The sequence below is a fragment of the Anas platyrhynchos genome, chromosome 1 (assembly GCF_047663525.1).
Source record: "Anas platyrhynchos isolate ZD024472 breed Pekin duck chromosome 1, IASCAAS_PekinDuck_T2T, whole genome shotgun sequence".
NCBI classification, from domain to species: domain Eukaryota; kingdom Metazoa; phylum Chordata; class Aves; order Anseriformes; family Anatidae; genus Anas; species Anas platyrhynchos.
The window spans coordinates 128725383-128796430 of NC_092587.1; the positions used below are offsets into that span (position 1 = coordinate 128725383).

Consider the following 71048-nt stretch of genomic DNA (forward strand, 5'->3'; position numbering starts at 1 on the left):
CCCGGGGATGTGCGACATCACTCGTCGCCTGAGGCGTGCAGTTCACTTTATCTGTCCCAGCAGCTCGGGACAAATCACTTATTTGTGCACAGCCCTCCCCAGCCACAACCCCGAGTGGGGTGGGGCAGGGCGAGGAAGGGGAACCCCCACAGCACCGCCCACAGGCGGCCATTGCGCCCGCCTCCCTCCCGCCGTCCCGACGCCGCCCTGATTGGCCGCTCCTTTTCCCGCGTGACCCAGCGCCGGGCGACGATTGGCCGAAGCGGGCCAGAGGGGCGGGCCGGCCGCGCGGTTACCGTGGCGACCGCGGCCATACCCGGAAACGGGAGGGCGGCGGGGGAGCTCCCGGGGCGCCCCGGTGGGCGGCCGGTACGGGCGCGCGCGCGCGCGCTCGTTCCCCCTCCCCGCCCCGCCCCGCCCCGCCCCGCGCCTCCTGCAGGGTGCCGCCCTCTTAAAGAGCCCGCGTCAGGCATGGCGGCGCCGGGCGGGCCCGACGGGGCGGTAGTGGCAGCGGCGGTGGCGGCCGTTCCGTGATGGCGCCTCGGCGCTCCGCCGGCGGCAGCGGTGCCGAGATGGCGGCCGGGGGCCGTGCGGCGCGGGGCGCGGCGGCGGCGCAGAGCGTGTGCATGGTGTCGGACTTCTTCTACCCCAACATGGGCGGCGTGGAGAGCCACATCTACCAGCTGTCGCAGTGCCTGATCGAGCGCGGCCACAAGGTGCTGGTGGTCACCCACGCCTACGGCGGGCGGCGCGGCGTGCGCTACCTGAGCAACGGGCTGAAGGTGTACTACCTGCCGCTGCGCGTCATGTACAACCAGTCGACGGCCACCACCCTGTTCCACAGCCTGCCCCTGCTGCGCTGCATCTTCCTGCGCGAGCGGGTGAGCGTGGTCCACGCGCACAGCTCCTTCTCGGCCATGGCGCACGACGCCCTCTTCCACGCCAAGACCATGGGGCTGCGGACGGTGTTCACCGACCACTCGCTCTTCGGCTTCGCCGACGTCAGCTCGGTGCTGACCAACAAGCTGCTGACCGTCTCGCTCTGCGACACCAACCACATCATCTGCGTCTCCTACACCAGCAAGGAGAACACGGTGCTGCGGGCGGCCCTGGACCCGCGCATCGTCTCCGTCATCCCCAACGCCGTGGACCCCACCGACTTCACCCCGGACCCCTCCCGGAGGGATGACGGGACCGTCACCATCGTCGTGGTCAGCAGGCTCGTGTACAGGAAAGGTAATGGGGCCTAAAACACAAGTTTACCCTCGCTATCGTTTCCTATAGGCCGTGGTAAGAAAGGTCTTGGATATAATTACCAAGTAGATGGGATTTATGGCATGGGTTGAAGTGGGTTTCACTACTTCGTGAGCTGACAGGGTTGGGCTTTTGTGTCAATGCATTCAAGAAGAAGGAATCTACACCTTAGTTTGCACCTGTTGGATTTAGAGGCCTGTTTCTTTTCCAGCATTGCAGGTGCTGGAGTTTGTAAAGTGAAAGGTTTGGCTTATCTGGAGGATATGGTCTAGGCCCTGATCTATGTATTCTATTAAAGGCATTTCACCTGTTTTTTTAATCAACCAACATCAGTTTAAGTCATTGTTCATCATATTTGTCTCCTAATAGATCACATGTTCTTGTGTGGGTTTTTTTTTGTTTTTCTTTTTTTAAGAGTTTTGTGTTCATCAGGACAACTGTTCAAGAGACTTTTCCCATCTGGAGTAGCGCTAACACAGTAGGATGCATCACGATAACTTCTAAAATCAAATACTTGTTTATACAGCTTGTCCTAAATTCTCTTCTCTTAGGTATAGACTTGCTTAGTGGTATAATTCCTGAGCTCTGTCAGAAGTATCCAGAGTTGCATTTCTTAGTTGGAGGAGAAGGACCAAAACGAATCGTACTGGAAGAAGTCCGGGAAAGATACCAGCTACATGACAGGTTTGTTCTAAGCATGTTTATGAGCCTTCACTGTATTTTAAGGGTGGGAAAGACAACAGCAATACCCTAACACCCTCGCTCACTGCCTCACCCTCCAAAAAAACAACAAACAAACCCCAAAGTCTTGAGGCTGGAGAAGATGAGAACTATTGAGTGAAGGCACAGCAGATAGACCAAACACCAACTGAGCACTTGCAGAGTTGGACTATGATCCTGCAAGTTGGCCCTGTATGAACTTTCACATGAGTCAGAGAAAATCTGAATTAGACATTGATTTATTGTTTCTCTGAAATGGCAATGTTCAAATCACTTCTGCTGGATTACCATATGGTACGAGGTGTTAGTGAGTTTGTGTCACTGCTGCTTTTAAGGATAACTGCTAATAATTTTGGAAGTTTCATTCCTGTTGACATCTCTCTGCTTTGCTTCATTTAACTTTTTTTATTTCAATGTGGTACTTTCAGGGCAGGACTTAAACAGTACCTGTTCTTGTAGGTAAAGGTGTTCCTTGGTGCTACTGTGTCACCAAAATGTTTCCATAATGCATATGCATCTGTATATTTTTTTGAGTCTTTGTTGTTCCTCAGAAGTCGTTTTATACAGGAAGCAAAAGGTTCTTAATTTTCCATTTCCTGTTGCCTGTTCTGTACTTCAGTCGGTGATTCCTCCTTCTGTGCCTCCCTGGTATGAAAGATCAATTTTTTATTTGTATTTTTTCTTTAGTGTTCTTTGTTCTTCTTCCTTCATCCTCTTCTGGTTTCCCACCATCTCTTCAAAAGAATAGGTCCTGATCACTGATACCCTAATTATTTTTTTTTGCCCTTGGACTCTGAGATTGATCACACCTCACACTGAAAATTCAGATAATACATCTAAGCAGAGAAAGAGTGATAAATCTTAATAATTAACTGCATGAAGCTGTGTTCTCTTCCAGAAATAGCAAGCTCAGTAGCAGCGTTTTGAAGGTGGTTACCACATTAAAGCAATTGCTGGTCAAAATTTAGAGAAAACAAAACAAAGGTGTCTATGCTGCTTCTCTCTATATAAATAAGCATGTACTACTGGAACTCATTTTTTAGTATATGCGTAACATATGGCATTATTACAGTATAAACCTAGTGTTTCTCTTGTATTTTTCTTATATGCAGGGTACGTCTCCTAGGAGCCTTGGAACACCAGGATGTTAGAAATGTTCTAGTCCAGGGGCACATTTTTCTCAACACTTCCCTCACTGAAGCCTTTTGTATGGCAATTGTGGAAGCAGCAAGCTGTGGCCTACAGGTAAAAAAAACCCATAAAAATAAAAAGAGAGATCTTAACTATCTAGACTGCATGTACCCATTTTAAACAAGCTTCTTGACTAAATAATATGTGCTTGTAACATTTTATTTCATTTCATCCAAAGCTCCGTCTCTATAAAGGTGAGCAAATATCGCCCACATTTATAGATAACATGGAAAGTAAGACAGAATGGTTTATCGAAACTGCTTAAGCTCTCAGGAGAAACTTGAACAGAGATGGGAATACGTGTAGATCTGCTAATTCTTAGATCTCTGAACAAACCAGACTGCCTCTCCAGAGTGCTATTTTGTATGTACTCCTCTGCAGAATATAGAGTGCTTGGTGTTCATGAAGGCTTACTTTGATGCTGCCTAATGAGGAGTTGCGTGGGTGACTTTGGTCAGTCAGACATATTGAATTACCAGACTGAGCCATTGTTTGACACCCGTTTTCTTCTTGAACCAAGATCTGACATACATTTTATTTATTTTTAACTGAATGCGGGGATTCAAGGTAGGAAAAGAGGGTTAGAGAGAGAAAGAAGACACTAATCACAGTAAGAACTCTTTCTGGCTAATATTCAGCTTAGTTTGCAGAGCGACAGCTAAAAGCAAAAAGAAATCAACAGCCATAAAGAACTGAGATTCTCACATTTAAATCTAAAGAGTCTTTTTTATTTTTGAAAGACAGTACCAATGCTGTCTTTCAACAATTAGATACTGATCTAATTGATATTGTTATCAGTATCTAATTGATATGGTCAATGACGGGGATAGGGGAGAGAATTTGGGGTGAAACCAGGACACTTATAAACAAGAAGTACAGAAAACGTGAGGGGCTTTACTCCACTCCAACATTTTCTCAGGGTAGTTACTACGTATTTGTGGCATTCATTCTCCAGTCATTTGTTTACTTCTCTAGGGGTGCCAAAATTCTGTGGTTTTCCTACTGTTGCCTGCTGTTTAGAGATGATTAAAGAATACAAATCTTAGTAGTTTCTGGTTTCTCTTTAAAAACAGTAATTACTGAACTTCTGAAGAAATTTTTTTAAGTGTTCAGTATCTTACAAATCATAAACCGAAGGTGATGTGGTAAAATTATCTCCTCTAAGTATAGGTAATGGTTTTCATGAGGAACTATGGAGAGAAGATCCAAAATCTAATTACACAGATCTAGCTGTGTATTGTGACAAACATCTTTAGGAAAAATGTCTCATTATACACACACTAGGCCAATCATTCTGTCTTATGCTACCAACGAGTCACTCTGAACATCGTTAAAAGTATTCTGCTGTGTGAGGTCCTTTCTAGGGCCTACGCCTTCCATTCACATATGCAGGTAAAACTCCCCAAGCTTCATAGTAGTCTTTGCCTTCATGGCAACCAGTCATTGGATTTGTGTTGTGTTTTTTTTTCCCCTCTCTTCATCTCCAATGAACAATCTAAACAATCTAAACAGTGTAATAGCAGTATCATCTCTGGACTTCATTGCTATGCAACATATGTAGTATTTCTTTTGTTTCTTTCAAAGGTTGTGAGTACAAAAGTTGGTGGGATTCCTGAGGTGCTTCCAGAAAATCTCATTATTTTATGTGAACCATCTGTGAAATCATTGTGTGATGGTCTAGAAAAGGCTATTGCCCAGCTCAGATCGGGAACACTACCATCTCCAGAAGCTGTTCATAATAAAGTAAAGACATTTTATACCTGGAGGGATGTAGCAGAGAGAACTGAAAAAGTATGTATAGCCACTTTTTTTTTTTTTTTAATTCAAGTACATTTCTGAAAAGTGATTTCTTTGAAACTTTACTGTGTGTGTTCTTTTTGTAATTCTTCAGTTTAACTTCTGAATATTTTCTATCAAATACATGGTTTAAAAAGGTTCACAAAATACTTCCTTTTTCCCAACTACTTCCCATTTTTGTTATTGTTTTTCCCCTATTTGTATTTTTTTCTATTACATAACTACTGGTAAGTATTCTGAAGAACAGCCTAGACCTTTAGTTACATTTCTACTCATATTTTTTTCTCCCCAGAGTCTTCACAATAAGTAGCTCTTCTGGCATAGCTGGAAAACATGCTGCATAAGATGTATGAAAAGATAGAGTTCATGACACAGTTTTGTCTGTGGCATGCTAATGAGTGGTTTAAAGTGATGCGAGGTAGCGTAATGCCAGCAGACATAGCTGAATATACATGAGCGCTATGGATGTAATGAAAATAAATTATCATGCTTTCGAAATCATATTTCAGAATTAGAACTGTGCTTTGGTGTGAAAACTCTGTCATTAGCGAGGAATATTAACTGCAATAATTTATTAAATCCTGTGGAGATATGTCACTTTTGACTTCAGCCCCTATGTTTTAGACAAGAGAGTAGTTGAAACAGATACATCTTAATTACATTGTACTGTTACTCAGATACATATCTCTCCTCCTAGTCTACTTGAAGAATCATCATACACAACCAGTTTATCTGATCTTTTTCAAGTACTATCAGTACAATTCATCTTATGTTTTTTTTTTTAATCTGTAAACAATATTTCAGTTGCAAAGTTTTTGTAGAAGTTAGCCTAGGTTTCAGTTTCTTTTATAGCCCTTCCCTAAGAAATTAAACCAAACTCTGTGAAGGGAAATGTTAGCGTAACTGGGAGGAGGACACATAGAACTTATGTTGCACAAAGGAGTGTTGTTGGTTAGCTCATTCCTGATGTATTTGTAGGATGACGTCTGTAATGTTCTCAAGGACAAAACTCTTTTGAATGATTTAAGTCTTTAGTCACATATAGTAGTTTTCTGTTCTATGAAACACTGGACCAGTGGTTGTAGTTAATATGTATGTTGTCACTAATACCATGTATTTGCTTTCCACATTCATTGAATTTTATCATACTAGTGTTTCTTTAAATAAAAATCAGAATCCTATTCTGATTTGCTTGCCTGTCCAAATACAGATATTGGAAGATTGCCCACCCAGCTATGTGTTCATCCATCTTTGTGTTGAAAATCTCGTAACTGCGTGTTCAGACTTTGTGCTTGACTGGTGTGTCTAAGAGATTAGAATCCATCCCATTAATTCAAAAAACTCTCTGTAACATTAGATTAGAGGCAAATTACGCTGTCTTTCTATCTAGTGAAATATTCTCAAGGGCTGTCATAAAATAGAAGATTTCATTTTTCTCCTTAACCGTTGCATAAATTTAAATTTCTGGAATACTCATAAATCATTTTAAACTTGCAAAGCTTTTTGGTGTAACATTTGTCACATATAATTGTTAGGAATAGATACTGTATTTTGCACACTGACAACAAAGCTTGATTTTTGAGGTAGAAGCAACATAACTCTTAAGATTTCACTCTCTTTTCTCCTTTTTAGGTATATGAGAGGGTTGCAGGTGAAAAGGTTTTACCAATGAATGAGCGACTTGACAGACTAATATCTCACTGTGGCCCAGTGACTGGGTATATTTTTGCTCTTCTTGCTGTTCTGAACTTCCTCTTCTTGGTGTTTCTGAGGTGGATGACTCCAGATTCCATTATCGATGTTGCAATAGATGCCACAGGTCCTAAAGGTGCATGGACTAAACAGTATTTTTCTGGGAAAAAAGGAAGAGTTAAAGAAGAACCTCCGATCTCCTAAAATCCTCCAATGGAGAGAAAAAATGCATCAGTTCCTAAAGGTTTTAAAGCTTGCTGTTAGAGACATTACTTTTCAAATTCTACGGTTTCTTTCTGAAGTTCTTTGAAAGAAACTTGGTTAAATGTGCTACCTCAATTTAGGATTATGTTTTAATTTAGTTTTGGATTCTTACAAGTATATGGACATCTCTTTTGCACTTAAAGCTGGGGGGAGAACGTGGATTTTTACATGTGTCAAGAGCCTTTGAGACAAAAATATTAGATTTTTCTCTATAACTTGAATAGTACAGACAGTGAGTGTAAACTTTTGTGATATTTGGAAAAGCAAAACACAAGAATTACAGTAGTTTACAGTAGTCCCTGTCAATTCCTGATATTTACTGTGATTTTTGAGACCAATTTAAAAAAAATTAAATACAGAACAAAACATACCTTTTCTTTCCTAAGATGAAAATTACACTTGAAGGTAGTCATACTAAGAAATTCCACAGTAATAATTAATTTACTTTAAATTCATTATTAACATGGAAATTTCAGAGACTTAGTTCCAGCAGTTGTGTCCCAGTGACAATGTTTTGTGTGCACAGCAACATTATTTTGAAGTTTGTCCCTAATGAAAATTAGATCATTCTGTTGCCAAATCAAAACTCCATAAAGAGCTTCTGATATCTTCATCACAAGTATCCTGCTAACTAACATATGAAAGTGAGGTAAAGCTTATGTCTTTTTTTTTTTTTTTTAAGTACATAGGTGGCTTTTGTAAAAATACATAGGTGAAGGAATGATATTACTTAGATTAAGATGATAACAATTAGCCTTCAGAATCAGCTCAGGCCTGAAAACACCTCCAACAGACTATGCCAAAGTATGAAGTAACGTGTGTTTGCGTGCGTGTGTGTATCTGAATGAGAGAGAGAGAGAGAAATTTATGAAGGGCTTAACAAGCCTCAACAAGCACCATCGTATTCTCTATGGTGTTTTTTTTGTTTTGTTTTGTTTTTCTCCCTTCTCCTTTTGTTCCCCTGCTTTTGACGTAAATGGCATTTCAGTCTCTCTCTGGGAGGGACAGTGTTTAGTGTGCATGATTTCACCTAGACCACACCAGAGACACTGTCAGACAGGTCCTGCAACTTAAATCTGGGGAAGGCATCCCTTAAATGGAAGTAACCAATAGATATGATTTTCTTGAGGGGAAAACAAAAAGTTCCTTGCATCTGGTAAGTACATCAGTAAGTAATTTATGGTTGGAACAGGCAGCAGAATGTACAAATGTGAGAGGAGGCAAACTTCTCTTGATTACTTCATACAACCCTCAAACTACTCCCTGCCTAATGCACTGGGTTAACTTCCCTTTCAAGCATCACTGAAGACTGAAAGCCTTATGATTCTATGACCCTGAGTATTATGTATCGTTGACCAATGTATTAATATTTAATCTGTGCAATATGATAATACTGTTTTCAAACCCTTGAAGGGTAGTATTTGAATCACAGCTTCTGTCGATATTGTCTTGTTTCTGTAGAGATATTTACTCTAATTTATGACATTTGATAATTCATTGAACGTATTTTCATGGAACATGGAAAGGTAATGCAAAATACATGCCATATACAAAATATTTTCTTTTGATAGAATTTTTAGCCTTTGTTACATAAAGTACAATATACATTGTCTTACAACTCGAATCACTGAAACTTCATTAAAAAGTTGAGGTTAACTAAAATGGTGCCCCACGTTGTTGGTAATGGGTGGAATTAAGGTAATATTTTACTTTTTTAAAAGTTACTTTTTTATAACACCATTCTAGTTCATAACAATTTTTTAAAAAATGCTAATTACCATTCCAGGGAAATGCTGTATTATTTTTTTAATCACATTTTGTTGTTTCTGGTTTATTTCTTTGTTTCCCACAGCATCTACAAACACAGATTGAACCATGATGATCTATTCAAAATGCTTCTGTGTTTTTTTTTTTTTTTTTTTTTTTTTTTTGTGGAATATTTTGTACTTATGAATAACATAGAAAAACCTTGTTTTAGTTTTGTATAATTTACAGTTCATCAAAATGTTTATTTCCTTTTCAATATAAAATGGGTATTTTTCATTAATATGTGGAAACATACAATTAAAAAGTACAGAAGTATGCTCCATACTGCTGCTTTCCGTCACTGGTGGTTGGGCTTATTCTGATAAAGGTGATGATTAAAAAAAATGTTTTACACAAAGAGAAAAATTTAATCCATAACTGGTTTAACAATGAAAATACTGTTTTTCAAGTAATACAACTTACATTGTGCATAACTCTTGCAGGACTGATTCACCTGCCTACCTTGTGCGGTAGAGTAAGGGATGATGTCACTGTCACTCAGTCATTTACAGCTTTAAAAAGCAGCAGTGGGGGAAATGGAAAAGTTTAAATAAATAAAGTAATCACAATAACAACAAGCTGAGCAGAGATGATGGGTATACTTTAGGAATATATGTTTAGAAGTAAATAAAAATTTAGCAAATCTAAAATGTTTTGGTTGTGCTTGTAGGAATGTTTGATTGGGAAATACTAAGGAAATGTTACCAAATCGATGATGATACTGAGTAACATCTTGCATAGAGCAAAGCCTCCTGTGTGGAGGAGGAGGGAACACCCAAATCCTGTCTATACAGAAGCTTCCTTGCTGCCCTTCATAGAAGGGACCGGGTAGTACGCTCAGGAGTGTTTTGAACTGCTTTATTTTAGTGATGGAAATCTTGCATTGGTTGGTAATGAAATTGTATCCCACAGGTACAAGGAGAAATTGTGTTTCCAATACATTATATGCAGACACTGTGAATTAAGGTATAGACATCATGTTGATAATGGAAAACTGTATGTTAAATCAGAACAGGTACCCAGTGAAGTATGAATGTAAGATTCACTTTATAAACTGTTTTAGAGGATCTGGATAGATCTGTAAGATGATAACTGCACTGTAATATACTTATCTTTTGTGATCTATATTTTATGCATCTTTAAAAAACAAACAAACAAAACCACAACTTATTTTTCCCCTTTTGATATTTAGTTTGCTTTGCTAGTCCTTTTATTCACATCTACTTCAGTTTATAAAAAAATAAGTGTAAAATTGCATCATTTTGATGCTCCAGATAAATACAGACTTACTTTATTACTTACTGTAAACAGATATAAGAACAATTGATCTCAAAATAAAATGGTTTTACAAACATTTTTAAAAATAAAATACTTCTTTGAAATATTTTTAATATATTGCTTGATTCGCTATCATTAAACTGCTCTTAGCATGCTTGCTGTGTATCTTTCATGACACTCAGTAATACACTGACTTGTATAGGTTTTTAATAACTCTAGCACTGCCATAGTCACTTGGGTGAAAGGGATGTATTTATTGTTAAAGGAATACAACTAAAGGCAAAATGTAGTTATGCACCTGAGACTACCGTTGTACTGGAATTATGGATTTTTCCTGTAAACTTAAGAGATAGGTTGGATTTCCAGGTTCTGAGTTGTTTCAACACTGGCATAACTCTGGAGATGATGTTTGTGTGGGATTCATTGAACTTTGCTGTTTATCAGCTGGTCATCTAGTACGTGCTAGTTATTTAAGCTTGCCTAACCAGAAGTGATGGAGGGAATGCATCTAGAGGGTGAGTCATCCTGTGCTAGCTTAGGTGTTGGAGACAGACAGAAGGAAATTAATTACCAGCTGGAATTCCTTGTTTTCCTACTCGGATAGTAGAAAGAGTTTAGATAACCAGAATTTGTGGTGCAATGGGCTACGGTTAGGTGAGATGAATCCTACACCTACCTGCTTGTTTGAGAGCAACCAGTGAGTCACTAAATACATCCCTTTCAGAAAGCAGCAGTGTTGTAACTGTGCTGATCTAAGGATGCAGTGAGGCAAGGCTAGCATGGGAGGCAATATCATTTATTAGATCAAACTGATAGAAAAAATAGCTAGGCTCTCTAGAACATATTCTTGTTCTGATCTCTTCTGTTAAAGCATTCTTTTTTTTTTTCAATTATCTTTAGTTAAAAATATTTGATAGTCAAACTCTCAACTGAATACATTAGAGACACAATGCAATAATTCAAAGACTGCCAAGCATAGGAGTAGACTAACTCCTCTTTAATTCTTCATTGAGAGGAGGTTCCCTCTGATCTTTATTCTTTTGCCAAATTCTTCAGGTCACATCTGACATATTTTTTTACTCTTGGCTAAACTGAAGGTGATCCGTAATAAAAATGAGTTTTCTTCTAAACTTGGACTGTCTTTTCTTTTGTGCTTATTCCTTGCAGACTTCTAAAGTAAGGCTATAGAAAAAATAACTTCCCAGTTCTTCAGAGGATATAGCTAACCTACTATTCATTCACCATGTCATGAGAGTTTTATTGAAGGATTAACATATACTCTGGATATTTTGATATGACAGTTTGGTAATTGCTGTGGCTGAAAGCTATTCATGGAGTGGTTTAGGCATCCTGCCAAAGTTCTCAATAAGGCATATTTTTTCTACCATGTGCTGACTTGCTCAGTCCAGCCCTGTAGCCTATTGGTAGGTTGCACAATCCATCCCATTCAAAACACAACTGTGACAAAGCAGTGAGGGAGGTGATGTTCCTGTTTCTGCGTTGTGCTGTTCCATTGTGTTACACCTCTTCTCCTGCCTATGTTCTGTTGCTCCACCCTCCTTTAGTTTTAGAAATGCCACGTGTTTCTGGGTGATCACACCAGCTCTTGCCATTGCTTACCTGACTACCACCTTCACCAGAATTAATACTTCCCACCATGCTTTTTAGCTGTATTCTTAACAATGACTCTAAATTCACTGCAGTCATTTTTCTGGTGTGCTTATGCACTGTAAACAGATTAAGAGATTACATGGGTTTTTCTCAGATGACTCCATGGTCCAACTAAAATCCTTACCAAGATTCCAACTTGGGATATTCTATGATTGTCTCATATTTTTCTAGGGTTAACTGATAATTCTTTCCCTTTCTTTTGGGGGTCACCTCTGCTAACTTCTCTTTTTTTTATGTCTCAGTTGAGCAAACTTAACTGTATTGGGTAACGTAAGGAACTTAGTTCCTTAGCTGAGCTTGTCTTGCCATGTAATCAGTATATTCAGCTGTCTTGTCATGTTGCAAGCGTGATTAAAATGATCAAAACTTGGTGATTTTCCTATTTTGGATTCATATGTATTATGGTTTCTACCAGTATATATTACTGTGGAAGGAAATGTTCACTTAATATGTATGTTTTGGTAAAAGCGTCGTATTTTAGTTTAATTCAGAATTTTAGAAAAATGGTTTCACTTGGAAAAAAAAAAAAAGAAAAGAAAAAAAAAACAACAACACAAAACTTGTAGGTTATTTACTACAAAACAAACTGCATCTTCAATGTCCAGTGTAATCATTTGCTGTAAAATTTACTTTTGTATATCCACCAACTCCTTGGGATGTCCCACTTTTTCCTTTGACAGTTATGTAAGCCAAAGGGTAGAAGAACCTGGGCGCAAGGAGGAGATATGAAGAAAAACTCTCCTGCTGTACTTACGGAAAAATAGCGATAACAAAATGTTTAAATGGAAAGGAAATGGGGTGTTCAACAGACATTCACATAATTACATGCAGAAAAAATACTCTGTACTCTGGAAGCCATGTGTTTTCAGAAAGAAAAAAGGGAGTTAAAGAAAGGGTGCATCTTCTTTAGTTTCGAATATTACACCTAGGATTCAATGATGGATAATGTAAAAATATTTCCGTTCTTTCAGAACAGTCAGATGCTGGTTGCAAGGGATATTAATGGTCACCATTCTTCATCCCTGAGTGACAGAAAATATCAGTGTGTTATCATGTGTTTCTGATTACACACTTTCAATATATTTTTCCCCTCATAGAGTAACTTTGACTTCTTAGCCCTTTCTTTGAAAATACACCGGTTTATTTCAGATTCTTTCATGATAATGCTTTTCTTTGATATGCGTGCCTTTGTTCTGTATCTGAGTACTAGCAAGGCCTGTTACCAAGATGGGAAAGACAGAAAAGTATTCTTCTCGTGGTATCTGTGAACCACTTCTGCAACTTTGCATATATAGTCTTTGTAAAATCAACCGCAGTATCAAAGAATATATATAATGCTGATGTATAGGCTTTCAGGTGGTATGGCAAACTTCTGTCTGAAAATGTCTTAGAAATCCATACTCAGGTGACTTTGCAAAAGAATTATTTGTTTGTATCCTATATGGCATGAGATTTTCAGATTATTTTATACTTGGTATTGTTATTGGGTATCAAATAGCCATACCGAATAAATACAAATGTATTTTTGGTAACTGAGGAACAGCAAGTTCTGGAGGGTTTAAAATAGATGACATACGATACCAATAATAGCCCGGTGCAGCTTAGCAGACCTGAGAAACTATTCAAAGGACAAACCAAAATGGAGGGCAGTTCTATACTCCATGCTTTCACTAACATTTATTTTGCCATTTTTGCTTTGTTTTGCTTCAAGCTTTTAATTAAGATTTCCTTGGCTCTGCTGACCCATTTCTATATTGTTAAAGGCAACAGAAAAGAGGCTGCCAGGATAGCAGAAGAGATCTATGGAATAGTCCCAGGTAAAGTAAAAATGCTGGCACTCTAACATTTAGATGTCTATTTGCTACAAATTTGTTGCTTAGGATTTAAAATATCGAATTGCCATGAAATGAGGAGTCTGTTGCTAAATGCATAGGGTGAATGTCTTAAGCTGAAGTGCCTTCCAGTTCTGATGTCTTTGCATTGTCAGTATGTGTTGGCATGCTTTAGGTGTGCAAAATATGAGACTCCAACAGTTACCCTGCTAGAATGAGGACGACATTTGCTCAAGGCACTACAGTCGATAAAAAGATTGTTCTAGGAAGCAAGGCATTTGTTAGTGGGGGTTACAGACAGATCTACCAGCTTTACTGCTAGAGACTACAGGGACAAAATTTAGCATGTTGATATTCTGAAATGAGATACTAGGAGGATATAATTAATGACTTCATGAATCCAAGCCCCAAATCCCCGTTTTGTTAAGTCAGACCATAAAAATGAATACGGCTAAAATTATTCTGAAAAAAATAATGTCACAAGAATATATTTTATTTGCTAGGCTATTTCATAGGTCATTTCACTTTTTTTGGTTAATTTTCTTCCAAGTAATTTTGAAATTACTCCACCGCATTACTGCCATAATAATGTATAGACAGGCATTTGCGTGTCCGGAATTCCAGTAATTAAAATGACACAATAATTTAATTTTACTACTAATGAGAACATATTTTCCTGCTTGAAGATTTGTATCAGCATCGTAACATCACAGATCTTTACGTGACTCAGTCATTGGACACTAGGTTCAAGATGAACTGTGCCACCATGAACAGGCACATGAAAATTAGTGGGTCTGTTTATGGTGTGAGATAGCCACCCAAAGCAAAGATATTAAGATCTGTTCATAAGAAAAATGGTAGAAAAGCATTCCTTACAGACCATTTATATACAGGAATTTCTGTCTCAGGGTTATTAACTTATTTGCTATTCTCTGGAATATGATTCCAATTATTTATTGCTGTCACTTTTTCTGAAGTGCCTTCATGCAGTTGTAGACTAAGGCATGACAAACAGCAGTTGTTCCTTCCTACAGGTTTTTATCGAAGTGTCTTTGAAATTTAGCAGACTACAACATATTTTTATCTGCAAGTTGCCATTTGCAAAAAGCCATTAAGGATAATCTTTCAAAATATAAGATCATGTGATGCTGTTGCTGGGGCTCTAGATTGGATTACAGGCAGAGTTTCACAGCCTCTTCTCTTTGCAGTGAAGTAGTGCAGAAGCAGGGCTTCCTAAACTTATCTGTAGAAGTCTAGAAAAGACACGGTGACTTCCAACATGTCACTCACAGCTGTGAAAGGAAGATGTGCCCTGTACGGGAACTATATTTGCCACACATTTCAGGGAGGTAGGTTGCTGTGGCTAGCATGGAAGTATGCAGCAGCATGTATTTTCTTGGTGAGGCATGTGTGTGCATACACACGCATTTACAATGCATGTGAAATGTGTTTCCACATACTATACCAATATGATTAGGAGTTTAATTAAGACACTGTAGCTCCATTATCTCAGTTACCTCTGAACTCTGCTGCTGGATACAACCCATAATTTTTGTCCCTTGCAATGTTACCAGTCTTCTAACTTTCTGAACTGAGCTTGCCTGTTTCACTTGTCAGCATGAGGTGGGGTTTTTTGGATGTTTTCAGGCAAACCTCTCTCCATCCCTGCCTGGTTCCTGTTTCCATCATGCCCGGCAAGTCCTACTTGATCCTGAAGAAACTGGTTGCATAGCATGCTGACTGGTCCTTCCATGCCAGCTTTGTGCCCTAGGAGCCCAGAAACAGCTCCTTACATAAATAGAGACAAAAATAAAAACACTATTTAAAATCGTAACACCATGAGGTGAACTGCATCCCACCTCTAGCATAAGGAACGCACACTGCAAGGAGGCCAAGGGCTGCTGAAAACCTGGCAAAGCCAGAGAGTAATTCTGGCTTTAAACCAGAGAGTGGAACAGATCCTTTAGGTCCATCTCTTCTCCTGCAGCTGTGTGGCAGTCACTGGCGTACAGGCACGACGGTCCCTGCGTATCTCTGGGCTCTGCCACTTCTGCCTTGGCCAGTGAATTTGCCACGTGCACCAGGGTGCCCTTTGTTGGTTGGGCTTCTTGGGCATTGCAGTGAGAGCTTGAAAAAAACTCTCCCATGGCCAAGGCTAAAAAAACCTGCCAAGTCCTTGGCCTGAAGTCCCCAGGGATGTTTCTGAGCTTCTCATTGAGATCTCTCTGCTTCAGGTTACACCTAAAATGGAGATGAATCACCTTTTCCTTTCTCTCTGGTGTGCTGCATTGCTGAAAATATTAAACAGGATATGGGTTTCAAGTACTATGCTTGTAGGGTTACACTACACCAGTGTGAATGCAAACGTTGGTATTGCTTCCATCCTCTGGCACTGTAAATGCACTCGCTCCACTTGAGTTACGTTTAATATGGGCTAGTTGGCTGTAAGTGTAGGTAGTAGCTAGGCTAAGGATTTTTTGTTTTGTGGCACTTGAATAGACTAAGATAAGGAAAAGAGCAAGCTAGCTTGCACGAAGGAGTCTGCACAGTTCAACAACTCAAAATGATTAAGGAAGAGAAGTGAAACCTCAGGCAGGATTCATTTTTTTATGTCTGTTCTGAAACCTTCCAGTGAGGAGGAGGATGAAACGTGATACTTGCTAGTCAGAGCTGGAGGAAGTTATTTATGAAATTGTTGGTTTGGGAAATAAAACTGCCAGGGTCATGCTAGAATTCATTTGATGGACACAGTGTCCCAGTGTCTCCCTCCTATGAGACTAAGTAAAGTGAAGGGAAGCCGGAATATGGGTCATTTGTGACAAAAGCTCCCTAGAAGAGACAGAGGCTTGTTATTTTTGTTTATTTTTTATTTTTAATTTTTTTTTTCAATATGAGAACTGCAGGGCTCTGAAGTCCCTGGGTGAGTCCCAACAGCATTAAAGTCATAGTCTTTGCCGAAGGGTGTTTTTTAGCTGTTTTTAAAAGTTCTGCCGACAAGCTTGTGTTTAGGTCCCTTAATGAGTGGTCTGCTTTACTCGGGAGTGCTGAGCCTCAGCTGCTCAGCTGAGATCAATTTATCAACAGTTTCACTGCTGACACTGCATTGATTTTCGAGCCTGGTCTGCATTTACATGCAGTTGCATTTCCCTCGTCCTCCCAGGATCTTCTTTTGTTGCGTACCTGAATTAACCCTTACGATTTTGCTGTTTTAGGCAGCTGGGCAGACAGATCTCCTCTGCATGATGCTGCCTTCCAAGGACGCCTCCTGTCTTTGAAAACCTTGATTGCACAGGTAAAAGCCTACAGGTAAAGACAAGGTTGGGAAGCAGCCTGATTTCTTTTGAATTATATCTGCAAGTCAGTGAGCTGGTAGTAGACTGCAGCAGTGCCTAAGAAATACAGTCATATAAGTAATATATCCACATGCACGCCTTTGGGCAAGTATTGGTTTGCTGAGACAAGACACCGAGTACAAGCCCAGGACAAAGACTGCTACTGCTTGTAGCTTGCTGTGTAATAAACAATGATCCTCGGGCTCTTTTTCAGTGATAAACAGTGCAGACTGGGCTTGAGTAGAATAGGAACAATATATATGTTAGATATTTGGAGGAAAAAAAAAAAAAAAGTAGAAAGTTGTAAGAGTATGTCTTACTTAATAAAACACCAAGCATGGTGTTCCTAGAGAGCTGTCAGCCCGAAACCCTTTATTCGAACTGTAACCGAGAGTTTAGGTGAAAGAAAGAGGGGGAAAGGATATATATTAGAAATGAAAATAGGTGTGAAAATGGACAACTGTAAAGGCAAAGCTATCCTCCTTATCTTTCTTTAAACCCAGATCCTCAATCTGGCACAATTGAGTAATCTCCTCCCCACAAATCATGGTCAATAATTTTCACCTGTGATGGCTGTATGGCGAACAAGGTGAGGCTGCATCTCAAATGGGCAATATCCTCAAGGAGTGGAGCTGCAGGGGCAAATGCCTCTTCTCCAGATATTTATCAAGGCACGGCTGCAGCCGAATGAGGTTGGTGCCTAACCAGCAGTTAGGGCACATCACTGAGGGCATTGCCCAAACGCCCCTTGAGCACTGACGGCCACGGGGCAGCACCCAGCTCCCCAGGAAGCCTGTTGCAGTGTGTGCCCACCCTCATGGCACAGAAACATTTCCCGATACCCAGCCTGAACTCCTTGGCACAGCTCTGTGTCGTGCCCGTGCTCGGCCATCGGGCCCCAGGAGCGGAGGCCGGCGCCTCCCCCTGCGCTCCCCCTCCTCAGAAGGCTGCGGAGAGCAGTGAGGGCGCCTCTGGGCCTCCTCTCCTCCAGGCTGGGCAGCCCAAGTGTCCTCAGCCTCCCCTCACAGCACATGCCTTCCAGCCCTGCTGCCAGCTCTGCTGTCCTCCTCTGGGCACTTTCAGGGACCTCAGCAGCCTTTCTGTGCTGTGGAGCCCAGAACTGCACACAGTGCTCAGGGTGAGGCCTCACCAACACTGAATGCAACAGGAGAATCATCTCTTTTGACTGGCTGGCTGTGCTGTGTGTAATGCACCCCAAAAAGCAGTTTGCCCCCTAGCTGCCAGGGCACACTGCTGGCTGCCACCAGCACCCCCAGGGCCCTTTCTGCCAAGCTGCTCCCCAGCCACCTGGCTCCCAGCCTAAGGATTTGCTCTGTCCTAGGGGCAGAACCCAGCATTTTCTTCTGTTGAAGAGGTCCCTTCTGACCCCCTCTATCTCCACCTGCATTAACTTTACACCATCTTATTAGCAGGAGGCACCCAGTGTTGTAGTTAAACAGTGGATGCCCCAGTTGTTCACTGGTTGTGGTTACACATGGGAGAAGCACCCGGTGTGGCTATGCATTACTTAGTTAATCTACCCTTTCTCCTTCTGCTGGGAACATTAGTTTCAGGAGTGAAGGATGAGGGTCCTTGCTGATGAAAATAGATCGAGGTAGCAATGTCTGTGGAGAGTGAAACGGAGATGATTCAGAGCAGTTTGATAAATGTAAGGGCAAAGCTCTTCATGGAACAGTATAACCATTGCTCATCGCTTCCCAGGTAGTTATGCCATTAGCCTGAAATGAAATATGGAGCTATACTTTAGGGTATGGGGCGCTCAGATGTCTCTGCTTTGGGACCAAGTTTTTATGAAATCTGGGACAGTTTTTGCTTCCCAGGGGATGCCTTGATGTAAGGGGCTGTTTGTGCCTGTGTGGAGATGGGGCACTGGGGTTTTAAAGGAGCCCAAGGACTCACCAATGCCAGCTCCAACACCTGAAGAAGCATCTTATTTTTCAAATACACTGGGAAGAATGTAAAATCATATGAACACAAGGCTTAACATCAGTGGTATTTGGGAAACAGCTGTTGTAAGATGTGTAACTTGATTGCCATTTAGTAACTGAGGGGACTGCTATTTTGTCCAAGATATCAGTTCTTATTTTTTCATTTGCAATTAATTAATTTATTTTGTTAAATTTATATATGAATAATGAAAATGAATAGCTCTCTTCTTACCAGGTGCCTCTAGAAGACGTTATTCTCGAAGGAATATACTGATCAGTAAATATGAAACAACTATACAATGTGAAAATGGAATAACCTCAACATTTTTTCAAGATTTTATCTGTTCCCCTGGAACTGTTGTAACGTGAAGGAAATTTGTGCCAGTTTTTAGCCACAACCAGCCTTTGCGTTAATAACATTTTCACATGGCTAAAAAATGATTGGTTTTATATCATAGAATTTCTATCCTAAAGTAATTACTGTGGCTGTTTTTAATGTTCATTGCACCAGGTTTTGTGGCTTTTACAGTGTAACGTTGCTGGCTTGTATTTATCTCTACTGAAAGCATTGCTGCTGGATACAAGCAGTGCATTGCTGCCATCTTGTGAGCTGCCTGGCTTACAGCACGTTGGGCAGAAGGGAAATAGTGCTGCATAATGCAAGATGTCAAGTGTGAAATGAAGCCGCTCCTAGGCCTGTTCTTACACATGGCTGTGAAACTTACGAGGATATTTAGCTGTATTTTGGGGACAGCACATATGGCAATTTATTTCTCCCCGGTGAATATATCTGGTGTCTGTTTTTGTGGGAATAGATGTAAGAACTGTCACTTGGAGAAATGCCTGTAATGAGGCACGTGTAATTCACAGTTCTTTTCTTCCAGCGTAAAACTTCTGGGTGGTCAGATAAGAGGATATGATCTGTGGGTGAGATTTATCTACTTTACTACACCTGAGTGGACCACATTTGGCACCCCATATAATCAGTGGATGCATTTTCAGGATGCAATTCATTCAATCTGCAGCTACTTCAGGATGAGATGAATCACATCATGAGTGCCTGCTTTCCCCACGGATGGAGCCAAAAGGGTCCAACCAAGCTGCTGGACCACCACCATTAGCAGCTACCCTTTCTGGTGACAACCACAAACAGCAATAATGTGACCCGTGTGCATCTCTACCCATGTACCTCGTGGTGTGGTGCTCTCCATCCAGCATCCAACCACCACTGGTGCCCTGGGGTTGCTACCTGGCCAGGCAGGTCCTTCCCCTCAGGCCCCACGCTCTGCCTTGCAGGGTTTCAATGTGAACCTGGTGACGACAGATCGAGTCTCGGCTCTCCACGAAGCCTGCCTGGGTGGCCACGTGGCCTGTGCAAAGCTGCTGCTGGAGAATGGTGCTCAGGTGAGCCTCAGGGCTGGTGGAGGTCTGGGGAAAATGGCTTATCTTTTTTTTTTTTTTTTTTTTCTTTTCTCTATAACGATAATTGGAATTGCTTCCAGTCTTCCATGGAGTAGTTTGGGAGTCTCATGTAAGTAGAAACAGATGTGCTTAAATCAATGTCACACTTTGTCTGTTAATAAAATACCATTTTGTCCAGCTGGAACTAGGGTAGAATACACGTTAAAAATGGAGATACAGGAATAGGATTAGATATATGAGAACATATTTCATTTGACTGAGTTACAAGCTTTTCAAGCACAATTTACACGGCAAGAAACTGTGAAACACCAGAACAGGCAATCAAACCATCCCTTGCAGAAGAAAATCCATTTATTAACTTCCCATACTGTGCCATATTTCAGTTCTTTTGAAAGATGGGGAAAACATAAAATAAAATTCTGTGCAGTTTTGGTATAGAAATGATTTTTTATTTTTTATTTTTTGTAATTTAGAGGATCATGTCTGAACTACCTGTTGCTTACTTAAGAAAACAGCCTGTTCCTGATATAATATATAGTCCCAGAGTTTTTTTCTTTGTTTGTTTTCTTTCCCCTCCCTCTCTGTTCATAAATAAAACCAGCAAGCTGTTGTCTGACTTCTGGGAGAAAATGTTCTGTTTTGCTGCTCACCTTTATTGCTGTACCCTATTTTGTTGTTGTTTTAATGAAACCATTTACTCCACAACAGCTGTTTTATCCATCTTTCCTCTTTTACCAGTTAAACCAATGCCCAGTGGAGAGGGAATCCAAAGACGTATTTTCCCTTCTTTGGCTATCTCCTTGCTTACCCTTGCTATCAGCTTGCTTGAATCTCTGGCCTCTCTGTAAAACGATGCCAATGGACCTCCAGTGCCCCAGCAGCTCTAGTCAGACCTGCCCATGAGAGTTTGGGGAGTGCTGCGTTGCAGCAAGAGACCTGTCTGAAATACGGATACTCCAAAATACATCCATTCCTTTCCCTCTGTTGTTTTTGAAGCTGTGTAGGATGGGGGGTTGCTTATCTTGACAGCGAGCAAGGGGATGGGATCTGCAGTGACAGTGCTGTTCAAACAGTCTCAGCAAGAGCCCTGCCATTTCAGGAAGATTGAGCTTCATTTTGGGGCTCCAGGATCTGAGCAGACAGACAGATGTTCCCGTACTGTAGTGCCTGGCCTCTCCCCACACACTGGAGGAGCCACCAAAGGGTAGGAGCTGCAGCAACCCCAGGAGGAGTGTGACCTCCCACCAGCTGCTGTGCTCTTGGGGTTTGCAGGAAATGGCCAGGGCTGAAGCACTGAAAGGGGCAAGGATGGGCCTGTCACTGTGTGAAACACACCTTGTAAGAAAAAGGTTTAACTTGTAAGGTGTCTTATATTAAGTTTGGCAAATGAACAAGGACAACTAATATTTAGAAAGGTATCAACTGCCTATGGTCCACTGCTGGATTACCTAGATAACTCAATAGTTTTCTGAACATCTCTGCCTTTCTCCACTTTACAGGCAAAATATTTTCTAATTGAATTGTGCAAACTGAGTATTTCTCCCCTGGTTCTTCCACCCTCTTGTGATGCTGCTCCTGTTTGGTTGGTAGCAAACTTCAGCTTCATTGGTGGTCCAGGACTTCTCCAGCTCTTTCTCTCCTTTTTCCTCTTCTCACTGATTTGGAAACCACACAAACTGCCATGAGCTTGCACAATTCATTGTACTTTCTCAGTTTGCCACAAAATTAAAAGCATGCAGATTCACTGCATAAATTGCCTCTGAGGGCCTGCTAGGCAGCCAAACCTGGCAGCTACGGTGGTGTGCACGGCACAGCCTGGGCACTGTGCTCTCCTGGTGGAGAATGAGGGATGGTGGCTCTTGCCAGGTATCTATGGCAGAGGTCAAGGACAGAAATTCCTTCTGTCTTACACATAAATATACACACTCACATGAACACAAACCTTTTTGGCCTCCTTTTCTCTTTGGGATTAAGACTATGTTTTCATGAATATGTCTTCTGTTGGAAATGTATTTTCAGGTGAAAGTATTAAACATGGACTGTATTTTCATTTAAAAAGCAAAGTTAGCTGAGTGTATAATGGGTATGTGTTAGTGCAAAATAGACGGTTATAACAATACTCAAGTTCTCCAGGTAAAAAAGAAATAATCTGTGTTTTCTGAGCAATTCCCAGCAGGCACTGTTGCTGCCTTACGGCACTAGCTGTCTGTGAGAGAGGGCAGAACTCGACGGAGAATGTTATATGTGCTGTCCCATAATGAATGACTCTGAAAATTGCAAACAAAATCAATTCTGAAATTAAACAAGGCAAGCATCTTGTCCTGGTGCATTTTTGTTGAGCACATGACGCACACTCCAAGGGCGTTCCTCCTATATCGGATTATTCTGAGCGTGTCCTGCCGTTTCAGGTCAACGCAGCCACTATTGATGGGATCACTCCTCTGTTTAATGCCTGCTGCAGTGGCAGCGTGGCTTGTGTCAACATGCTGCTTGAATTTGGAGCCAAGCCACAGCTCGGGAGCCACCTTGCTTCGCCCATTCACGAGGCAGTCAAGAGAGGTAATGTTCAGGGTGGGAGTGAAGGTAACAGCAACTCAATGCATTCTCTTCCCCTCTGCCCTCAAAAAAACACAAACAAACAACAAAAAAAAAAACCCGTCTACAGCATGAATAAATATGCTTGGCTTATTCCCATCTCTTCTGCCTCACTGATTGTATCTAGGTGTATTCTGCTCTGCAGCACCAAAATTAAGTGATGGCTCTTTTTCACCACACAGGTCACCGAGAGTGCATGGAGGTCCTTCTGGCCCACAAGGTTGACATTGACCAAGAAGACCTGCAGCATGGGACACCTCTCTATGTGGCTTGCACGTACCAGAGGACGGACTGTGTCAAGAAGCTGCTGGAGCTTGGTATGCTTGCAGATAGGGGCTGGGAGAGAGCTGGGGTGATGTGAACCAGCACAGCTTATCACCCTGGGTTTCCTCTCCAACACAAACATTACAGAAATTTCTGCAAGAGATATTTGGACAGCCTGAATCTGTGAGACAACTGAAATTTCACCTGTATTCAGGAAGAATTTAGGATTTCCTTGCTGTAAAACTATAGTTACAGAGACCTACCTGAGACCATCTGAATATGAAAGTAAAACAGAGTTTGTTTTCTAGAATGATGTCAGGAGGCATAGAAAGTATCGGCCAATATTGAGGACCAAAATCAAGTCTTCTGAGTATGAAAAAATTAACTGCCCTGAGAAGCATTGACTTCATCTGCTTCTCAGCTGATGATGAAGATAGTAGTAAAGATGCTTGAAAGGATAATCCCTGTAAGGGCCAGGCACAATTTCAGAGCTACAGTACATTTTTGCTGTCAGTGTACATTTGCTGATTGCCACCTGCTGGAAGCATGACCCTGCTGTGAATGGCAAAACCTAGGGCATGCATTTTGTTTGCTGTACTACCGAAAATTATTCCATTCAGATACCTAAAGATTTTTTCCTCCCTTGCCTCTCCCTCACCCATCTTCCCATAACTAAATTAACATAACCTGTGTTAGATTGTGTGATATTAACAAATTTGCACAGCAGGTGATAGCTTTTGATAATCTACTGGGTTGAAAGTCTAAGACTTTCAGTGGTTGCTCAGCCCTACCTGCTGCAGACAGGACTCTGGCTCAGTAGACATTTATAAAGCAGGTATTTGATCTGATGAGTTTTGGACTGGCAGTACTTAGAGAAATTAGGAAGGGCTGGCTGCCACTGATGCCCTTCAATTGTTGAGGCTACTGGTGGAAGCCAACCTCTATGATGCAGGGTCAGAAGGCTCCTGCCTCCTCCCAGTGCCAACCACACACTCTTGTTTTCCCAAGGAGCCAACGTGAATGCGGGGAAGCGATTAGACTCCCCTCTCCATGCAGCGGCAAGGAAATCCAGCGTGGAGATAGTCGTCTTGCTGGCAGACTATGGTGCTAACCTGAAAGGCCGAAATGCAGATTTCAAATGTGCCCTGGACCTTGCTGTACCCAACAGCAAAATAGAGCAGGCGCTCCTACTTCGGGAAGGTAAAGGTTTCCTTTCTTCTTCTTCTTCTTCTTCTTCTCTCTCTCTCTCTCTCTCTCTCTCTTTTATTTTAATAGAGCAGTATTTATTTCTTTTACCTAAGTTTTCTACTGATTTCAAGATTGTAGCACAGGCCTACTACGCAGAAATAAGCAATCTCTGCTTTATTGCTACATCTGCTGCACAATAGTAGTTTTAGTAAGTAAAATGGTTGGTTATTCTGTGTTCTTCTTTCCAATGTATGGAAGGAAAATTATTTTTATTTACCAATCCGGACTCTAAGGACTGAGGATTGAAAACTGCTGGGAGAATGTATTTATTGATATAATCACAGCTATTTTAGTAGCGCCATCTTGTGTTCAGTTAAGCACTCTGACTCAACATCCAGCTTCCTGAAGAAAAAGGTGCAATGAATGAACGTTTGTGGGGCTGCTGTCCAAGCCCAAACCTGCAAGCAACTGCAGGAAAGCTGCAAGTAAGCTGCAGTGCCCTTTGCACTCTCTACAATATTTCTGTTTATCTTCCCAGTCTACTGAAAGCAACTTCTGAGCAAAAATGAATCTAGCTCCTCTTGTGCCATTTTCACCTGTGCCACATATAGCCAAAACTTGGTGCATCCAATAGTAATATTCCCAGGACGTGGACATGCTGGATTAATTCCCCTCCATAACCTTCATTTTTCCAAGCTTGCTCATGCCCTCTTAGTTGGCCTGTGTTCCCCAGGCTCTGCCTTCCCAGACACAGCTAGACACACAGTGCAGACACCTATATGGCATTTTCAGTATTAGCTCAAGAAAAGATCCAGAAAAAAAACTAGCTATGCACACACAAAAAAAGGTTCTTAGTGTTCATAGGTTTAAACTTGCTGAAGCAGTTTAGACAAAATAAGTCAATAATGTGTGTAGATCTCTTTAACATCAACAAGTTGTTGTGTAGTGCTTGATCTAATTTTCAAATCTTGCTGCTCTTTGTTGCCTTTTGACTTATACTGGGGGCAGGGGAGCTTGTTCTTGCTTTTATTTTATTATATTTTTCCAGGTCCTGCCAGCTTGGGCCAGCTGTGCCGGTTGTGTATCAGAAAACATCTGGGTCGGTCGTGCTTATATGCAGTCCCTAAGCTGCACCTGCCTGAGCCACTTGAGAACTTTCTTCTATACCGATAAGTTTGTGACTATATTTACACTGGAAAAGAAAGAGGAACAAATGGTTGTTTACTCCAAAATATTATATCAAAGGAAAAAAAAAAATCAAAGACATCATTTACTGTCTACTCTGGGTACCAAACACTGCTGCTGAATGTGTAAATTGAAGCCAATGGAAAACACCTTTTCACAGACACTGAATGGTATTATGGATTTAGTTCCCCCACAGTTTATTAACAAATGCACTTATTGCAGTTTGAGAAATAATATGTGAACAGCTCGCTTGACATGTGTTTCTAAATGTACATGCAGACATCCACCCAGCCACGGACATATGCAGAGATTTCCCCTGCATTTAGTGTTATCTAATGATTATGTTTTGTTTTGTTTTGTTTTGTTTGTTGGTTTTTCCTGTAATATCTATGCAGCTTCATCCTCTTTTTCCTCCAATCTCACCGTCAAAATCAAGGTAGTGGCTGTTATTCTTCCACTAGAGTGGGAATGAAAACCTTCAGCACTTAATGTCAAATGTATTTATATACTTGGCATCTTTTGTCCTCTCTGACTTTGCTTTCTGTCACCTCTTTCCCGTGTCCTAGTGGAGTTGTAGTGACTTCCAGCAGGCTCCATCTGTCCAGCTGCCGCATGTCCCATCGCCCTGGGCCCAGCTGTCCTCAGTGCTCACACATCTTTTCCTTCAAGGTGAGAGTGACATTACCAAGTCATGTGCAGGGGCTTGGAGTAAACCCACAAAAATATTTGTAAGTCTGAAAAAAACCTTTGTCTCTTCTAAAAAAAAAAAAAAATCTTCTAAGCTATCTTACCTGAGATCAGTCTCTGTTTGTTATACAAATATTTTTTTCTTAGCTTAAAATGAAGGCAGAACTGCAGGTGGTTTCATAGGCACAGTAGACCAGCTTTCGGTGTCTGTCCTTTGCAAAGTTTAAAGAAAACCAAAGGAATGATTTGCTTCTCTCCTTTTTGGCTTTGAGTGCTCTGACATTTCTCAAGATAAGTCCTCAGACTGCAGAACAATAGAGAAGCAGGGTCCCTAAGGATGGCTGTTCATCACTCAAATGTTCTCCTTGTTTGTTATTGTCCACCAGGAGAAGAAGTTGGCAAGCTCGTCTGCTCCCTCATTACTTACTCTGGAGTCTTTCATCACATCACTGGGAAAAGGGTATTTTAAACAGCAGTTCTGACCACTGTGTTTAAATAGTTTAAATATTGTCAGGGTTTGTAGTTTGGACACAGCAGAGCTGAAACTGCAGACTTTGAGGTGAGATACTTGGGATCCAGTGACTGGTGCAATGCCTGAGGGGTTCTGTAAAGGTTTATCTTTCCTGTGGAGGTTGTTCTGAGGGCAGAAATGTTTCTGCACACCTGCGTTTTGGTGAAATGAAATGGGCAATGGCGTTTCACCAGCTTTAACAAAATAGGACATAAAGGTTAAAGGAGAATCTGCCTACGCATAGCTCAGCTATGTGTTGAGCCAAGAGGCCCACAATTTTTCAGGCTATGAGACGTGGTGGTTTTATTATGAGCTATGCATGCTAGTACCAGTTTTCACTGCCTGTACATGAAGTCAGGGGAAACAAGCCTGCAGGAGATGGTATAGGGGACTGGTTTCCAGCAGGCGCTGAGCTGCTGTCCCAGCTCCAGCAGCATCAGCCTCTGGTCCGGTGCTTATCCCGTAATTTCACTGTGACAGTTTCCCTCTTGAGACAGAGGACTAACCTTTCCTGTATTTTCTCACGAATCATTCAGCACAAGTAAGACAAATTGTGCTCCCAGCAGTTCATGAGACTATACCTGCAGTGTTATAACTGAAAATGAATGTAGTCTTCAGCCTGTGAAGTAGCCTGTGTTTGCACATATTGAATGCTATCTGACAGCAAGAACTATTGCCCATAAAGTCTTCTGTGACATGAATGACCTTGTGTAGTACAGCATATCATGAATCTCAGAGATTTGAACTCTAAATTCTCAAGAGCCTCTGAAAATCAAATGCTATCAAGAAAGAAATGTCTATATTAATTTAATGTCAGCAAATCTCTCTCTGTCTTATCTTTACTGCCAGCTCACCTACTCTGTTTATGAGGCGGCAGTCAGAATACCATCTGCTATCCAAATAGAGAGACAGAGCCTCAGCTGTGTGGGTTGTCAGGCTTGTATTGCAATCAAGGAGCGAAGACAATTTATGGGATCTATTTCAGAATGTGTAATACCGAATTGATTTCCTACTGCGATCATCAATGAAAACAGTATTTCACTTGCATAGGATTTTAAATTGAAAAAATGTATCTTCATTAAGGAAACGCAAAGCCCATTCAGCCTCTCGGAGAGGTTTATGTTATGAAGTAGCAGAAGCTGCCCTATTTTATTGTTGATATTAGCTTTCCATCAAAAAATCACCTCACCTTTGCATCCTTCCAGAGACGACATTCTTCCTGAAATTCCATATATCAGATATTCCGGGGGAACAGAACTTTAATAAATCAGGAGAGAAGTTTAGAAGTCTTGATGTTAAGCAATTTCATTGGAAACTTTACCTAGACTTTCTTGTTCTTATCACAAGTGTGGTTCAGACTAAAACTACACATTTAATTTTCATTGGCTATACTTTGTGTTGTAGCAATGCACATAAATATTACCATGGAAGCAGTTGGAGGTTGGTTTTTTTTGTTTGTTTGTTTGTTTGTTTGTTTCCAAATACGCCGTCTCATGTGAGGATAGGGAAACGCTGGTTTAATTTACTAGGAGATTACTGAACCTTGTTGGTGATTTTTCCAAATGAGTTGGGAAAACATCTGTCAGGTGTAGATACAGCTTCTCTTTCCTAGGCAGAAGATGGCTGACTACCCTCATAAGGTCTCTTTTCTTTAAAATGGGTGACATCTTCCATGCCACTCTATGATCATTGACAGAAACCAGTTATTTGGGAGAAATACATCTTTCCTGGGAATGTAGACATTTTTTCTGTGTTGCAATGTCCATTGCTATGCCACATGCATATGATTTTACCCCCAACGACTGCCAGTACTATCTGCTTCAGTGAAGCATATCTCAACAGGAATTATTACACAATATCTTGGCTGGAGGAAAATATTTTTTGCAAACCACAAGCATTTGGTCATTCTACGTCTGGACTCTGACTTGCAGCTTTGCAGCATGAGCTTGGGGTATGAATGCTCAGCAGCCATGAAGTCCTTAGTCCCGAGTGTATTTTGCAGAAATGTCTTGAAAAGGTTACTCATGAGCAGTATTAACCCCAAGAATTTCCTTTTATTTTTCTCAGTCTGTTGGGCCACTTTTCAGTTTTATTATCCACACATTATGAGTGAGCAAGCATGGACTCAGAAATGCTGATGACGTGTACCTCTCAGATCTCAAACTGATCAGATGGTGGCTTCAAGCTGTCACTCCTTACTTAGTATGCCTGTCATTGGTGGTGATCCAAAGCAAAACAGAGTTAACTGGGCTTTGTATCAGCCCTGAAGGCTTCTTCTAAAATAAGCCTTCATATCTATGTTCTTTCTAGAAAAAGATGCATCTCCATGACTCCAAGTATCTTTACAGTCTGGACACTCACTGTATTTTTTTGCATACTACCAAGCTCTTGTTCATAAGCATATCTTTCCTCCTCAGCTTCTTCCTGGATTCATGTCTTTCTCCTCTGCATGTAAGAAAACGTTTTTTAATCTCCTCCTTGAGCAACACGCCTCTTCAACAGCAGACATTTTAGTGAGGGTCAACCTGTCTCCTTGTCAGATGTGTTATTTCTCCCACTCACCAAGCTGCTGTCTTTGGGTTCCCCACTCCAGCCCTGCACATCTCAGCCCTCCCTTGCTCTGGAGATGGCACTGGTGTTTGGAGAGACATCACACCCGTGGCACATTGCTCTTCAGCTGTCATGTCCCTGTGGGAACATGACTGCACTGGCCACCCTCTTTAAGCAGAGCTGGAGCACATCATTTTGCCATGCTGGGTGTTGTCTGGACTAACTCCCAGCATGGCACCACTATTTGTTTGCTTGCTGGCTGCACGTAACTGTTTTTCACCATGTCTGGTCACAGCAGCAGACAATCTGTGGATGTTTGCAGTTTGCACTGGCTTGTGAAGGTGATTTTGGGGATGCTCTTCTTGTTCCCCACCTTGTTGCTATCTCAGCACCTTGGCCCAAGACCTGGTTCCAGGTTGTCTTGTAGATTGAGAGTACTTTTTTCCAGAGTTTCATCTGCAAGCATCTGGCTAATGAGCCACCTCCTAAGGGACATATGGCAATCAAAGTAAATAGACCAACACATTCTGAAAGGGTTTAATAAACACTGTTTATCATGGTAGGCAGGAAAATAAATATTACATTCTAATCTGGTCCATAAAAGATACATATTCTGGTCTCCTGACCAAACCTGGGGTTCAAGCAGCTTCCAGAAAGTCTTCTCTGAGTCTCAACTCTCCATAACAGTTGTGCCAGTCTCTGATTTTCTGTCTGTCCAACTGAATCTCCCACTCTCAAAATGAAATTAAAAAGGGAGGAAAATGTTAAGCTGCTGCAATTGGTGGCCACCCCATAGGAGCTGAAACTCTCCACATATGCCTTGAGGTGCAGACACCCCACCTGCCTGAACACATGCAAGACTCAGAGGTTGTCTGTCCTTCCTTTCTCCTGTGATGGGAAGTGCTTGTGCCCCTTTGGATGGTGGTACCAGGGGCCCATCTCCTTACAACATTGCCTTTCACCAGGGAACTGCAGCCTGGTCAACAATCACCTCATGGTATGTAGTCTTCTGTTTGATGCTGATGCGAGACATTAATGTTGTGCCAACCATGTCCAAATCCTTGTGAAGGCTGTCCAGCACATTCCCATCCCAAATCTCACCTGTCTCTTTCAGCACAACTCTGCTGTTGGCACTTAACAACCCTCCAGTCCTCACTGGGTGAAAAACATTGGTGGTGTGTCCCAGCAGGGCATTAGGGCAAGGCTGGATATTTGGCCTGATACTAGTGAAAATGAAACACATTCACTGACTCTTTGCTGAAAGATTTGTGTACTGACAGTTTATGATGCCTTTGTATATTTTTTCTGGAAATTAACTTTTTTTGCACAAGCCAATTGCTCCTCATTGTGATTTTTTTTTTTTTTTTTTTAATTTTCTGCAAGAGATGTATACTATGTTAACGTCAAATACAGAGTATTCCAAACAGACCTTCTGTCTAATCTGTTTCTTGAAAATCTCTTTATCCTTGAAATTCATACCATTTGCAGAAACTCGTGATATGCATTGGAAACAAAGGGAAAACTACACCCATTTTGGAATTGAAAACTGTTAAATAAAAGGTATCAGGAATAGTGGAAGAAAACATAATTTACATATTCGGCTGAGAATATCATCTGGAAGGTGGGAGAGATGCATTGGCAGAATGTATTATTCTAGCATTTTGTTTAACAAGTCAGTCAAATCAACACATTAGACAGCAAACCATTGCAACTAATATATATATATGTATGCATATATTTACCAAGTGTGGGAGATTCCTTTTTCTTCTTATTTTTCAGTTGATTAGACTTAAGTGTACAGAACTTTCTATCATGGCAATTTGAGCAAAACTATTGCATTGTAAATGTCAAAACTCAGCACATAGTCAATGTAACAATTTTTGTCATTACACTCCTAGTTGGTGACATTACCTTCTGCAAGTATAGGTTTCCAGAATCACAAATGCATACATGGCTCTCATTCAAACACAAAACTGAGGTCTGAGAAATATAATTAAGTTCAAGCTATGTTAAAAAAAAAAATAAAAAAAAGGTATAAAAACATGGAATATCCCAAGTTGGAAGGGACCCACAAGGATCATCAAATTCAGCTCCTGGATTGAACGTTTTTAGCTGTAAGATGTAACAGACTCAATGCTGACTTGGAATAGGGGAAAAATGAGTCTCCCAAGCCAGTCTTTGAGGGCAAGAGAGGGTATAAACAGCATTTAAACACGTTTTCCTGAAATACTCTAGTGGACTAATGTACAGGGCTCTCTAGTTTCATCTTTTCTCCCAGATGTAGGGATTCAGCGGAAAATATCTGAAGACACAGACAGAGAAGAAGTATTCCACCCTGTATTGCCTTTTCAGGCCTGGAGGCCGTGGCTATTTCATCTGAACTCCTCTGCAATGCAAGCTGTAGAACCTCACCCAGTAATTACGATAACCCAGACCATGCTCTGGGCTACAGTGCGCTTTACAAAACCTGTAGGCACAGCAAGCTTCCCTACCTCCTAGGGAGCTGTGCTACTGCTGCTGCCACCCCGGGCCAGGGGAGGATGAGGATGAGGATGGGAGGCTGCCTCCTCATTCACATGCATTTACTCTTGCCCAGAGCTGGAGCTGCTGGCACGGTTGTGTAAGGCAGTGCTGGAGGTGCTGCATGGACAAAGCCAGATGAGTTCGTGTTTCACATTCTGATAACCCAAACCTTTAGAAAAGAAGAGGACACATTAGGTGAGTAATGACAAAAACTGTCATACCGAGTGTTGTTTTGGGGCATTTGGTGGGTGAATTTTGCTGCATCCTGACTTTATTCAGACATATGTTACCTGGGACTTGCTGGCAGTACATTTTTTGTAGTGGGTGGTTCATTTTTCTGCCAGGTCTAGCTGCTGGTTATAAAGTTTAATGTGCTGTAACAACATAGAAATTAGACAGGATGGGAAGGAAGGGAGATTTAGAGGTTTCCAGAGAAAACTTGTTCTAACATTTGTTTTATGGTCTAGGAGTCTTTGTGAGTAAAATGTTTGTTTGTTTTCCCCTAGTAAGAGAAGAATTAAAGGCTCGCCAGGCCTTATGACTTACTCATTTTGTGATGCCTGTGTCATGCTCCACCAACTTCACAGGCATTAATCCCACTTTTTTTTTTTTTTTTTTTTCCCTAGGATGGTGAGGAATATGCATTTTGCTTTGTATTTGGAAAGCAGTAACGTATGAACTTACTAAGTCCCAGAGGAAGTTAGTTTACAGCTAGTATGCTAAACATTGTCATTTGTTGCATTTTTCTTGCACCAGATGCTGATTAAGTATCTTGTCCCAAGGAACAAATGGGTATAGGTGGTGACAGTGGCCCAATGTACTTGAAGGAAGCTGTAGCAATGTCCATGATGGCGTTAGCTCTTCGTAGCAGGGTTTTCAACAGTGGAAACGCAACATACTTCTTCATATTTAAGGAATTAATCAAAAAAATAATGACTATTTATGCCAACTGGGAGCAAAGTACTAGATGAAGAATACTAGTAGCAGGGTTACACTGTCTGAGGACAGGGCACATGATGTGGGCATGGAACAGGAAACAACTAAAAAATTCAGCATTTTACAGCATTTTCAAATATTAAATCAGGGTACAGCTGTTCCAAAAAATGTTTAAATTCATATGCCCATGTGGACCGCTGGGAATTGCTGTTGTTTAAAGATCATCCTCAAACTGTGTAAACAGAGCTGCTACTGTTCCCTGTTCATGCTGTCTCCACCATAATGTAAGCTGAAATACTTTAAGGACACTGCCCAGAGGCACATTCTTTGCTTACTGTTTGTATCTCATTATCTTGCAGGGAGATGCTTGCTTTTAACTGTTTCAAAAGGTTAGCTCCTGCTGCCTGTAGCCTGAGGTGTGTGTAAAGACACTTTGACTTTGTCCCAGGAGCTTCATGCCTTCCATCACTGAGCACTTGTCAAAGTCCAATCAACCCCAAATATCCAAGCTGGCTCCTAATTAATGAGTAGGATAATTTAGATTTGCTGTTTGTGCTTTTAGTGTCACTACAGATCTACAGCAAGGCATATATATGTGACATGCAGTCCTGAGTAACTACAGTTACCAAGAAACATATTTTGGGTTCAGGGTTTGCCAAAGTTTCAGTGAAAAGTTTCCACTGAAATAACATCAACTAGTAATGCCAGCTTGTTTCCAAAAGCAGCTTCCCATGGGCTGTTGGTTTAGATAGGACAAGAAATTCCACTCTGAGCCTAGTGGTGTTTTTTATTTTTATTTATTTTCTTTATTTTTCTTTTTTTTTCTTTTTCCTAGAAATTCATGTTTTCCAGTTCTGCCCCTGAAGCTGTCCCCTTCCACCCAACATGGTGGCAGGCATGGCACCACAGCTGCTCTGTGGGGTGTCCATGGAGACCCCAGTTTGTCTGACATTTATTAAAACATTTGTGCTGAAATGACTTGTTTTGTGCAGAATTTTTCCCTGTCTACTACTCAGCCATTGTACATGGATGAGAAATACCTAGGCTTTTCTTGTTTGCAGCAGCTTGGGAACAAATATATTTTTGCTACTGACCATGAAGTCACGTTAGCTCTAGAAAACTTGTTATCAGAAGAAACAGCAAGGTGAGGAGTGAAGAGGTACTCTAGATCTTATGATGTCTGCCCCAGTGCTGTTACAAGGAGAGAGGAAGAGAAAACAAAATTTGGGTGTAACATGCCCTAACATGCCCACCTTTTCAAAATGGAGAATGATCCGGACAACTCTTTTGTGCTCTGCAGCTGAAAACCTCCAGGTCTGCTCTGAAGATGCTGAGTGCACGGAGATCTGTCACAGGTAAGTGGCCTGAGGGAATGCAGAAGGTCTGCAGATGGGTCTGGCCTCTGCCACCCCCCTGCATCATGTCTTATCACCAGGATGGGATCTGGTGCGTACTTTTTCTGTCCTGCCACCAGCCAAAGGGCTGGCAGGATCCTGGGGAGGTTCTGTCATCCCTGCTCATGGACACAGGGGACAATTCCTGGTCTTTATACTTCAGTTTGGGCTAAGCCTTGCAACCAGTATGTCAGTTTCCAGAGGTAATTTCCATTCTGTCACAGTATCAGACGTTCAGGTAAGTGGCCAAGCTGGATGGGCAGTAACTAGGAAATGCCTGCACACTCGTCACTGTACTCAGATCATAGTCCTTTAGGAAGGAATACTCTTATTTCTACAGTATCAGTTTTGTGAATCTGCACTCACTATCTGTCAGAGGATTTGCAGCCTCATGGAAAACAAAAGTGAAGCCGTGTTTGGGGACAGCAAAGGAAACATCTACCAAAGCACACTACTGTTGTGTTTATTACAGTCCTGGGTTTGCATTTTTATCTTTCAAGGCAGAGAATATGGATAGCTGCTGATCTGATCAGTTAACCTGTCAGTGCCAAGGCATGTGAATTTCTTCTGACTGAAGACAATGATGCCAAGTTCAGATGCCAAAGGTTTGATTTAGGCTATTCCACAAACCCTCCTTTTCCACAGCACCACATGCTGTCTTCCAGGAGAGGTGCAGGGAGACAAGTGTGGTGTTTGGGAGAGTTTAATCATTTCACACACCTTAGTAATTTGCTAGTAACTTTTGCCAAAAGAAAATGACAGCACCTGCTACGTGAGTGAGATGCTAAAGGGAACAGAACCACATAAAATGTCCACGGACATTTTTCTCCTGTGCTGTCATTTTCCAAGCAGTTAAGCTGGCAGCATAGCGCTCTGCAGGCTGTTTTTGGAGGCCAACAGACGTCCCAGTTCAGGACATGCATTAAGGTATTGCAGGATTTATTTATTTTTTATTTTATTTTGGGTGCAAGTTCATGAATTGTGTTTTTCAGTAGTGATAAGATGTTGGTCACTTTGGGATGCCATGGAGAAGTCCTGAGAGGTCGTGTGTGTGAGAACATTTGGGGCATGCTGGCTTTTCCCACCATGGGCAGAAGCGTGGGGACATATGTCACTTAAGGGAAATTTCTAGAGGTAACCTCTAACAAGGTCCGTAAAGCCACCTGTGATTGTGGGTGGAAGAGCTTATTGCAATGTAATGTGCAAGATGGGCAGTGAACATTTAACCCCAGTGAGGCTGGGGAAGAGAAGCACTAGAGCAGAGGTGCTCTCAGTTAGAATCTGAGTGCCCTGAATCAGATACCTCCAACCCATAAGCTCCTGTCACTTTCTCATTGGCCTTTTTGTTAGTCCTCAGCTGTTACTGCTATTCCATCCTGGTACGGCATAAGTAGTGGGAAGAGAGAGCAACTGGGTGGAGATATAGAAAGTCACTTGGTTTGGTAAGACCAACCATGGGCCTTTGGGCCTGGAAAGACAAGATGTTGGGTAGTAGTCAGTGAACTGGGGAATATGCCTAGGCAGGTCTGAATGGGGCCTGGCAACATGAACACTGCTGTACAGGACCACCTCAGCTGGCTCCTGTGGCAGTGAGCTTGCTTGTAACTCTTTCGGGTTTTCTCCAGTGTAGTCATCTGCTAGTTTAATCAGCAGCAGTGGTAGAAAACTTTTTTTTTTTTTTTTTTTCCCCTTCAGGAATGGTTATGTCTCACTGGAAAGTTTGGGAACCCAAAAGATTTACCACCACCACCACCAAATCCCACTGTTTTTTTTTTTTTGTTTGTTTTTTTGTATTTTTTTTTTTTCAAAATTAATAAAGAGAGTTCAGAAAAGAAGAGGGAGAAAATGAAATACACTCAATACCTGGATTTGGACCTCACTTAAATTTGGTATTGCATAAAACCACCTTACAGTTCATCAAATTCTAGGAGGCAGTGGTAAAAACAAACAAACAAACAAATAATAAAAAAACCACCACCACCATAGCTCTTAAGTACTAGGTTGAGGTTTTTGCTTTAATTGCACCTACCATCTGCTTACTGGTGTGTACTTGTTACATGATAGCATTTCATCATATTAGAAACATGGTGGTGTTGATAAACTGTGATTATAACCCACAAGACAAGCCAAAAGATCCTAAAAAATGCTTGGAATCATGGTGATTTGAAAAGAAAAAAAGTTTCAGGGTTTGAATTCTTTTTGCATGGTCTGTAGTGCTGAAGTTTTAAAGCCAGTTCAGAAAACAGCGCCAAGATTTATTTCGCAGCATAAAAATAAATAAATAAATAAAAATAAATTATGCAGGTGTTCACTGAGAGATGTTTGGCGCAAGACGATGAAAAATTGAATGTTACTGCTCACCTCTCCATTGGGAAGATGCTCTAATCCTCTCTTTGCCACAAAGAAAATACAAGAAACTTGTGTGCAAACTCATGCTAAGTTTGTCCTGCTCCCTAGGAAATTGTGGTACTTCTGTACACCTGCAATGTGTTAACACGCAAAAGGTGCTATTGACACTAAGACGTGTTTACTATTTTTCTCAGAGTTTGTTGGCTTTCATTTAGATGGTGATTTGTGAGACTCTTGTTAAGTAAAACTGCCAACCTACATAAGAGAAGCAAAAATTCCTTGCAGAAGTCTATTTGGTCTGCAATCAATCTGATGGCAAATTTCTGTGAGAGTGAGAGGAAGGGAACATGGAAATTTTGCATACTCAGAACAACAGTAAGAGAAGGAAAGCCTCTGGACTCCATTTGAGGAAAGGAAAGTAGGGTTACAAGAAACGGAGAATATTATGAACACGCAGGTAATGCTGAAGATGGCACTGACGATTTAGTACTCTTGAGAAGAAGCTCTGGCAGATTTAACTGCTGTGGTTTAAAAAAGGACTGTCCCAAATGTTTGCCTTGCTCATCAGCTGGAAATTACTGCCTTGAAGGAGAAGCAGCAGAATATGATATATATTGGTGTCTCTGGGCTCAAGTTTAAATGCTGGAATAGAAAAATGTTTTAATTAGGTGTTGAGCTACCATAATGGACTACATACAGGCAGCTGAGGTCTCAATTTGTAGACAGTGCTTCCATCACTTGTAAGGTCATGGAAAACCCCTGCTGAAAATGGGCAACAGGGCAGGCAGAAACAGATTAGGCCACTGCAGCTAAATCTGCCAGACCTGTTTGTCAAAATCCTCCTCCCTGAGGTGCAGATATCCCAGAGTCAAGGTCTGGGGACTCAGGCATGGGACAGCTCTGCTGAGCTGAGTTGCAGCAGAGGTTGTATGGTACAAAGGGCACAGCAGTGCTGATGTGCAGTCAGAGTTGGGTCATTTGGCTGTGAATTTAGTGATGCTTATAAAATGGATTTCAGCTGATTCCATGCACACATCTACACCTCAGCTTGTTGTTTAGACTCAGTGAAGGCAGGCTTTCTGGGCTCAGTTCATGCCCTCTCAAAGCAGAGATCTAACCTATGCCAGATGAATCACGATCTCAAAATGCATATTTCTCTTCATTAGCTCTAAAGTAAACCTAGTGATGTCTGGCTTGGATTCTGAAGTTAAATTGAAAAAAATCTTATGTTTTGTGTCTAATTTTCCAAATATTTTCTGTAATTCTGTGGTTTGTATCCTTAGAAACCAAAACTGAATTTGTATACCAATACAGATTTAGCAGCAGTCTATTTCACTGTTGCAGCAAATATTTTCTCTAACAATACAAAAAAAAAAAAAAAAAAAAAAAAAAAAAAAAGCATTATACTTGCCCAGAATAGTAAATAATAATAGTCTTTTTTTTTCAATGAATATTTGATATGCACAGTTTAAAAACTGGTTATCAAGTAGGACAAAAGATCAAGATAGAAGAATATTTCACTGAACTGCTAACAACAATTTACATCTTTGCAAGAGAAAAAACCAAAAGTGATTCAGTTTATGAGACATTATGTAAACAGAAAAAGTAATATTGAATGTCGTAGTCTCAGCTTTACTGTGCGCTTTTATCCATGCAGGATGGCTGCATTTGAATAATGATGAAATGATTTCTGTAGCTAGCTTTGTTTATGTAGAACTTAGAGTTTTAGGTGCTATTTAAATGGAAAATAGTATTGTAATGACTAAAAGCTCTGTGTTGTGTAAGCTGTTTCAGGTCTGTATTTGAAGTTGTGTTATGTTTATCTTGAAATCCAGACTGATGTTAAAACATGCTCCTTTGTTGTTGGACAATTTTCCATTTGCATCCAAAAAGACTTGCAGCTGAGGTAGCTAATTGAGTCAAAACTTTCATATTCTTGGTGCCCAGCAAGGTTGTATAGGCCCTATAGAAATCCCCTGACTTTGGGATATTTTAGCTAATTTATAAATTTACCTTGATGATGCCATTTAGACCAAAGTGATAATGGAAAATGAGTGGCCCTAGATGGTAAAATATTTTTATTTGATTTACCAGGCCAAAGGTAACACACCACCTCTGTATGCAAATCTGAGCTATTAGCTGAAACAAAAGCCCAAGAGACAATTAACATCTATTCAATTCTTGATTTATGTATTTTCTAGGTATTTTTTTTCTGTAATCTGGCTGCACATCAGCATAAAGGCATCTGCAGTATAGTCTGGAGGAGCACAATTTTTGGTCAGCAGAAAAGGTGGCTACACTCTGAGCATGCTTCACACGTCCAAACGTAACGAAGGAGAGCTTGAACTCCCAACACAGCAGAATTCCAGGGCTTGAACCTTCCCTCTGAAGCTCTCTAGAGCTCCAGTGACCCATGCTTGGTTGCCAACATAAGCATAATCAATATGGCCTCAATGTTGGGAGATAATGGTATGTCTTATAAGTGTCTTTTTATGAACCTCACATGCTGATTTCCTGCTTGCTCATACAATGGTGGGGAACACCACAGCAAAGGGAAAGGAATGCAGTTTTGCAATTGGGAAGAAAAACAGCGTTTCTTTGTTTTTCACTCTGTTCTCTGTGTTGTTAATTCATTGTGCCTCTACTACAAACTCGTTTGGCAGAATTCAAAACTAGACTCCTCACAACTGTAAAAAGTACCAGCCTTCTTAATGTATGTGACACAGAAAATCTCTGCAAGCTGAAATCTGGCCAAACAGAAACTAATTATTTGGGGAAAATGTGTGCATGTGCTGAAGAGAGACTGTGGTGAGACACCACACAGGACAGGGTGTGGAGAGTCAGGAATTTGCATTTTCACGGAGAGAAAAGTATTTATGCACCTATGCTGGGCTACCCTTGAACTGCCCTAACTCCATTAAGATCCACTACCTGGATCCTGCTCACGTTGTGGTTTTGCCCAGGTCTCTGCCTCTTTGGTGCTGTCAGAAGACAAGCGTGTTGAAACTAGGAACCCCTTTTGTGACACCTGTGACTTTCTCCTCCATGAGATACAAATACGTATGGACCAGGATACCAACACACTAGGATAAAGTATGCCTGTGGGCTACCAGCCTGCTGTGGGGATCTCAGAGGCCTCCATTTCTGAGAGGGTGATGGAGGCAGGAATAGTAGTTAGAGGCTACCCACCACCATGAGGAGAGTTGTGAAGTGTTAGATGCTCGCAGCAACCTTATCAGCTTCAAGGAAAAGCAGTCTTCAGCTCCTCTGTCGAGACTAACAAAACATGACCAAAAGATGTGCAATGAATACCATATGATTCAAATGATTACCCTAACAGTCAGCAGGTCTCTTGATCAAAGGATCAAATGGCCAAAGTCTCCCCATCCATGGACGACTAGGGACTAAGAGATTTCTGTCTTGTAGGACCCTTCTTACTAGTGTTGAATTTAAAGATCTTCGATAATGCTTCTTCACTTACAAGCCGTATCATTGCATATTTGGACACAAATGCCGGTCCATTTTAGCAGTAGCATTGTTGACATGTTTGCTAATACTGCTAAATATATGATTAAACATAAGATATAGCAATCTAGCCACTACACTTAAGCAGTACTAAAGAGAAAAATTTTTTTTCCTTTCCTCATTTAGCATATTAATCATCAAACCCTATATATATGTACATTTTTCCACTTAGATATATGCATTTTTTTCCAACAACATTTTAATGCTGTAATTTAAATGGCTGACACAAATTTAATTTCCAGTCAGCCCAAGGTGTAAACTTGCATCCAGAATGTGTTTACAAACTCAGATGCCAGGAGGGCATCTGGCAGGGACAGCCCTGGAAGGGGCAAACCTTTAAACCTTTCCCCTATCCATGTTTCATCAGCAGTTCTGCACCAGCATGTGCCCAGATTGCCTTCACAGCCTCCCTGCTGGCAGGGAGGATATGGGAAAAAAAAAAAAGAAAAAAAGATTCCAAATCTCCTGCATGGGTTAAAAATGAAACCCTGCTGTTTGGGATCAGTGTAGTTAGGATTTGGATTAGCAGCTCTGTATCTCCAAATACACACATGCAAAGTCTGCTCTAGTGGACAAATTTTATTTACACGGGTGAGATTTTTATGTGGAAATTCTGCCTGCTTGCTTTTATGCATGAACAGATACTCAGGGACAGCAAAAAGAGTTTGCACTTGTAACTTATACTCACTGGGAAAGAAAAAAGTACACAGAGATAATGTGCGAGGTCAGGATTTTTGCAGACAGACCTAGAGAAATGAGGCGGAGGTGCTCTGGAAAATCTGATGCTATTTGTTCATGACTAGGTTTGCAATTTTGGTTTTAGATTGAGAAATTGCTTAAAAATAAAAGGAAAGTGCTTGGATATGAAACTCCTGGTGTGACTGTAACCAGATTGAAACAGGGGGAAGGAAATCAGCCCACTCGGCGCTGCACTCTCCGTGCCATGGAGACAATAAAGGGCTTCCAGTGGAAAGCAGAGCCCCACGAACATGTGGTTTCAATATCCGTACAGCATGTGGCGACCACCACCGCGTGGAAGGAATTCAGTGCCTCGCTCCTTGCACAAGCAGGGCAGTGGGCTGCTCGGACAGGAGGGTGGGCTCACGCAGCACAGGGCAGCCTGCAGAGAGGAGCGAGGCTCGGCCGCCTGCAAGCCGCTCGCTTGGGAGTGGTGCGGATCTCGCCAGTGCCTCTCTGGGTTTTCTCTGCAAATCCCCCGCAGGCAGAGTTTGCTCAACTAGTTGAACTGGCTCTTTCTCTCTTGTTTTTTTGGCAAACCAAGGATTTCCTTCCTGATAAAAACAGCCGGCCGGCGCCCCGATTGGGTGCAGGGTTGCGGAGGATATGACATCAGGCACATCTCTCACTTCATGCGGTGTGGTCTGTCCGATTGCTGGCTGCCTACCAGTGGAGTCGGGGAGATGTTTCCCTAAACCCCATCCCAGGTACTCGAGTTTCTGCACAAAGTGGTGCTGCACCTAGTCCCAGCCCGCTGCGAGGTTTGTTGGAGTGGTGCACAGGCAGTCTGCTCAACAGATCACTCACGAGTGCAGGGGCTCACCGAGGACGATGGAATTTGAACCCTCAAGAGCAACCCTGAAGTGAGAAAACAGAAACCGGGCAGACAAGGCTGAGATGGATGATGAGAGAACGAGTCAAAACACCAGTAAATCACAAGGAACAGGGGGCCAGGCGTCTGCAACGTCTCCATCATTGCTGCTGATGAGGGGTAAGTAACGCTCCTGCCTCGCCACTTGCCCTCGCCTCTGCCAGCAGACGGAGAGGACACGGTCAGGCTGTGGCTGTGTGCCCCTCCTGATGTCCCGCTTCCAGTGCAGGTCCACAACCTCTCCCACATAATGTCCTTGTACTTCAGAAGGGATTTTAATAAGCTCTTTGTATTTGGCACTGATTTTAATTTTCCCCCCTGTGCATCACGTAAAAGTGTCTGATTCTGTAGTGCAGTTTGTGCAAGCGGAAACAAATGTAGTACTTGAACTATAGCAAACTGAAAAAGAGGTTGCAATGTGGCATGTTGAACTTAGATTGCTGCTGGCTGGGAGCTCAGCTTTGGCTCAGTTCCTCTTTTCTTTTTCTTTCCTTTCATTTTTTTTCTTCGCTTTGTCCTACCTTTCCTCCTTTACTTCTGCCTCTACTTTTCATTTTTCTTTATTTTTCTTTTACTTTCTTTTTTCTTCTTCCTTCTTCCTTCTTTTTTTCTTTCTTCACCCCCCTCTTCACCCCTTCCCCCTTTATTCTTTCCAATGAGCAGACCTGAGTGCTCTTGCACAGGCCAAGCCACCAGCCCTAGTGGGTTTTTCTCCTACTGCCAGGGCGTCGTGGTCAGTTGTGACCAATGTTGTTGTGGTCACTGGTGAGCAGTTAGTCAGTTATTTATTATCAAATGGCCTCACTCTGATCATTGCTCTGTTGTCTGGCCCAGGGCCATTGAAAATATGACGTAGTGACAAAAGACAAGTAAGTTAACCTCACATAACAGTTTAGCTGGATGTGTTCCCTCTAGCCCTGTTTTCTGAGACACTTCTCCTTCAGTTCGCGGGCAATGAAGAAGGAATAGGGAGATAAATTAATACAACACAACTTCAAACCATCCATCCTCTTTTCCTGGGCTATTCAGGACACTTCCATTCTAACCAGATAGAAAAATAGGACACAAAAATATACAGAGGCAAGCTATGATACAAAAATGATCAGTTTGTTGGCTGTGTAGTCTGATGCTCCTTGTGTTTGTGTGTGTACACAGTGAGGCTGGGTGGGAGGGAAGGGGTGGCAATGTTGTTAACAGTGTGAACCAAACCCTGTCCTCACTGGAGGTGAGCTCTGCCAAAATGGAGGCTGGGAGGAGGGGAGCCCACAGGCAGCACCGCTGCACATGGGTGGCTCAGTCCCCTAGATGCTGGAGCTCGGTGTGTTCCTCCTGTGCTTGTCTGGTCCTTAGCAGCATCAGTAAGATGTGCTGGTGACTTACAGCAGGATTTTGTTTGGTGACATATATCACAAACAATGGGTGAAATCTTTTAAATATGAAAAATACCATTTGTGGTACTGTTATACATGCCGTAGGCCTATGTGTATGCAAAAGTGTATGCAAGAGCATACTTCAGCTGAAAGGATTTCAAAGCCCCTTGTGAGCTGTACTGTGTGAGAGCACCATGAAAGGGAACCAGCCTTGGGATGTGCACTGAGTGCATGACACCCTCCTCACGATCAGAGGCTGTAGAAAGATGCATTCAGCCACCATCAGAAATGAATGCTCTCCTAGAAGGGTGCTGTGAAGGCTCTGTTGTCCCCAGGCTGCAGTCAGGGCTTGGATGTTCGTGTGCTTATGGGTTTAAGGCTCCCTCCGTACACGCTCTGCCAGCTCAGAGGCCCAGGTGGAGGACCAGAGGTGTCATGTAACCTCTGGGTTGCCCGGGGTTTTCAGTGGTGAAAGGGTAACTGGATGGCCCAATGCCAAGGAAAACCAGTGGGTTTTGGATGTCTAGAGGCTGAAAGCCTTGAGGCCTGACTCAGCTTGCCTGTGGATTAAGGTGTGGGTACATTTCAGGTTTGGATAAACAGGCTCATTCCTCCATAAGAGAGCAGCTGTATGCATTTTTGGCAATCAGAAATCCACGTTGCTGTGGTAGTACGTGCAGCAAACACAACTTCACCACCTGTGTACAACGGTCTTCTTCCTCCACGGACAGTTTGGTGGGCAAAATATTTTGAGTACTTCCCTAAACAATGTTATTTGAGGATTTAAGAAGTCCATGGTCAGTTCACATTGGCACTTCCTAAGGCTTTAATCAGATGCCTATGTAGTGAAAATAGTGATCATTTGTATTACTGATGCTGTACTTACTATGCCAGGCACCCTACAGGCCCTTAGACTCCCGCTGCCCAATGTATCCAAGACTGGCTTAAAGCTACCTTAGGCCTCCACTTCCATTTAGGATAAAGGCCTCAGCCCCTCTGAGTGGTTTAGGACATCATCTTTGCACATACCTCTTTTTATTGTCCACTGATGCTTATCTTTGACATTCTTCTAGTCACTCTTCTAATCTGAAGTTAAGATACTACAAAATCACAAGGTAATGGCCAGTTTATGGATGACTATGGTCTGGTCTAGCTCTGGTTTGGAGTCTCAGTGGAAACCTGCCTTTTCTCAAGAAAGCACTGAATGGATAAAGGCTGCATCTGGATATGGTGACATGACCATCCACCTCCTTTATTGTCACCAAAATACTGACACGTTGATATATCATCTTGGTAGTTCATACAAAATTCTGCCTGTATTTTTTTTGGCCAAAAAGTGATCAAGCACAGCTCAGAAAACTTGTTCTTCAATCTAGATTTTTAGCATAACTTGTAAACACAGTTCCCTTGAAACTCATGAAGATCTGGCTGTGGTGTTGGTTACACAATGGCACTGGCTACACATCCAGTGGTAACAGTGGCAGGATAAATAAGAAAAACAGCATGACACAGGCAATACCACCGGAGTGGATGCCTGTTAGAACTGAGCTTGGTTCAACATACTGGGAGTGAGATGAAGGTTTGAAGGTGTACACCTGCCCTCATTTCAAAAAGCTTGACAAAATCAAGGGTCTTTACTTAGTGATGTTTCTGGGAGTTGATTTTCACTTGCTCTTATCAATACTGAATTGGGTCTTCTCACAGGACTGCTTAAAACAACATGGTGAGAGTTGTTGACAAAGCACAGGGAAACGTAGAATAGTAATCTCAGTGCACCACAATGCACTGACAATGTGACTGTCATTCCTAGGGTGGACAATGAAAACAGAGATGCTTCACAGCTTTGCACACTGGAAAAATAAATATTTAACTTTACACAGTTGAATGTAATTTAACAAGTATCATCTGATACTCACCACTTTCAAAGAAAAGCTATTTTAGTCAATTAATAATACTGTGCTTTAATAGTTGTACCATGGTTTGGCTGCCCTTAGGAAATGACATATCCTTATGAGAACAGAACCATAGCTTCTGGAAATAGCTGTCCATTTGTTAAAGCCAAAAAATGTTTGTAAACTTACTGCAAACACATGGTTATTGTGGAACACAGCCCATGAGATGTAGAAAGAGGCAGGAAGCTCTCAAATGATGCCGTTGACAAAGACTATAATTCTCTTTGAAAGTTAATTAACATACAGTACCCAGACTTCCAGAATTCATTCCTCTGTTCATTTCATGCTCCCAGTACCACTTGTAAAGCTGTATTGGGGTAACATCTCTTCCTTTGGCTTTCAAATATTGAGGATCCTCACAATATGGGTCACAACTGAGTTGCTGAATCTGTGCGCATGAATTCTGGATTGTTTCTCAGTTTCCTTTTTTTCCTTTATTTATTTTTTTTTTTCCTTTCAACTCTGACAGTGATAGGAATATAAAGCTTGAAAAGACCTCTTGACTTGTGGAGTCTAGTTATCTGTTTCTATGCTGCTAAATAAAAGAGACTGGGGCCATTTCTGTCTTTGAGACCAAATGCTTCAGGCTGACTTGCCTTCATATTTTCACTTGCTTAAGGCTTGTCCCCTCAAGAGAAGACTGGCTAAATCCACACTGCTGGACTCTGATTTTTCTGAGACATTCATATCATTTTTTGTATATTTTCCCAGTTCAAAGTCTTTGATAAAACATCAGGGTCATGTTGCAGACCAACAGAATGTTGTTTTCGTAACATGAAGTTGAGGCAATGTGTTGCATGACTTTGAGCATGGCAGGAAGGATGCTTGCATATACAAAGCCTGTTGGGATAGTCCTGCTGAGGAAGGCTTGTGTAGAGTGAAGAGCCAAAACTGGTGCAGCTTTTTCTACAAGTGCCTTTGGGAACCTTCTCTGATACAAAGTTCTTCCTTGATCTGTGTCTGAGTATTGTTTTGGAGTTGACTGGACTAATCTACAAAAAAACTTGAAGCTCTTTATCTAGCACTATAAAATCCACACAATCTCTGACAGTATCTCTCAGTCATGGAATAGATAGTGATTTTCAGTGTCCACCAAACACCTAGTCTGTAGGCATGGTCAGTATGTCACCAAACACTTTCCCTGTTCAGTGGCAACAAACTTATGATCTGTAGGTAAAGACCCAAATCCCACAGCTGTAATAATTACATGTCAAGAGCAGGACAAAGAGTCAAAATAAATTTTTTTTAAAAAAGACCACCATGGTGAGCACAGGAAGGAGACTGTGCCCCAGGCTTGGAAGAAGCACAGCTGCAGAGCTGATGGTCCCTCCCAGCCTTCTTTCCGAGCATCTCCAGATTTGAAAGCTTATAGATTTTAACTGCACCCATGAGCAGAACATACTGACAGAGTAATAGGAGATTGTTCTGCTAGGTCTGTGTCCTGTCTCCAGTTGTAGTCTCCAGTAGACACAAGATAAATCTCTTTTCTGACCCCAAGGAGCACCGAGTGTTATCTCTGACAATTTAAATGTAAATCTAGCATAAAACAATGAATTACCTACTGTTTTGTACAATCCCCAACCCCTCCCCCTTTACCTTCTCTTAACTATGTGGCAATCATAACTAGAGACAAGGGAATAAGGAGAAATGGTGAAAATCCTTAATCAACCGTTTGTCTGACCATCCTTGAAGAGACCTATTTTCTTAAAGGCCTTTTTTTTTTTTTTTTTTTTTTTTTAAACTTGCTCACAACTCGTCCACCTCTGGGCTTCATACCTGTCCCGAAGTTATTTCCAGGATGTCACTGAGATTGTCCTATAAGCCAGGAGTGTGCTAGAGCACTGTTAGAGAAGGGTTATCTTAAGAGAAGATTAAGCCTTGATGGCCCCTCTAGATTTTTTTTCATTCATTTAAGAACTGTCACAAGGGCCAGTTAGCTTCTGTCTCAGTCATGTATGTGTGACTGCTGCCAGTTTGAATTGTTATTTGAATTATTTTGAATGTTTGAATTGTTGCTTCTTAAAGTGAGCCACAGGTTTTGGGTGCCCAAGAACGGAAAGACTAAAATTTACCATGTTTAATCCATCAATGAGCCATAATTCGTAGACAGTCAAATGCAATATCCATATATTTGCAAAACTGTGCTATGCAGATAAACGTTAATATGAGTATCTAGTGGCTTAAAAATGGTGTGCTGCAGAAGTAGAAATAAACTTTTGCTTATATGAATAATTCTAGGAAAATATGCTCTACAGGTATAAAGGATTTTTGCAATAATACCTAAATCTATATCAGGCCTTTTTGTGGTCATTATAAAGCAGAAGGTCACACTCCTGCCTAACATAGCTATGTAGGTGAAGGTCTTCCGTGTGTAGTAGAGACAACACATTTCAGATACAAACATCTTCAGTCACAATTTATTTAGTGCAGAATATTTCAAACCCAAAGACAATACAAGTCTTGTTATGCTAGATCTTATCTTGTTTAAATCTGTTGTCCCTTATTGAGCACTCTGGGAGGTGAGACAGCAATAGCCCGACAGGGTAGGTGATGGTTCACCCCATCCTGGCACACTGCGGCATAGCCAGAAAGGGCAGGACATCAGCTGTGAGGGATTCAGAGCTCCCCCATGTGCTTATACCTGAGACAAAGCAGGATATACAGACCTTGCATAAGCACTGACATCATCAACTAATCTGTGAAAGTTATTTAAGAAATGACAGTATTTTATTGGGTTTGTAGTTGAAAGCAGACTTTTCACTGTTAAGACTATTCCACTCATGTAATAATTCACAGAGGTCTAGTCCCTGAAAACCTCAGCAACTTGCCTAAGACGGTCATTGGGATTCTCTCTGTAGTTAGTGGAAGGAGAGAGGGACATCACCAGAGAGCAGCAAAATGTGTTAGTAAAAGAAAATGGATGAAATACCTTCTGGAAATGCTTTTCTTCCTTCCCAGGGGTACCTGGGCCATTAACATAGAACAGATACTGAGTTTTGAGGCAATGAATACTGAAGGAAGTAAATCTCTCCCAGAGGGATTAGTGTGGCCCTAAGCCATATATATATATACATATAGCCATATCAGCTGGCTCTGAGCCATGAATATGTAATACTAAAGAGCCCCTCTGTTAATATTTGAGTAGTCCTCAGTACTAAACTAGTTTGTTTCACTATATTGAAATAAACAACAGATACAGCAACTAGAGAAATGAAGTGTAAAGTCGTTAGCAGTATTTCCTCAGACCTTTACACTGGGTAATTGAGGAAAGGAAGGTACATCTTATAAAAAGCATCAAATAATATTTTTGTCTGGACAATAAATCTTTCTAAAAAATACTCTACGTGACTTGACAGGTTTGATACCAAATTTAACCATAGGGGTTTTCTCCTACACCTCCCTCATCCAACTAGAACTATGTTGACTCATTTGCAATACTTATTTTTGGCATGTGGTATTTTTCTAAACATCAGTTTCTAAATATCAAATTACTTGGAAACAGGAGTTAAAACTCTGTTTCTGATGCAGACCTTTCATGCCTCTTAAGTCACCCAACAAAGTGACCTTAAGTCAATCTTTTACATAAGACCTAATGAGAACAAATACGAATGTATTTGCTTTATACAGGCACTTTAAATATCAATGTGTTTATCACGGTAGTAGAGTTTCTTTATGACCTCCTTGGGTAAAATTTCTCCCTTCGTGGCCTAGGATTGTATCCTTAGTGCCATGCAGCAGGCATCCTGTCCCATCCCCTGCAATGCCCTGGGAGCTACTTGTGTCTCAGCATGTGCTCTCTCCCTGCCTTGGGGGTTTCCACACATTGGAGGAGTCTCATTTCCTTCAGCATCTGTGAGCAGGTCCCCTTGCAAGTCCATGTGCTTCTGCTCTTTTGTCTTGCACCAGGGAGGTAAAGCAGAAAATTACTCTCTCTACATGTTCGTAAGATGAAAGTCTATCTCTTTCTTAAAATAAATAAAAGAATAAATAAATAAAAATTAAATAATAATAATAAAAAAATAACCTTCTGGAGATACGATGTTTTCCACCAAGTCTACTTTGGTTAATCCTGTGCTCTTTCCTTCCTCCACTAAATGTTAAAAATACAAGCTAAGACAGACCCTTACTTTGAGCTTCCCTCCATACCTGCCTTCTTATGGTTTCTACGATGCAGAGTACAGCTATTACTTAAAATGCACCACTGCACAGGCTAACAGCAGACACAAAACAGACACAAAATCAACAGGTAACATAACTTATCTCCTTGTACTTTGGTACCTTCTCTAGTTACCTATTATTGACTCTAGCTCATCTCTGACCAGGGATGAATGACTGAGCAGCTGTACCCTTTTCAAAACATACTCCTTTAGAGCTAATTGGTAAAATGTAATGAACTTGTGAAAACAAAGTCACCGGAAATCATTCAAAGCTAAGCACAAGCTCAGTCAGAACAAGGTGGTGTTCTGTAAATCACTCTCTTATCCTCTGGATGGGAACACAGCTGCTCAGCACGAACATGGGATGAATTAAAAACACACCCAGAGCAAACCCATCCTGTTTTTTCACTCCCTCCCTGTGGCTGCTCCAAGAAAAGCTTGGCAGTTCAAGTAATAAATTAGAAGAAGAGAGGTTTACTGGGGTCATGCAGTTGAAGTAAAGTACACAAAAGGAACAGTCTGTGGAGCTGTTAACCTTTTTCCTGTCTTTCTCTTTATACAGACTTTGTTTCAGACTGGTCTCCTTTACATGATGCCTCTATCCATGGGCGCCTGCTTACTCTAAAGAAACTCATCAGCCAGGTATCCCTCTGCTAGGTTGATGTGATCTCTGATGGGTTTGTATGGTTGCTGAATGCAGTTTGAGTTTCACTGTGAAACATCCAGGGTGAGAAAATTGCTTTGACCAGAATGCAGTGAGGTCTGCCTGTAATGCATTATTCATATTATTATTATTATTATTATTATTATTATTATTATTATTATTATTATTATTATTATTATTATTATTATTAATAATAATAATAATAATTATTATTATTATTATTATTATTATTACAAATGGTTCCTTGCTTTGCACAAACTCTGTGCGCTGAGCCAAAGACGTGTAGAAAGATTCTGTTTCTGATGCCATCCAAAGTGCCTGAGGGTACTGGGGGCCCCTGTCCTCCCTGCAAAAGGCCACAGCTGGGGAGAAAAGATTTCTGAACCTCACTGTTCAATTCCCTCAAAACTCTTGGATTTAGCCTGTGGAGAGTTACTGGAAACTCTTCCAGCTTAAACTTCTGGAGTACCAAGGCTGCTAGAAAGAAAAGATCCAGTGTTAGAATCAAGCTAGTGGTTTCTGCTGTAAGGATATCTGTATTGTTCCATCAGACAGTCCCCTGGCTGCAGCTTTCTGTATTGATTATCAGTAGGTGGAAGGCATAACCTTCAGTATGCTCTGACTGTACCTATTCCAGCTGGAGCATCACAGACTCTTTCCTTGCTTACCCCTTCAGATGAGATGAGTAACTGCAGGCTGTTGAGGAAGCTGTGATTAAATAAAGATTTCAGGATTGTTATAAAAGGGTGGTGTTTTTTTTTTTGTTTGTTTTTGCTCTTGGTGGTGTTTGTTGTTTGTTTGTTTTGCAGTTGTTTGTAATGATATTTTTTATTATTTCTTCAGGGGAGTGATGTTAATCTTGTTACAACAGACCAGGTGTCTCCCCTCCATGAAGCCTGCCTAGGTGGTCATGCTGCTTGTGCCAGTGTCCTATTAAAACATGGTGCTAAGGTAAGTACATCATGGGCAGGTCTCTGTCTCCAGAGGCAGCATGTTTTATAATGACAAATTAATACTAGATCATAGGATCACAGAATGGTTTGGGTTGGAAGGGGCCTTAAAGACCATCTAGTTCCAACCCCCCTACCACAGGCAGGGACACCTCCCACCAGACCGTTGCCCAAAGCCCCATCCAGCCTGGCCTTGAACACCTCCAAGGATGGGGCATCCACAGCTTCTCTGGGCAACCTGTGAAGCCTCAGCACCCTCACAATAATTTCTTCCTAATATCTAATCTAAATCTCTCCTCTTTTATTTTAAAATGACTACCCCTTGTCCTATCACTACAGGCTGTGGTGAAAAACAGTCTCTCTCCATCTTTCTTATAAGCCCCTTCCAAGGATTGAAAGGCCACAATGACATATCCCTGGAGCCTGCTTTTTCCTAGGCTTAACAACCCCAACCTTCTCAGTCTTTCTTCCCTGGAGAAGGTGCTCCAGCTCTCTGATCATTTTGGCCCTCTTTCCACCCCTTTCTAGAAGATGTACAATATCACTACTTACATTCTGTACTTCATCCTAAAGTACCCATGTTATAAAATGTAATTCTTAACAAAGAAATCCAAAAAGTGCAGCTATAAGAAGTAACTATTTTAATCTTAGATCAAGGTACAATGTTTTCATCATTTACTGAAAGAATAAGTGGCAAGTTCTTCTTGCAAATGGCTTATAATCTTGTAAAAATTAAGTGCATGTTCTGTATTCTGCATACAGTAATCCCATTGGTGTCAATATGCAGAATATTAGATAGAGATGTAAGACCGTAAAGATCAAATGATCTTTATATAAAAATATATAAATATGATGTGAGGAAAATGGAGATAATATGCAAAGTAACGTGATGAAATGAGTGTGTCTCATGATCTCTACTTTTCAAGCTAATATTGAAATTTATAGTGAATAAGAAAATTAACTCGTACATATATTACCTTTCAGTTAAAAAAAAATAAAAAATTAAAAAAGGGCTGCACACTTTCAGCTAAAAATGGATGGCTTAGGACAGGGCAATACGCAAGTGGATTTCAGCTGAGGTAACTGAGAAATGAGCACACATATCTCAATAACTCCCAAGAGGTCTTGTAGCACACTTGGGAGCAAGATTTTTGCAGATTTGTTCGATGTTCTTTTAAATACAAAGTTTTAATCCTCAGGAGCAGTAGGCAGTTTTTACAAAGAATAAAATAAAAGTTATTGAAAACCCTGTTTTCTGTTGAGGCCAAATCTCATCTATTATGAAACAAACAAAAAGCTTACATGTGCCTTGTTTTGTCTTTTCTTTCCCCAGGTGAATGGAGTGACTGTTGACTGGCACACTCCTTTGTTCAGTGCCTGTGTCAGTGGCAGTGTGGCTTGCTTGAATTTACTGCTGCAACACGGAGCCAGCCTGCACCCACCCTGTGACTTAGCATCCCCCATACACGAAGCCGCTAAGAGAGGTAATCCCATGGGTGCCAGAGCTGGTTTATGTGTTGCTAGCAGCTAGCGGAAGTGGAAAAGAGATAAAGAGGATTCTTTTTGTGATTTAGGCCATGAGTTATTCCTCCCTACTTGCTCTCATCGTGGTGCAGCTCCTCCCAGTCCTGGTGCTTATCAAGAGCTGCTCAGCCCAGCTCTTGGGGCCTCTGAGTTCATGTGGTGACACCTGGCAGGAGATGCATTGTCCAAATTAGCTGTTTTAGATGTAGACATCTGCGAGAGTCGTCTGGCCATCTTCAAGAGCAGTGGAGAGAAATACGACATGACTCATCTCATCTTCAGTAGATATCTGAAATTAGTCAGATAAAATGTGGGGGCTTTAGCCTGTTTTCTAACTGTGGATTTGCAGTTCTTGTTTCATGGTTAAAAACATTGGATTAGGGGAGTGGATGAGAGTATTACACTATCACCTCTTGACAAAAGAGTGAATCTTTGCCAAATTACACTGCTGCAACAGAGAACTTGGACTGCTGCAAAACTGCTGATCTCTGTGAGTTGACTCTGCCTTTATCCCTTTTAAGGTCATGTGCAATGTGTCGAGATCCTCGCATCCCATGGGGTGAACATAGATCATAACATCAAGCACCTGGGTACTCCGCTTTATGTAGCTTGTGAGAACCAGCAAGTCAACTGTGCCAGGAAGCTGCTTGAGTCAGGTAAAAGGGAAAATAAAGGATGGTGTTCTTTCCTTTCCTATAGCATCCATCATTGGGTTCTCTTTGCATCAAACATTTAGATGAGCACCTGCTCTTGGATTTGGAGATGTTTTGCTCTCAGTGGCAGCCCTGGTTAAACAGGGCAGCAGTGTAAGACAGGGCATTCATGACACAGGAACTGAGGTTTACAGCTCCCAGCAAAGTGATGGGTGATCTTGGATTTCACACTGCCAGTGGTGCATAGGACAACATCTTTCCTGATGTCTGTGTATGTGCTGCTGTAGTATTTGAAGAGGGTAGGAGGAAAGAGGGTAGTGAGGTCCTTCGGTTCGATCCACGAGGTGCTGAGTGTAAGGAGACGCACCTGAAATGCTTCTACACGAACGCACGCAGTATGAGGAATAAAATGGATGAGCTAGAAGTCCTGGCCCAGTCCCGCAACTACAACATCATCGGCATAAGCGAAACCTGGTGGGATGAGTCCTGTGACTGGGGTGTTGCGATAGACGGTTACAGGCTCTTCAGGAGGGACAGGCAGGGTAGGCGAGGTGGTGGGGTGGCGATGTATGTGAAGCAGGGGCTGGACTGTGTGGAACTCCAGGTCGGCGATGGCAAACTTGAGAGCCTCTGGGTAAGGATCAAGGGACGAACGAATAAAGGGGATGTCGTTGTGGGAGTCTATTACAGACCGCCTGGCCAGGACGATAGCACCGATAACTTATTCTTTACAGAACTAAGAGAGGCCTCGAGATTAACTCCCCTTGTCCTTATGGGGGACTTCAACTTGCCAGACGTTAACTGGGAGTGCCACACGGCTGACACGAGCAAGTCCAGGAGGTTCATGAAGCACCTAGATGATAACTTCTTGGTGCAGGTGCTGACGGAGCCAACTAGGAAAGGTGCCCTCCTAGACCTGTTGCTAGAAAACAGAGAGGGTCTGGTGGGAGATGTGGTGATTGGTGGCCGCCTCGGTCATAGCGACCATGAAGTGGTTGAGTTCAAAATTTACGGTGACAGAAGGAAAAGTGCCACCAAGACCTCATCCCTAGATATGGGGAAGGCGGACTTCAGGCTGCTCGGGGAACTAGTCAGCAAGGTCCCCTGGGAAGCTGCTCTTGAAGGCCTTGATGTCCACCAGTGCTGGTCACTCTTTAAGCGATGCCTCCTGGAAGCACAAGAACAGGCAATTCCTAAATACCGCAAGTCAGGCAGGCGCGGCAGGAGGCCGGCGTGGCTGAACAGGAACATTCTTACGGAGATTAGGCGGAAACAGAGAGTGTTTCGCTACTGGAAGGAGGGCCGGGTGACATGGAAAGAATACAGGGATGCTGCTCGTGTCTGTAGGAAGAAAATTCGTGTGGCTAAAGCACACCTAGAGTTGAAGCTGGCTGTGTCTGTGAGAGAAAATAAAAAGGGTTTTTTTAGATATGTGAATGGAAAAAGGAGAACTAAAGAATACGTAGGGCCGCTCCTTGACAGGGAAGGTCTTCTCACAGACGATGACATAGGCAAAGCAGAGACGCTTAACGCCTTCTTTGCCTCTGTCTTCAATGCCGATGATGGGCTTCGGGACCCAGGGTGCCCCGAGCTGGAGGACCGGGACGGTGGGGATGACAAACTCCCAACTGACCCTGAACGTGTGCGGGATCTGCTACTCCACCTGGATCCCTACAAGTCCATGGGTCCGGATGGGATTCATCCCCGGGTGCTGAAGGAGCTGGCGGACGTCATCGCGGAACCTCTCTCAATTATTTTTCAACGATCCTGGGAGTCTGGAGAGGTCCCGGTAGACTGGAAGCTGGCAAATGTTGTGCCGATTTTCAAGAAGGGTCAGAAAGAAGACCCTAGCAATTACAGGCCTGTCAGTCTCACGTCAGTGCCTGGTAAAATCATGGAGAAGATGGTTCTCGAACTTATTGAGGCGCACCTGGGGGACAAAGCAGTCATTGGTCCCAGCCAGCATGGGTTTGTGAAGGGTAGGTCCTGCCTAACTAACCTGATTTCCTTATATGATAAGATCACCCGTATGGTGGACCAAGGGAAACCAGCTGATGTGATTTTTTTGGACTTCAGCAAGGCTTTTGACACGGTTTCCCATAGGATCCTACTGGACAAAATGTCCAGCATACAGCTAAATAAAAACATCATACGATGGGTGAGCAATTGGCTAACGGGCAGGGCCCAAAGGGTTATGGTGAATGGGGCTGCGTCAGGCTGGCGGGCGGTCACCAGTGGGGTCCCTCAAGGCTCCATTTTAGGGCCGGTACTTTTCAATATTTTTATAAACGATCTGGATGTAGGAATAGAAGGCATTTTGAGCAAGTTTGCTGATGACACCAAACTTGGAGGAGTTGTGGACTCGAATGAGGGTGGAAAGGCCTTGCAGAGGGATCTGGATAGGTTGGAGAGCTGGGCGATCGCCAACCGCATGAAGTTCAATAAGAGCAAGTGCCGGGTCCTGCACCTGGGATGGGGAAACCCTGGCTGCACGTACAGACTGGGCGATGAGACGCTGGAGAGCAGCCTAGAAGAGAGGGATCTGGGGGTCGTGGTAGACAGCAAGTTGAATATGAGCCGGCAGTGTGCCCTGGCAGCCAGGAGGGCCAACCGTGTCCTGGGGTGCATCAAGCACGGCATCGCTAGTAGGTTGAGGGAGGTGATTGTCCCGCTCTACTCTGCGCTGGTGCGGCCTCACCTCGAGTACTGTGTGCAGTTCTGGGCACCACAGTATAAAAAGGACATGAAACTGTTGGAGAGTGTCCAGAGGAGGGCTACGAAGATGGTGAAAGGCCTGGAGGGGAAGACGTACGAGGAACGGCTGAGGGCACTGGGCCTGTTCAGCCTGGAGAAGAGGAGGCTGAGGGGAGACCTCATCGCAGTCTACAACTTCCTCGTAAGGGGGTGTCGAGAGGCAGGAGACCTTTTCTCCATTAACACCAGCGACAGGACCCGCGGGAACGGGGTTAAGCTGAGGCAGGGGAAGTTTAGGCTGGACATCAGGAAGGGGTTCTTCACAGAGAGAGTGGTTGCACACTGGAACAGGCTCCCCAGGGAAGTGGTCACTGCACCGAGCCTGACTGAATTTAAGAAGAGATTGGACTGTGCACTTAGTCACATGGTCTGAACTTGGGTAGACCTGTGCGGTGTCAAGAGTTGGACTTGATGATCCTTAAGGGTCCCTTCCAACTCAGGATATTCTATGATTCTATGATTCTATGAAACTTCCTTTTTTTGTTCCTTTCTCTTTATCCAAAAGAAATGATTCAGTGACTTTTACATACTGTTTTTGCAAACACTTTAATTCTCACTAAGTTCATAAAAAGTCTGCAGCATTTCCAACACAGAGCAAAAGTGTACAGTATTGTATTCTTTGCCTTAAACAAACCCAGCTGCAAATCCAAGCTCTTGAGTTCAAGGCCATTTTTTGTTATCTACGGTAATTCATCTCTTCTAACCATAGGAGACATATAACCACATAGCTCATACAAGAAAGAAGGAACAACAAAGCCCCTTTGAAAAACAAACAAAAAACCCCAAAAACCCCACACTTAAATGACCTCATGTTTTATATATCATGTTGATTTTTGTTTTAAGAAATCAAACACAATATAAATATAATTTTGTCTATTGTTTTCTATTTTTTTTTAATTTTATTTTCTGTCTTCTATGTACAGGCATGTGTACTTCAAAAATGTTATAAATAGTTTTGAATTAGTTCTGCAGCTCACCCTTGAGTTTTATGAACCATTAGCCCAGGATAACAGATTGGAAGCACTTTGAAATCACAGCATACTTACACCCTCCTCTATTTAGGGCCTCTAGAATTTTCCATCCTCATATTTTTTCCCCCAGCACATTGGGTAACTCAGAACTTGGAAATCCCATCAGTTTAAGCCTCTGGTATAGAGCAAATTGAAACACGGCATGTATTTTAAGCGAATGGATTGCTCAGGTGGGGAGCAAGGTGGGCCATAGGTGGACCTACATCTTTGTCCTGTTTCAAGAGGGTCTGTGGGCTGGGCTGCTGATGAAAGACTTCCTCATGCCCTGTTTTTCTGAGATAATTTTCTTGGTAACACCCGACTGCTTCCCACACAGCACAAGTTGTGTACGTGCAAATTGTGGGACCAAGCCCTAAAGCACAGAAGTCCACCTCTAGGTGGACACTCCAATCTTTACAGATTATTCAGAGAAACAGCAGTTAGTGCAGGAAATGGAAAGAGGCTGTGCTATAGTCGTTATTCCTTGTTGTCTCTTCATATTCAGGAGCAAATGTGAACAGCGGCAAGGGCCTCGAGTCCCCGCTGCATGCAGCTGCCAGGAGTTGCAGTGCAGAGTTGGTGACGCTGCTGATTGACTTTGGAGCAGACATTTGGGCAAAGAATGCCAAAAGCAAGAGGCCGATGGAGCTGGTTCCACCTGGAAGCCCCTTGGGTCGACTGTTCCTGCAGAAAGAAGGTGCCCTTTAGTGCTTGCTTTGTTCATTGCATGTGATGGGGGGGCGGGGGGGGGGGGGGATAATATTGCAACACCGATCTTCTGGTTTATTGGCCTTTACTTACGTTTTTGGGCCAAAACCTTGTGTAGATGCAAAAATATGTTAATTGTTGTTTTATGGGGATTAAGGAAAACTATACAAGATTGATATAATGAATATATATATATATTCAACACACTACTTTTTTTTATTAAAACACACTAGTTTTTGTTTGTTTTGCTTCTTTGCTTTTAAAGGCCAAAATGATGTGCTGAATAATCCAGTAGTATCAAGCTGTAGGCTTGACCCTTAGGAAGTGATTATTTTGCAGCTGTAAATGAAATAGTTTCCAGACCCTTTTATTTTATTGGTTATGAATACTTCAATGAATTATGGAGAGAAATTTTACTTAACTATTCTTGAGGAAAACTAGAATAAATTCTCTAGTGTCTGCTTATTTGAGTACTTATGTTCTACTTTAGCTGTTCTCATTCAGTCAGTAAGCTATACACATTGCTAAATAGTCTAGATTTTCATTGTTTTAAACAAGTTACACATTGCTCCACAATTCTATTATGCCAGTTAGTATTTATGTGATTGTTATCATAAACAGATTTACACCGAGGTAAAACTGGCAATAACGCAATGAATCAGGCCCTGCATGGAACGGTAATATGAAAATAAAAGCATGAAAGCAACGGGGCTGTGCATATTATGTTATGTGCAGCAGATATTTGGTTTCTCAGCCTAATCTATGATGCACAGAGTGGTGATCTTTTCAAGCTCAAGTCCCTGCTGCATTAGACTCATGACTCCCATGGTACCACATGCGTCCTGTTTATTTGAGATAAAAAAAAAAAAAAAAAACATAAAAAAATATTTCAGGCACACCCTGTGGAGCTGGCATGAGAAACTCTTATGAAGCTGAGCTGGCAGCTTGGGCAGTAAGGATCTTTTCTAAGTGTAATTCAGTAACTGAAATCAGAAGCGATGAATGCCTGAAGGGCATTTTGCAGCTGACTGGTGTTTTCTGCTGTTCTCCAACATTCCTTTTCCTGAGTAGGGTCATGCCCGATCAGCAGCTGATGTTTGATTTCTTTGGTTGGATGAATGGCTGTGACACGTGAGAGGGCTGCACACGTTGCACCCTCTGGTCTCATGTGGAGGTTTGTAAATGTGCTGTGGGTTCAGAGTCACCCTGCAAGCGAGGCTCACAGCCCCATAGCACTGGCATACACAGCTTGTGCATGTCTTCCACATGCACATCACCACATACCCTGCTGGCATCGCAGCGAGGGTCTTACATGCAAAGCTAACAACACAAATATGCACTGTAGTTTTGAAGAGTTCACTTGCTATTTCTGTTGCCATACCCATTCCCTCTGTACCGCACTTCACTCCTCCACCAGTGCTGACACTTCAGCTCCTCTGCTCACTACCACCTTGTCCACCATGCAGGTGGGCATGGCTGATAGCACCTACATTGTTCCCTCCCAGCTCCCTCTTGTTTTCTGCACCATCTCCACTTATCTCCTTCCCACTCCTGTCTGAGACTCCCTTGTCTGTGCTCACCGCCTGCCTGTATCTGCCCTTCTTATCTGCCCCCTGAATGTTCCCTCACTGCCCTTGGTGCTGGTCACCCTGTGTGTGCCATATGGCCGTGCAAATGACAGGCTGGGGGGCTGTATTGTAGCAGGAGCTGCAGTTAAAAGCACTGCACAGGATCTACCTTTCATAGAAAGGATACACCTCCCAAACAAGCCTTTAATGACATTATATATACATTAAAAAAAAAAAAAGGCACCACAGATTCTTCAGCAGGTATTGTATTTATCATCATGGGACTGGTTAATTGGAAGGTTTAAATTAAGGATTGTAAATTTTTGTTTGTTTGCTATGTGTTTGCCACTATTATGAAATAAGTCTCAAGAAAGCAGTGGACTGCAAACTTGGATCTCAGTGAGGGTATGGGTGGAAGGACTTGGAAGGAAGCATCAATCATCTCTTCGTAGCACAAGCTGCTTCACACTTCTGCAATTTAGAAGGGAATGATGCTGTTGATACTAATTATGTCTGCATAATGACAGAGAGTGATGAGGCTTGAACTGACTCAGAGGCAGGCTGATGTTCTTTGGTAGACATCAGTCTGGCTTTCACTGCCAAGTGTGTTGGGGGGGCTGAGCATTGATGGAGGATCTTGGTGTGATTAAGCCACGTGTGTAACCTCTCTCCTGGCTCTCTCTGCAGGGCCACTGTCCTTGATGCATTTGTGCCGCCTGTCCATCAGGAGGTGCTTTGGACACAAGCAGCACCAGAAAATAACTGGTCTTCTCCTCCCAGATGAGCTGAAGCGTTTTCTTCTCCATGTTTAAGCCTTTCAAGTTCAACATGGTGCCTTAATAACACAGCAAGGTTTGTTGAGGAAAGATTTCCCATCAGTAGTGTTGCCAATACAGCTGTTGGTCTCTAGTAGAGCCCTCAGTCCAGGAAGGATGGGAACAACCAACTTGCTGAGTCCTCCCTGCCACCACCCCCAGCAAACCAGTAACTTGAAAAGGAGCTTATGGCTAACAATGCCTTACAAAGAAAATTCATATCCCAGCCCAGCAGGAACAGCATTTTGTGTGCATTAAACTCTAAGGATATCTGCGCTTCTTCTGTAAGCAAGGCTTATGGATGTGAGGGCTGCATCCACACCACTGTAAGGGTAAGGAAAGGGAACCCAGCTGAACCTACTTTCAAAGCAAGCAAGGCCCCCTGGCAGGTGTTATTTATTTACTATGTATATCATGCTGCAGATAGATGAGCACCAACCACCAATCATCCGCATTTAGGCCAGGATCTGAAACACACATTTCTGCCATGACAGCAAGTAAGTCATTGCTGCTGGCAGCTCCCCACAGTGCGGTAATAACGGAGGAAATGTTTTTAATCACCCATTTATATCACTTATTCCTGTTGTTCTGAGACATAAGGGAGCCCCACCTCAATATTACACATATTTTCCTTGTAGCATATTATTTTTCAAGGACACGGGCTAACAGGCTATCACTTGCAGGCATTAAGCACTCCTCCTTTCTGCCCCGAGTATTCAGTGACATTTCCTAAGTATTCCTCATCATGCATCTGAAAAACAAGAGCTTCTATCTCCCTTCCCACCCAAGAAAAAAGAACATCTTGAGAATAAGATAATTTGTTTTCTTGAAAAGTTTCTACCTCATTCATAGCATTTTGAATGGGAGTAATAATAATGGGACCTCTAATAGGTGGTTATAAAATGAACAATATAAACAGTGAAATTAAAGTCAATTCCAAATTAAACGTACAATAGATAATTTCTGCCCCTCTCTCCATTGCTGATCTGCAGGTGCAGTGTATAAGACTCTCAAATGCACATTATGTATGCAGTTCTTATTCCACTGAGGTCATAAAAATGAATATTTCTTCCAGCTAAATTTCAATAGTGGCTGGTTTTCTTTCCCTCCCAGGAAGCTGTCCTGCTGCCACAAACCAAAGTGCAGTTACAATCACTCTGTGCTCTCCTGGATGCTCCCCTGGGAATACTGGCTACCCAACAGATACGAGACTGAGGATGGTGAAGGTCTAGTTCTTACACCATCAACCTCATCCTACCTCCATATCTGGACCACTGTGCATCTGCGGGGTTAGTGCCATGTTGCTCGTGTGCCAGAGAGGCAGACCAAGCACTTGAGTGATTTTGGAGATCCTTTTCTTCTTCACTTAGCTATGAAGACTCCTGCAAGAATGAGCTTGGTGTGCAAAAACTGCAGTGAAGTCATCAATATCAGCAATGAGATACAGATGGTCCTCATCTCGTGTTAGTGGAGAGAGCAGTGGTCTTCAAATACACACACAGTTCTGGTGTTTGCTGGTGTGTGTGTGATTGCAGAGTCAGCCTTCCTTTTGCTTATGAGAAATACGAGAGGAGCAACCAAAGGCTACACCTGGGTACTTGTATTTGATGTATGGAACAGTTCAGATATGCAGCTGGAGAACACAACTACTGGCTGCTGGTGTCCAGTATGAGTTTAATTGTTGTGCTGACCAAACACAACAGGAGCAGTTTCTTTGGTTTGTGGGACACTAAATTGTACCCTAATGGGACAAAATCAGAAGTACAGTCAGGTCATCAGGATTCCTTTTTATGGGATATGGACATCTAGACATCTTCAGTGATCTGACCCAATTCATCACATGTTATCTGAGCCATATAAAAAATTGCTGGCTGGTTTAAGATGGCCACCTATACTCTTTCTTTCCTGCTGGGGGGAAAAAATAGACATTTGTCTTCATATGATTGAAAGGTATCTTTTATGGGTAGATCCTTTTAAAATCACTATCTTGCATAAGCTGAATCATGCTTAACTTTTTAAGATGAAAGTTAAGTGTGAAGAATTCCTGTTTTGGTGACACATCTGAAAGTTGAAAATCCAGCTTATTTTATTTTAGATGAAAAATTTCTTTTTTTACCTGCTATTTTCATTATTTACCTTTAAGCATCTTATTTTGTAGCATCACTCAATGGGTTTACCAGAGTAATACAAAGAGAATATTGTTCAGAGGATGTGGTAAGAGCATTGTTTCAAGATTGCTTTTCATTTGGAAATTTCATGCCTTGACTCTGCTTACTTGAATCCCTCAGATCATGTAAAATTAGGATGAATTCTCTATGCTTCATTTGTATCATCTCAATATATTTGCTTATTTATTTTAATAAAAATTGTGATCAACACTGGTAAAGTATATCTTTATGCATCAACACATGTCCGTTTATAAACTGCAAAAGTTGTACAAGATGCAAATGAAATAAGCTAAATATAGGTGAGATTTAGACATTTTTCTGTATTTGAAACCAAATGTAATTGCAGGATTTGAAAGATTGTTATGAATATATTTTATCAGATTCTTTGCTGTTATTTTGCTGGCAGTGTAGTGGCTACCAATGCAAAATTGTATAGGATATTAGCTCAAAAATAAATGGTTTATAATCTGTTTCCCTTTTCTTCCTTTTTTTTTTTTTTTTTTTTTTTTAATTTTCTTTTTAATGATAGCACTGATTTTGTACAATATTTGGTAATTTAGTAAATGAGCAGACATGAATTTCGGGGGAGTGGCTGGTACAGCAGAGGGCTGTGCAGCCATCCAGGAGGACCCTGACAGGCTGGAGAGGTGGGCTGACAAAAATCTCATGTAGTTCAGCAACAAGAAGTGAAAAGTCCTGCACCTGCTGAGGAACAACCCCAACCACCAGTGCATGCTGGGGGGCACCCAGCCTGAAAGCAGCTCTGCAGAAAAAGACCCAGGAGGACACCAAGTTGAATGTGACACAGCAACGTGCCCTTACCACTAAGAAGGCTAGCAGTATTCTTGGCTGCATTAGGCAAAATGTCACCAGTAGGCCAAGACAGGTAATCCTTCCCCTCTACTCAGCTCTGGTGAGGCTGTACCTGAAGTTCTGTGTCCAGTTCCAGGCTCCCCAGTAGAAGAGAAACATGGGCATGCTGGAAAGAGTCTGATAGAGAGCCACCAAGATGATGAAGGGACTGGAACACCTCTCCTATGAGAAGAGGTGGAGAGAGCTGGGACTGCTCAGCCTGGAGAAGAGGAGTCTCGGGGGGATCTCATCCATGTCTATAAATACCTGAAAGGAGGGTGCAATGAAGACAGAGCCAGGCTCTTTTCAGTGGTGCCCAGTGCCAGGACAAGAGGCACTGGGCACAAACTGGAGCACAGGAGGCTCCCTCTGAGCACCAGGCAGCGCTTCTGTGCTATGCAGGTGAGGAGCCCTGGCACAGGCTGCCCAGAGGGGCTGTGGGGTCCCCCCTTGGAGATCTCCAAAAGACGCCTGGGCTTGGCCCTGGGCAGCCTGCTCTGGGTGTCCCTGCTTGGGCAGGGCTTGGAGCAGCTGAGCCCAGAGGGCCCCAACAGCCTCAGCCCTGCTGTGATCCTGTCCTTTTGTGTATCTACTGAAGTTAAGTCTTTTAAAGATGACTAAGTAAATACATTTTACTTTACTAGTTTAGCACAATGGGACTGACCAGCTACAAAGTAGCAGATTAGTGGTGCTAGAAGAGACAACAGAGAAAACTTGCATCCCTAAACATGGCATATACTGAATTCCCTTCAGCACTCATGTTCCTGAGTGCCCCAGGTCCAGGGTCTGATGCAGCTAAAGGCAATTTTTCCTGATACGTATGCAATATATATGCCAAAATAGAGACTGCCTTGCTCCATGGTCCCAGCCCAAACTCTGATGGCTTTGAATAAATGTTTCTGGGAGTTATTTCTTTGCATATTGAGTGATTATTTGTCATTCTTTGATACATTTCTCAGCTCACTGCTCCAAGGGATGGAGCACTTTCATGCACACATTTGATGCAAAAGTGCTCACTAGGATATCTTGGGGAGTCCAATTTTCTTTAAAATGATAGCAATGAACTATTTCTGTGAAGACAATTGTTTCACATTCTTGTGTCCCCACTAAACACGGTAACCCTTGCTCTGAGTGAGTGCTTGGATAGCACAACTGGACCACAACTGGGCCGTGTCACCTTGTAACAAGGTTTCGTTCCTTTTCTATGCCAGATGAAGCCTTTACTTTCTGCTCTATCACCCTTTGTGTTTTTAATGGGCTTGAAACTCTTTACTCATCACCAATTTGAGAGAAACAAGCCTAGATTCCCGGCTTTCATGTCTGTGAAGTAAAATTGAGTTTGTATTCGGTCAGCTGTCTCGCTTCACAAATTACACTGTGGAATCTCTGCTGGGTCTGGGGCTTTTGAAATCCCTAGATAATTCCTTTCTAAAGCCTGAAAAACACAGCAATAACAGTCAGAGCTCTGTCTCATGAAAGTGCACTGGCTCTCAACCCTGAAAGTCCAGGCAGGCCCTGTAAAATGCTATAAATATGATAAATATGGGATTTTCTCCATTCATTTCAAGTTTTTTTTTTTTTTTTTTTTTTTAACTTATTTTGGGGGATGGGAGCTGTGTTGTTTTGTCTTTGTCATTACAGTCATCCCAAAACAAGAACTGTCTGTGCTGTGAGCTTGTCCTCAGAGACAAGCCTGCAGCATCTAGTTTGCTGCCCCAGAGCTCCAGGCGGTGAGCCACCCCTGTACACAACCCCTGCCGTGCTGCTCCCATGAGTGCCAGGACTGGGGCTGGTAAACCCTTTATTCCTTCCAGCCGTGTATATATATTTCTTCCTATAAGCTGGTGGGTGGCACCTCTGCCTTCCTGAGTCTCTCCAAGGAAACCGACAGGCTTCCTCTTCAGTAATAACTATTTCTATACTCGTGGGTTCAGCATAGGCAACAAATGTACTTCTGCTCCCGAACTAATTAGGCTTAGTGAGTGCAAGGCATGAGCATATCACAGCTTCCCTGGAGTTACGTTTATTAACTCATCCCATAGGAAAGGCAAAACACCTAAAACACCTCTCAGGCCCTGGGAACATCTTGTGCTCTTTGCTAACTGACCACTGGAAGGACTGCAGGAGGCAGCTTCTGTGCTCCCACATATCTTAGCCAGTCAGCCACTGGACCCTAAACCTCTTTCTCAGAAATCAAAGGTTAAAAAATAGTTTTTTTTTTTTTTTTTTTTTTTTTTTTTTTTTTTTTTTTTTTTTTTTTTTTCTGTTTTCCAAGCTATAAATAAATGTATTATTTATGAAAACAGAAAGTAAATGGAAACAACCCCAAATAGTTCAATGCACATGAAGCAAATTGCTTTTTTCTATCTTTTTTTTTCCTTTTTTTTTTTCTTTTTTCTTTTTCCTTTTTTCTTTTTTCGTTTTTCTTTTTCTTGCAGAAACGAAACAAAATGTGAAAAATATCCATCAGTTGGGCTATTCTTGGGATACATTCTGAGGAATATATTGAAACGTGGCTATTTTTGGCTATTGGGACCTAAATTCTTTAGAGGTGATAGAAGCAAATTCAAATCCCCTCACAGGATCTAACATATTCAGTCTCTATCTTCAGCCTCCCTGTTTCTCTGGAGTTCAATCTTCCTCATTTTTGAGCCTCTCACTCCACTTATCCAGCAAGACTGTCTTGATTTCACTAAAAGTTTCTCACTGATAATGTCTTGGTTTGTAAAAGCATAATACTGGGTGTTCAGATGAGGGCCTCACTGGGGCAGGGGGTGACAAGGGAGGGCTGAGGGGGTGCCCTCAGTCCCCAGACAACTTGGTAGCCCTGTAGAGCTTCAGCATCCATTGGACTTTGTTAAGAGAACCGTAGCTCTGCAACGTATTTGGGATATAGCTAGTTGCTCTCATTTGTTCTGAAGGGGTTTCCAACTAATTTTATCCAATACTCACTAACTATTGAACTGTAGGAGAAAACAAGCAACTGTCCCTGATTCTCTCCTTGGTACCCCCTTGATGGTTCTATGTCATCACTTCTAGATTTCCATTTTATATTTTATTTTATTATTTTATTATTTTATTTTATTTTATTTTATTTTATTTTATTTTATTTTATTTTATTTTATTTTATTTTATTTTATTTTATTTTATTTTATTTTATTCCCCCAGGCCAGAGACTCCCAGCCTCTTTAGCCAGTCCTTGGACAGGACTGACCAAAATATTGAGGTTGTACTAATAAATTAAGTATTACTCCTACATTCTCCCAGAAAATGGCCAGTGCTACCTAATGCCCTCTGGCTGCTTTCCTTGCATGCCTTGTAGTGTTTCTCAAGCACTGCCTGTTCCTGGCTTGTATAGCCAGACAGCTTAATTCAAATGAAATACCTAGTGAAAATTGCCTCCGCTCAGTTTCTGAAGGGCTTTTGCACATGCTCTCTCTTTTCAGTTACCCCAGACCATAAAAATGACCGTGCGCATTTACCCTGGATTTAAGGGTGACTGCTACATGCAAGGCTCCAAACAAGGAAGCAGCGCTGAGATCTTTCCCTGAGACATGAAAAAACGGATTGTGCCTGGCCGTTGAGCACAGCCGGGCCTCCGTGTCTGCTCTTCCTCGTGCCCAGGCAGCTGAGAAGAGGAACAGTCAGCCAGAAATTTATTTCTTCTGAGCGTGAGGCTCCCCGCAGCCACCCCGCGGCCATGGAAAAGCAGCCGGCTCCAGGTGCCGGCGGTAGATGGCACTGCCGGCACACGGCGCTGCGGAAAGGTTTCGCCCCAAAAACAGCCGGGGAAGCCCAGGGAGGAGAGCCGAGTAGACAACACGAGCTCAGAAGGACTAGGGCATCGCCCAGCATTGCCAATTCCAAGCTGTGCAATTTTCAACCTTTATTATTATTATTATTATTATTATTATTATTATTATTATTATTATTATTATTATTATTATTATTAATTACTGTGGTGATGATGATGATTATAATAATAATAAAAATAAAATCGTCGTTGTCATCACTGTTGTTATATTTATTTATTTTTTTAATATACTCTCATTTCCCAGTTTTTCTGCACTGATTTTCCAGAAGTGGGATTCGAAGTGGGATTCAGCAACATGCATATAACTCCCAGGCTGATGGGTCAACTGTGCTTTATATTTGCTCTGTGGTGAAGGTTAACACTCTACCAATCGTATAGATGTGAGGAAAGAACCAGGGAGCTCTGGCAGAAATGCAGATGGACACTCTCGCTTGGTTTGTCAAAGACTTGACAATTCAAGGTAGCCCTCAAAGTTCCCAGTCCTAGAAAGGTCTGCTCAATTATTTTGGTTTTAAATTAGAATTTTGCTAAAGATGTTTTTACCCCAACATCCGTTAACACTTGACAGAAAAATGTAAGAGCTAGAGAAGTCTAAAATGGAGCACCCCTTCCTACTGAAATTACATATAATTAACCACTTAGACACTTTAATCTGCATTGGTGCTCAGGATGAGCACTTACAGAAGTACAATACCCTTCAGAGCCCCTTCTCTGCTCCAAGGAAATAATTCTAAATGCCATCTTCCTGGTTGCACAGACTGCCTGTTACTACTTTCTAGACAGCACCTCTAGGCAAGAGCTCTTCCTGTAATTTATTTTGGACAAGAGTGCACCTTAGAGCCTACTCCTAAAACACATCCGGTACATGGCCATTTGATGTCACAGGCAGGATTCACCAGGTTTGTTCCCTGTGCTGTTCAGTGACTGATTTCATGGGAATGTCTTTTTCCCATGTTCTCGCTACAGTGTTTTATTTGCAGTGCTTTCGACAGTTTACAGCCCAGCAGGTGTATGCATTACATATGACAACTGAATTCAGTGTTCTGGTTTAACCTGTCTGGCAGTTCAGCACCACACAGCTGTTCACTCACCCTCCCAGCTCCCTCTCTGGGACGGGAAGAGAATTAGAAAGACATGAAAGGCTGTGGGATGAGATAAAAATAGTTTATTAAGATAGAAAAGAAAGGATGATAATAATGATGATGATGATAATGTTAACAACAATAATAATAGTACTACTACTAACAACGTGTACGGAACAAGTGATGCACAATGCAATTGCTCACCACCTGCTGACCGATGCCCAGCCTATCCCTGAGCAGACGGCCCCCCCCATCCCATCTAGCCACCTCTATCTGTTGTTTAGCATGACACCAGATGGTATGGAATACCCCTTTGGCTAGTTTGGGTCAGCTGTCCTGGGTCTGCCCCTCCCAGCTCCTGCTGCACCCCCAGCCTGCCCGCTGGCAGGACAGAGTGAGAAGCTGAGATGTCCTTGGCTTGGTGTAAGCACTGCTCTGCAACAATTAAAACATCATCCTAAATCCCAAACACAACACCATACCAGCATCTAGGAGGGAAATCAACTCTATCCTAGCTGAATCCAGGACATTCAGCTTCATATCTTAGAAACAAATGCCTTCACATACTGACTACATGTAGGCTAGGTCTTTTAAATGTAATATATGCTCTGAATTATTATGGCAGGTCTTCAGGCATCCTGCTGGGTAAGGCAGTTTAGTAGGACATACAAGTGACTGCCTGAAGATATGCATTTGCCATGAGCAAATGAAGGCATTTACTTTGAAAGTGTGCTCATTTCTCTAAACCTTATATAGGAGCTGCCTAGAAGCTTGCAAATATCAATGAGAAAAAATGTAAGGGGTAGGAATGGTATCTCCAACATGGTGTGTTTGTGCAACTCCAGTGCAGCAACTTGCAGCTGACTGGTGTATACATAAGATGCATAGTTTCTTCACCAATTTCTTCTGTCTCCACACAAGCCATAAAAGGAAGGAGACAGGAGCTCTCTTCTGCTGTTGACTATGTGCTTCTGGGCTTGGTATATTACAAATTACCCTTGCAGCCTGAGCTCACGAGAAGAGGAATGTTGTAACCAGCTGTGTGGAAACCATGCACCACACAGATGTAAGTGCCAAAGAGTTTCTGGTTCACTTAGCATGGGTTCCATCAGAAGTGATGCATCTTTTAACATTAAACTCCAGCTATGGTCATCTTGAGGCTGCTATTCCCTCAGCAGCACTGAGTTTTGTATGCTGGTTGATAAAGCAATACAGGCAGATGAACAACCTCATTTCATAGCACATGTCAACACACAGCTCTTTCATCTGACAGTAAGAGCATATAGTATTTTAACTACAATTTTTGGCCTCTTCAGATTTCTAATAAGTGCAGATATTCTAATATAAGCAGGAAGAAAGAGATTTCTTGGTGGGATTGTGTGAAAATGATTTCTCTTTTCTGATCACTTTAAACAATTTTCTCTCCAAGACCCTATTCTTCCTGTCACTAATGCACTTATTGACTCATATGTATGGAAGCACCTTGCCTTCTGTCTCCGTTTGCTGGTTCATTACATGTATTTATTGCTGCATTTCTCTGAAGCAATTTCATTAAATTCCATTTTATGGTTATCCCAGAAGTCTGCCATTAGTATACAGTGTCCTTTCATGTTTATAGCAAAAGCAAGATCATTCTGTGTCTTAAGTTTTATTAATATCTTTCAATCATTTAAAAGTGAAAAACAGATAATTTACTATAGGATCTTGCCTCTTTCTATTAGCAGCAAAATAAACCTAATTTCCTCCAGCTTTCTGCCTTATAACTCAAACCTTTGGTGTGGATTACTTTTCTGAGAGCTATTAAGATTGCCCACAGGCAGAACAAGTTCAGTAAAATATCAGTTGGACTGGTTTCCTTGGAGGAAACATTCATTTCGGGTAAAACTTCGTTTGCAGCATTTTATAGTTACTTAAGAGACATTTTTGATCCCTTAAACTCATGAAAGTTGACCATTATCATTAGTATTACTAAAGTGCAACAGGTATGAAGCATGAATGTGAATACTGTTGAGCAATTTGGAAAGCATTTTTGAGAGTCCGAAAGGAAGATTTAATAAAAAAGAATATTAATAAAATAATAATAATAACCAGATTAGAATATTATGTTATTACATCAATATTACATCAAAACCACTTTTACATCCAAACCCAATCAAGGTTAAAACAACAACAAAATAGACAAAATTTGGTAATTATTATGCTCCAAACAACATAGTCACACAACTTCACTTGACATTTAGCTCCTCAAAACTACTTAGATGCTATGGTACACAATTTTTGCCTGGAACACCCTGATTTCTGCTCCACCTATTGTCAACATCAGGAACCAAACTGATGCTTCCTTCAGACCACTGTGGCTGGATGTCTTCCCCGTGAGGAGGAAGGAGGGTGCAAAGCAGAGAGAGAATTTACCTAAATCTCACCTATCACAGAGGCAGAGTAAAGTTTCACGTGTATCTAGGCCTGAAATAGAGCAGCCTGGTCAGATTATAGAGGTTGTTCTCAGAACAGCTGAGATCCATAGGATAGTCGTTAGCAGTCTTTACCTATCTAAAGAGTCCATAGTTTTTCTCGGCTTACTTATCTGATAGGTGAGTGAAAAAGGAAAGGGTGACAATTTGTCATTAAAGGAATCAAAAAAATTTGGCTGTTTTGTTTCATGAAGAGTTGCAGTGTAGAAGTACTAGGTTTTTTTGCTTCTCCCAGAGAAAAGATGTGAAAACTTTACAAAATAGTATGGAGGAGAAATAGAAAAGAAAAAAAGAACACCTCCCCCCCCCCCCCCCCCAACACACACACACACATACACACACAAAAATCCTGCATGTCTGTTGAGAAGGAAAATGTCAACGGGATTATAAGCATGATGTAACACAACCTCCCACCCATCCTCTGTGTTTCTAAAAGGAACCTCTGGAGGCTTGGCTGGTCATTTGTGCTTTTCACAAAAGCTTTAGCTATTTCTCCCAAACACATACTTTTACTCAAGATATCACTGACTTCAAGACAGAGGGTTGAATTAATGCACTGTGTAATACAGCCCACTGTGTTTGGAGAATGCTCAACCTCCAGCTGCTGCAAGATTCAGTTCCCCAAATGTTCATCAAGAATTGGACACTGCCAAAACATAATGGCATTTCTTTTGAGACAGGATTGCCTTTACCTGATCTCCCGCTGCAGTTCAGGGCTCTGACTTTGGTGTTTGAACCCTTCAGAGCTGAGGCCCCAGCTGCAAAGTGTGCCTGGTGTGCCTGTTCCTACTAACACCAGTTGTTTTTGGCCACCAAGAATGCTGTGAAGCAGGTCCTGCAGAGCTGACACCTGGAGGTATTGTTGCACAAGCACACTTTTTTTTGTGATTAAACCACAGTAATTCAATAAAAGGAAGGTGATTTATGGCTGTTCTTCCACACTTTTGGTGACCTACATCTATAAGGGGGAATATTATATAAATCTTGAGTATAGGATCTCTCATTTTTAGGT

At 41.9% G+C, this 71048-nt stretch overlaps 3 protein-coding genes across 8 annotated transcripts; all 3 read left to right on the forward strand.

Annotated features, from left to right (window-relative positions):
- Positions 1 to 323: 323 nt before the first annotated feature.
- PIGA (phosphatidylinositol glycan anchor biosynthesis class A) lies at positions 324 to 10108 on the forward strand. The gene is made up of 5 exons (XM_005015185.5): positions 324 to 1236; positions 1806 to 1938; positions 3087 to 3219; positions 4750 to 4956; positions 6595 to 10108. Exons 1-5 carry the CDS (start codon positions 534 to 536, stop codon positions 6856 to 6858), a joined length of 1440 nt encoding a protein of 479 aa, XP_005015242.5. The 5' UTR covers positions 324 to 533; the 3' UTR covers positions 6859 to 10108.
- A 3165-nt stretch (positions 10109 to 13273) lies between these two features.
- On the forward strand, positions 13274 to 32318 carry ASB11 (ankyrin repeat and SOCS box containing 11). Of its 6 annotated transcripts, none has more exons than XR_002399916.4 (8): positions 13274 to 13490; positions 16718 to 16797; positions 20083 to 20190; positions 22617 to 22767; positions 22986 to 23120; positions 24076 to 24267; positions 25304 to 26109; positions 26514 to 32318. XR_002399916.4 is itself a non-coding variant. In XM_005015180.6 (7 exons), exons 1-7 carry the CDS (start codon positions 13313 to 13315, stop codon positions 25426 to 25428), a joined length of 969 nt encoding a protein of 322 aa, XP_005015237.3. In that variant the 5' UTR covers positions 13274 to 13312; the 3' UTR covers positions 25429 to 32318. The 6 variants fall into 6 exon arrangements, 4 of the variants coding, with proteins under 4 accessions (XP_005015237.3, XP_071885282.1, XP_071885287.1 ...); XR_002399917.4 differs by having other exon boundaries at positions 25304 to 25610; positions 26007 to 32318; XM_005015180.6 differs by having other exon boundaries at positions 25304 to 32318.
- Positions 32319 to 41261: 8943 nt separating this feature from the next.
- On the forward strand, positions 41262 to 62298 carry ASB9 (ankyrin repeat and SOCS box containing 9). Its single transcript, XM_005015179.5, has 8 exons — positions 41262 to 41644; positions 49566 to 49645; positions 50511 to 50618; positions 51951 to 52101; positions 52663 to 52797; positions 57064 to 57255; positions 59522 to 59686; positions 60763 to 62298. The coding sequence occupies exons 1-7, from the start codon at positions 41551 to 41553 to the stop codon at positions 59644 to 59646; spliced, it is 885 nt and encodes a 294-aa protein (XP_005015236.1). The 5' UTR covers positions 41262 to 41550; the 3' UTR covers positions 59647 to 59686; positions 60763 to 62298.
- Positions 62299 to 71048: the final 8750 nt, after the last annotated feature.

Bases quoted from the DNA above. Each gene is read 5' to 3' on its own strand.
- ASB11 (XM_072029181.1), top strand. From the start codon at position 13,313: ATGGAGGGCAGTTCTATACTCCATGCTTTCACTAACATTTATTTTGCC. The intron at 20,191-22,616 runs GTGAGCCTCAGG...CTGCCGTTTCAG, and splicing joins TGCTGGAGAATGGTGCTCAG to GTCAACGCAGCCACTATTGA. The intron at 22,768-22,985 runs GTAATGTTCAGG...TTCACCACACAG, and splicing joins TCACGAGGCAGTCAAGAGAG to GTCACCGAGAGTGCATGGAG.
- PIGA (XM_005015185.5), top strand. From the start codon at position 534: ATGGCGCCTCGGCGCTCCGCCGGCGGCAGCGGTGCCGAGATGGCGGCC. The intron at 1,237-1,805 runs GTAATGGGGCCT...CTCTTCTCTTAG, and splicing joins CAGGCTCGTGTACAGGAAAG to GTATAGACTTGCTTAGTGGT. The intron at 1,939-3,086 runs GTTTGTTCTAAG...TCTTATATGCAG, and splicing joins AGATACCAGCTACATGACAG to GGTACGTCTCCTAGGAGCCT.
- ASB9 (XM_005015179.5), top strand. From the start codon at position 41,551: ATGGATGATGAGAGAACGAGTCAAAACACCAGTAAATCACAAGGAACA. The intron at 49,646-50,510 runs GTATCCCTCTGC...TTATTTCTTCAG, and splicing joins TAAAGAAACTCATCAGCCAG to GGGAGTGATGTTAATCTTGT. The intron at 50,619-51,950 runs GTAAGTACATCA...TTCTTTCCCCAG, and splicing joins TATTAAAACATGGTGCTAAG to GTGAATGGAGTGACTGTTGA.